Raw genomic sequence first — 72,089 nt, forward strand, 5'->3', positions numbered from 1 at the left:
AAAGGGCTTCCTTACATAAGGAGGCCTAAATCCCGAGAAAGCAGCAAAACAGCACCCCCCAAGGACACGTGTCCGTGCCTAATTGTGCCGCCAATCAAAGAACGTCATTCTAGGGTAATAACCCTAAAAGGCACAAAACCCCACCCCTATAAATACCCCAATCATTTATGATGGGAGGGGTGGATGGTGACATAACATTCAATAGAGCATTAAAACAGCTCCAACTTCTCTTTACTTTCTCTCTCTAGCTTTTCCGTCTTCCGGCTACTAACTGAACCGTCGGAGGCGAATATTCTGGCAACGGAATATTCGTATTTTGCAGGTGTTCGGGCCGTCTATCAAAAGAACGTGACCAGTGTCCCATGGGAAATCAAAAAATCACCCGAAACATTTGGCGTCGTCTGTGGGGATACTCGTCTGTTATGGAAATAGATGGTTAGACACCTAACACAGGTCCTGGTCCTGGTGAGGACGGACATGTAGAAGATATAGTTTCAACGATCAATTCTAGTGATCCCCTGATTGCTTCATTTCATGAGGCCGAGGATCCTCCAGTGATTGCTGGTTCACTTAAGCTCGCCCTAAGCAAGCTCCAAAGAGAGCTTGAGGGTAAAATACCTTCTTTTTCTAGGCCACCACCCAGAAGAGGAGGACAGGGAAATCAAAAGAAGACCTAGAGCAAGGCGACCAATGCCGAAGATGCTGGGAACACCCCTTTCAAACGACATGGAAGATCTCCCAAGGTGCCACGGACGAACATGTCCAGGCTCCTTGAGAAAACACAGTCGACTGGGGGGCAGACTAGGCAGACCAGACAACCTTAAAGGGAAGAGCCTGGGTCATCTCAGTGATGGAATGATGTAAGGGAAAATATCTGACATAAGCAACGGGAACGAGTAGCTTACTCGGACACCACCTCTACTCCAACAATGTCTGATGAATTCTCAAACCCATCTCTTTTTAAACATACCAGCTCGGCCATGATAAACAGGATTCAAACTCTCCGAACTACAACTCCTATTCCAGTCATTCAACCATTTCAGTATTAGACCACCCAGAATTTCAATGTAATTTTGCAGCCTAACCCCCTTGTCTTTGGACAGTACGGGCATTATGGCAAGCCGTTCGACTAGGCTATGTACCTAGCCGGACCGGCCGCACAACCTCAGCCCATTGATTGGAAAATGCGTCTGTTAAATCTTAGTGACATGCCACCTCCGTTTTTTCAAGAAATTCTTAACTCTCCTTAACCAGCTAAGGTGAAGAGTGTACTTGTAGGTGCTTATGATGGTACGGGCAACCCAGAAGAGCATGTCACCTCATACAGGAACTTAATGTATCTTCAAAGTGTGGATGATGCCACATGGTGTCGATGCTTCCCAGCTACCTTGAAAGGCGTGGCGTAGGATTGGTTTAACAGCCTTCCAGCCGGCTGCATCAACTGTTTCACTACTCTCAGCTTATTGTTTGTTGGAAACTTCTCATACAATATTCCCCCAAGGAAGACCAGTATTAACTTGGCCACTATTTTCCAAGGGAAGAACGAAGGCCTGCGTTTGTATGTGCAAAGATTCAACCAAGAAAAAGCCTAAATTCATAATCTGCCAGATGAAATGGCCTACTCAGAATTTCTCCGGGGATTAAGGCAGGTTTTAAGTTTGATCTAGTTAGAAAAAGGTTTGGACGTATGCAGGCATGTTGCGGGAGGCCGAAGCCTATATCGGAGCATCTGATTTTTGTTTGCTCACCAAAGTGGAACAACCGGCCAAGGGGACTGAGAATAAGAAACCTTCTTAGCAAGACTCGGCCGAGAAGAAAAAAGAAGGAAACAAGCGAAAGGAAGTCTAGGTGGCCGACAGCCAGCAGATAAAATCAAAGAAGGCCAAGACGTATGAACCTCAGTATGAGTTCAATAAGGATTGTTACTCAATCCTGATGGAAATCAAAGATAAATTTGAGTTCGAGAAGCCCCAACCTTTGAGTGGCTCGGCCCAGTACTACAACAAAAACAAATACTATCATTACCACAAGGATTTGGGACATGACACGAATGCACCAATTGAAAAGGTTGCTGGATAAACTAGCCGAGAAGGGCATGTCGAATTCGTACGTCTTAAAGTCAAAATTCACGTACACTCGGACATACAATAAATCCGAGAAGAAAAAGTAAAATGACAAGGAAGATGATGCAAATAGCACTAACTCTGGCCGTCATATCAGGCGGCTTTAACGCAGGCGGCCCTATCATGAAGGGAATCAAGCAGGACGCTTGGAAATTGGGAATGTCATGCACGCCGAGGGGGTGAAAGACGAGCCCTTCCCGGAATTGACGGTTTACGAAGAAGACCGAGCCGAGATTAAGGTCCCACACAATGACCCTATGTTGTTCATCATGAAGGTAGCTAACCTGAAGATTGGTCGGGTGCTAATTGATACTGGCAGCTCGTCCGACATAATCAGCTTAGGATGTTTGAAAAATTTGAAGTTTCCAAAAGATGCCCTATTGGATATCTCCCATCCGTTTGTTAGATTTGGTGGGAGTATCTCTCACCCGGTCGGACGGATTGATTTACCCGTCCGATTTGGGAAGAATGGAAAGGGAAGAGACATGGTCGTCCCCTTCCTAGTGGTCAAGGAGCTTACAGGCTACAAAGTCATTCTCGGCCGTCCGACATTAACGGCAGCCAAGGCAGTAACCGTACCTCACTTAATGCTGATGAAGTTTGAGAGGACGGACGAAAAAAAAGGTACCATTCATGGTAACAAAAAAATGGCTAAGGAATGCAATCGGTTAGCCGTGAAGCCAACAGCTAGAGGACGACCACGATCGTCCGAGCCAAATTCAGATGAAGGGTTACTCCAAACACATCAGGTCGGCCAAAAGCGCATAAAAAAAAGAGCAGGCATAACATTTAATGGTCGTCAGCCGACCAGAAGAGTTAAGGCCACAGCCAGCTGGCAATCATACGGACATAGTACTCGATCCGAATCAGGCTGATCGGACGATCAAGGTGGGTACTATGGCCGTAGGCTTGCTTGGAGACAATCTGATAAAGCTGCTAAGAGAGTTCAAGGATGTTTTTTTCATTTGAGGTACATGTGATGCCGGGCATAGATCCAACTCTTTCCGTCCATAAATTGGAATGATGGAGCATGTCTGACAGAAAAAGAGAAATCATGGAGAAGAAAGGAATCAGGTGACCGTAGTAGATGTTGAAAAGTTGTTGGACACTGGTTTCATTCGGCAATGTTTTTGCCCTGATTAGGTAGCAAATGTAGTATTGGTGAAGAAGCCGAGTAGAACATGGAGAATGTGCGTGGATTACACCAACCTCAACAAGGCTTGTCCCAAGGATAGCTTTCCCTAGCCTAAAATCGACCGGCTAGTTGATTCAACGGCCGGACACGCCCTAATGAGCTTTATGGACGTATACTCTGGATTCCACCAGATCCCCTTGTGGGAATAAGATCAAGAGAAAACTGCATTTGTGACCGAGTAGGGTCTATACTGCTACAAAGTCATGCCATTTAGCCTTAAGAATGCCCTAGCTACATTTTAAAGACTTATTAACACTGTCTTTAGAGATCAGATCGGCCGCAACGTGGAAGCATAAATTAACGACATGATTGTCAAAACAAAGCAGCCTGCCGACCGTCAGAATGACCTTCGAGAAACATTCACCGAACTAAGGTGGCATAAGATGATGTTAAATCCAAAGAAGTGTGTCTTTGGTGTTTAGTCTGGCAAATTTCTCGGATTTCTAATTGATAAATGCAGCATTGAGGCCAACCCTAAATAAATCCAAGCGATCCTTCACATGTGTAGGGAATATTTCAAGTATCCAACACTTGAGCCCCACTGTGATCATACACTTAAGCATGGTGGCGTCCAAAGGGAAGGAAGCTAAAGCAAAAGAGTCGCCAACAAGTTTTAGGAACTTGTAAACTGTTCACAGGGTGAAGGTTACACCCCTTCACGATCCAAGAGATCGCTAACTCCATAGTTGTCCGGAACCATGACTGGATATTCGGGGATTAAGGTACAAATCCAACCTAAAAGAGATTGAACCTGCCCTGAAAAGGCCTCTACTTTGTTTTTCTCATATTCATGTGTACTTTTCGACTAACATACAATCAATATATTAATCCTAAACCTGATTAATCTATGCTGGTTGAATATTAATGCAAAAATAAAACTATTATAGGCGATCACTTGAATTAAAATCATATTAGCCTAAATAAAATTAATAATTATCTTATTAAATGTGATTTCAAGTACAAATTCCCTTTAAACCTGCAAGAGAGGGTGTGATAAAGCAACAACAATAATATAATCAAGCAACATAATAAATTCACAACAAACATCATCGTCATCATAATCTCATAAGAGCATAATGATATTAGCAAGATCTCAGGCATGATACTAACATGATTAATAACAAATCCTAGCATGTCATTAAGCAATAACGATCAAAGCTTTTATCCCTAACATGATACTAGCAAGATAAAAGAAATAGGAAGCAACCTAAATATGATACCAGAAACATACATGATATTAGAAATGCTAGTTAATACCTTAAACATGATACTAGGAATCATAAAGACATCCTAACATGATACTAGCAATTAAAACAATCTAAACATGCTTTCTAAAGACATAAAGCAATTGCATTATTCACTTTGTTGCCTCGCATCTCTTTCTTTCACGTCTAGGTCAAAGGGAACTTCGAGCTTGGCTAGGTGTGTCTAAGTCTCGTGATGGACGAATGGTGTATTTGAAAAGGCAAGGCTGAGAAAGAGAGAAAAAGAACAAGCTTCTAGATTTGAGAGAGAGAAAAGAAAGATAATTGTAGATGATTGTTATTGAATTAAAATGGAGGAAAAAGACCTTATTTATAGAGAAAAACATCCAGAAATGATCAGAGAAGACCGAATTCTAAGTGACGTAAAATTACTCCCATCGCGGCGCGATGGGAGTAATTTTACTTCGATTAGAATTCGGTCTTCTCTGATCATTTCCAATATAATTGGGTAATTAGAGTCCGTACTTTATTATTAAACTCAGATTAAATATTTTTTAAAACACTTGTTTTATTTCAACTAAAATTCTTTATCTTTTCTAAAAATATATAAAAATATAATTATTAATCCTAATCTCTTTAGAACTTAAAATAACTTTCTAGACTATTCTAGAATATTAAAGTAATTCTAAATGAAAAGCTCTTTTCAATCCCTATCGGAATAATTTAAAATAACTTTCTAGACCATAACATCCTCATTATTCATCGGAATTGGGCTTATAATATATCGTTGAAAAGCTCTTTTCAATCCCCATCCAACTACACAATTATTGGACCCAAATCATGGACAAATTTAATCAGATTGGACATTTTCCATAAATATCGTATGAAAAGAAAGATTTTTGAAAACAGAAAATATTAAAAAAACAGAGTAATCATGAGACTCTTTCACATTTCACATCGTTCGATAATCAAATGATGTGAAAAGTACTCATCACTGGGTTTGGTTTTTGGGGAGACACAATTTTGTCTCTATAGAAGCCCCACTTTGACTGAGTTTGGATAAACGTAAGTTTCGAAAACAAAAGTCAAATTACCGATAGGAAAGGAGAATGATTCAGAATGTTCAGTGACCCTAAATCATTCTTGTAACGCCAATACCTACAAACTAGCGTTAGTTAAATAGATAAAAGAGTTAGAAATGTGTATCTTGCACCGTCGAGCAAGCGTCTCTAGGGTAATCGATTTTGTTTACTGCATTTGTTGTGACGACCTCCACAGTGCCTCGTGAACGCCATCTGAAGGTAATAGTGCTTCGTTATCTTCATTTGCTGTGACAATCTTCCACATCCTAGGGAGCATCGTCGAAGACCGCTGCTTGTAGCCATCTTCAGTTTTGCTGTGACAATCTTCCACAAGCTAGGGAACATCGTCGAAGATTTCAACTTGTAGCCATCTTCAGTTCTTATGACAATACCTCGCCATGGCAGTACCTCGCCGTTGTATACAATCTCCTTTGTACCTCGGGACATCGTCGAAGGCCGCTGCTTGTACTTTTACATCCCAGTGAAAGTCGTCGAAGACCTCGCTACCTTGTTATCCTCAGTTTGCTGATGCTTTTCTTGAATGCTTGTTGTGATTTGCTTTGCTTGTGCTTTTGTTGTGCCAGTACCTCGGCGCGTTTGTAGATTTAATGAGCTGGTACTTTGGCGCTTGCGTTAGCTTGTGAACAAATACCTCGGTGCTTGTTATGAGCCAATGCTTAGGCACTTAAGTAAAGTGAGATGATCGTCGTCAGGCCGATCATTTATTGCGACTGTAATCGAGCCGACTACTAATCATGTTAATTTTCTTATAGGGTCTAACTGGCGTATCAAGGAACCCAAAATGCTGATTAAAGTCCACATAAGCTTCCTATGGGGCTCGGGAACTGCATTGCTAAAGGAAGGAGAGCCGACACGTGTCTTCATGTACCATCGCGACGTGCCAGTCTTATCGCGGCACGAGAGCTCTGTCGTGGCGCGATAGAGTAGCGTTTTCCGGAATAAAACCTCTTCTTCTTCCTTTTTCGCTGTTTGCCTCATTTCGCACTAAGTTTCGCTCGAAACTTCTTTTTGCTCGTTCTTGCTCATTTCTTAACCAAATTCGCTCAAATTTGTTGCAAATCAAAGCTCTCGATCTCTAGTTTTCCAAACTATGTAAGTTTTGCTCAAACTCCCCTAAATTTTGAAGAATTTCATGCACGTTCTTTGCAAATTTCTAAAAAATCCAAAAATGAACTTGCTTGTTTTGCTTTGTTTGTCGAATTTCTTGCCATGAAATTGCTTGTTTATGTTTATATATCACATTGGGAGTGTTTTGCGACTTGTTTGACTCAATTTGGTGAAGAAACGAACATTTTGCCATTGTTTAGCACTTTGAGTTCGTGAACAAAATGTGGCTTGTTATTCATGTTTTGGCTTGCTCTTTGTGCTTAATTTCTCATAATACTTGCTATAATATTGTAAGAAATTGTTTGATTGCTCAGAAATGCTGTTATTGCTTGAACCAAAAACATGCTCTATTTTAGTACTACGTACTCTGTTTTTTATGAACATAGTATCATGCGGCTAGGCGAACCTTAGATACTATTGAACCCTTTAATTTACCATTTTTATGTTTGGAACATAATTAGTATGGCTCGACATCGTGTTTTTGGTTCACTTTCTCGTGGGACTCACCGAGAGGACGAGCTTGTCGACAAAGGTGAGGGTACGTCCACCAGCCTTGGGCAGTGCCCTGAGTGGGACGGATGTACGTTCGGCGTGGCATTATTGACGATCGAGTTCGTTGCCATGGCTCAGGCAATAGTGACATTGGGCATCTGTACGACACCTACTTCCGCTACAACATGGAGCTGCTCACGCTTTGGGAGTCATGCGGCTTGACTCCCCTACTCCAGATTACGCAGGGCTTTTCTCATTATAGTCAAGCCGTTTACTAGTTCGGGCTTTGGTGGAGTTCTTTTGGGACACCACCAACCCGTTCCATTTTCCTTAGGGCTAGATGATTGTCACTCCCTTTGTCTTTTCTGTCATCACCGGATTGGAGTTCCGGTCGACTGTTGTTCCTCTTGGTAGGGACCTTGCTCTTTTCTGACCGGAGGTGGACAAGCTGCTAGGTCTAATTGCTATCCGAGCTCATGCTGAGTCTAGGTCGGTACAAATGAGCGCCGATCTATCTGCTAATCTCTGCTAGTGGAGGCTTTACGAGATGATGCGACTACCCTCGAGCAGAAGGTGCACATCTTTGTTCTAATAATTTTATTAGGGAGTTTCTCTCTTGACAAGGGTAGCCGAGCGTTGCTCTACTACCTCTCTGCTCTTCGCGACCTTAGACAGGTCGGGACTTTTAACTGCGCAAACTTGGCCTATGCTGACTTTCTTCTTGGATTGCGACTCACCTGTCGCCATCGGAGCTACGATGAGTAGGCACCCTCTCTAGTTTCTGGAGGATCGTAGAGGTATAATCTTGTTTTTCTCAAATAGAATTGATTGTTCCATGCTAGCTAGCTTTTGCTGATCATACCCAGTTATTACAGGTTTGGTTCTACGAGTGCTTTCCGATGTTGTCTTTGCCTAGGTCTTTGCGTTAAGGGCTCCCCATTGTTGCGAGTTGGGGAGGCCATTATTCTGGCAGTGTTGCTATCGGACTGTGCGAGAGTCGCTTTTGGCGATACGAATCATTACCATTATTTCCGTTTACTCTTCTTTGTAGGACTCTGTCTTATGGATATCTCTTTTTACAGGATCTTGAGCACTAAATTACTGATATTAAGGGAAAAAACGCGAAGTTCTACCGTAAACTACCCCCCTTAAAGAAAACGAGTTACGTCCCCGTAACTCCACTCAAATCAACTAAGACAACTTAAGTCATTTCTTTCTCATTCAATCCATGGTTAGACCATATTACTTTCAACTTATCGACACCCTTGTTGTGTGAACTTGTTGTATAACTGAAAGGAATAGTGTCCTTCGAACAAGTGTATTATTCCGATAGAGGGTTCAGAATTATTAGAAAGCTAATTATTCAGCGAGGTCAAGTGATCAGAATGCCTGGGTGGAGGCCGCTTCCAATCAGTAATATTAATGTATTATTAATATTACAGCTTAATCTTGACTGAACCATTCGGGTCACACCCAAGAAATTAACGAACCGAAGCAACGAATTAATTCGGAAAGAATTAATGAGTTGACTGGGTAATTAATATTTAGACGTCGGAAATTCGAGCTTGGAGTGTCGAAACCGAGTGTCGGAAGTCGAGTCGAAAATAATAAAAGACGAGACGAGAAAATTACTAATAAATTAATAAAATTACTAAAATACCCCTAGCATCGGAATGCCTGAGTGCTAGGGGCATATGGCCTAGCAAGGTGGCTAGCAATGTGTGCTAGCGCACCTTGGCTAGCATGGCCAGCTAGTAGTTGGCCGAGGCTGGCAGCCTGCACAAGGTGCGTGGCATGCCAGCAAGCCGAAGCTAGCATCCCGCACCATGTGCGAGGCTTGCTAACAAGGTGGCTAGCAGCCCGTACCTAATGCGTGGTGTGCTAGCATGCTGCAGCTAGCAGCCCGCACAAGGTGCGTGGCTTGCTATCAGCCCGCATAATTGGTGCGTGGCCTGCTGAGCCGAAGGTTAAGTAGGGGCGGGCAGCCCACCTTGGGTGCCTAAGAGGTGGCGTGCCACGTGGCGTACATTAATAGGCTTAAGGGTGGTGTGTTGGCCGGCTATGGGAGAGGAGTGGGGAACAAGTTTGGTCCCCCCCTTCTCCAAATGGTCCTCACCTAATCTCTCTTATGAGCTTGCCACTTGTTGATTTATTGGTAGCTTGATTATTAATTTTATTTTTGATTTAAAATAAAATGGAAAAATCAAATCTCCCACATTGATGGGTGAGCTTTTCTCACTCTTGCATTTCCCTATAAATACCCAACTTGGGGTATTGGGAAAAGCACTTGAGTAAGTGTTGAAAAAGGCATCACCATTGTGAAAACCTTTGAACATAATTAATTACTCGGGTATATGTCGGGCTTAGCTAACTCTTAAGCAATAGACCATTTTCGGTGCTCGGTTTGCAGGTGGACTTCGTTGGAGGTCCTCGTGTGAGCGGGGCTAAGAGCTTTCGAAGTAAGAGCTCAATTAGTGAGCGAAGCACGCGCCAAAGGTATTAATTTCTTTCTTAATCTTGTTGTTTAAGTTAATAATTATTGTGAGTGTGATCTTGGCTCGGGTTTCCTTCCGCGGTGGGTCGGACTCACCGTAACCCAACAGCGATATCGGAGCCTTGCTCATTAATTTTAAAATCATATTTTTCAAGGTGTTTTTATGGCTTAATTTTTCTGTTTTTAAGTTGCTAATTAGATTTGTAGCTCGGTTTTATTATTTTTAAGCCCGTATTATAGTTGATTTCAGTCCTGAACCCAGATTTTTGCCCAAAAATAATGAATTTTGGGTGGAAAAGACGTTCTGGAAATGGTTTTACCCTCTTAGGATTGTGTTTTTAGCCAAAAAACGAACAGAAATGCCTTTTTTGAGGGATTTTTCGTTTTGACGAAAAATTTTAAGTCTTTCTAACCATGAATCTTTATGCCATATTTATGGTGGTTATGTATTTGGTTCTTTCCTTAATTTATATGCAATATTAAACCTCTTTAAGCATGGTTACTTAGTAGTAGTTGATGCTTGAAAGTTTGGTTTTATTTTTCACATAATTGTAAATTCATTGCATTAAGTGTGAAAAATTTGTTCTTTGTTGCCTCTAAGTACTAAAGATTAAATCTTTAATTGTTTTAAGTGATTGAAACTTTGAGTTACTAAATTTCATGAATTTTTGGTTGAATATTTGATTTAATCATGTATTAAGTTGATTGGAATCATAAAGTTTGAATCTTGTGATAGAAATTTCATTTATCTTCATATTGGAAGATATAATTTTTCAAGGATTCACAAGTGTTAAAGTTAGAATCTTTAAATTGAACTTTGTGTTCATATTTCCAACACCCTTTTATTTTGTCAAAATCTCATGATTAATTTAAATTAATTAAATTAATAGTGTTATTGCCCTTAATTTTTTTTATGCACCAAGTTAAACCAATTTTATTAAAGAATGGTTCTTGGAAATAATTTTGGTTATATGCACCTTAATGAATTTTTAATTTAAGTTGGACTTGTTTAATTTTTGATTTTTTTTGCTCATTAAGTTAGTTCTAGCATTAATTACATGTCACGCAAAAATCGGGTTGGAAACCCGAGGGCCATGGCACGCAAGCCGAGGAAAGAGCCTCACTTGGCTAACCGTGCTGCATAGCAGCCCATATGTGGCTGCCTGAGCTTGGTGCGGCTGATCTGTGTGGCTGCTGCTTATGCCGGCACCATGGAGCACCATGGCAGCATGGTGCGACAGCAGCTAGGTGATGTGCGCGCGCACTATGCGTGCAGCCATGTGGCTGATTGTGGCTAGTCGTGGCTGGTGCATGCATTGAGCTAGGGGTGTGTGTGCGTTGCTTGGTGCTTGGTGCGAAGGGGCAAGTAGCCTTAGTACGTGTGCCTAGCATCAGGTAACCCGTAGCAAACGCTACTAGGCTCGGCCTAGCTAGTGCTACGTGGGGTAATGGAGGCATATGCACCAAGCCGTATAGTCCGAGGTTGCTAGACAACCTTGGCTTGCATATGGCACGTACTTTGTGCGTGAGCCACTTGAATGCGGTTGGCTTCATGTTTGCTTATTTTTCGGTTTTAATTATCTTATTAATTTAATTTGGTTTTAATTATTTTAATAAATGTTAGAGGCTAGGCCTCGGTTTTTGAGCGGCATTTGCAAAATTTAATTTTTGCAAATATTTGGGTTTATCGGCTTAATTAATTGGATTAATTAAGATGGATGCGGAATTTAGTGGGAGCTTCAATTATTAATTGCGGTAAATTACATATTCAATTATACAACTTTGACTAGTTTTAATTAGGTATGTTAATTGGATTAATGACCTAAATTAGTTACTAGTTTGCGCGCGTTTTATGCATTATTACTAGTTTTATCATTGTGAATGGATGAATGGAATGTATATTCTCTCATAGGTTTTATAAAATGGCAACTAGTGGGGCTCGATTAGGATAGAAAATACGGACTACGATCCGTGATGTATTTTTGCAAATCTAAATACGGTCTGCGAACCGTTGAGTATTTTTGTACCTTAAAATTTAGATTAGTCCTAATCGTAGATACTAGTATTTGCATAATTATGGTCATGTCTTGAAGACGGAGGATCTTGAAAGACGAAGCCATGAAGTTGCAAAAGCCGTCCCTTGAAGACTTGAAGACTTAAGGGGTCATGCTAGTTGCCAAATGCATCTTCATTTGTGTTTTCGATATATATTTATGAATATTTATATATGAATTATATGTTAGATGCATGTTTAGGATTTCGAATGTTGTGATGATTAATTAAGTTCACTTAAATCAACCAACATAGAAACCCTAGGTCCCTAAAATATTGAGTGAAATTGCCATTCCAAAACAACACTTATCGACTTATTAAGACTAGTGATGGGCTACGCCAAAGCGAGGCATCACTATTACTCCCTAGGATATGTAAGGCAAACCGGGTATGCAAGTTGGTTTTCGTTATACTCAACCATATGAGTGATGGAGTCCTAACATGTCGTGGCAAAGTGGATAAGTTGTTGAGAGAGCATTAGATGCGACGATTTATCCAACCAAGAGTGGCTCGGAGCCATTAGCAAACCGTTGCTTACCTTAAGAGATTGAGTATTAAGACAAGCCAAAGCATGCTTAACTACTCTTTGTTTCTTTGGATCTTGGAATCGACTTATTCTCACCAAAACGGGGACAATTTTAATATGTGAATAAGACGTTTAAATAAGTTTGATTAAAATGCATGATTTCAATCTTATTTAAGTATTATGAATGGGTTTTCATTTCAAATTCTTTTAATTGTAGAATCATGTCTTCAAATAACTCAAACAACCAATTCTTGTTGCGCTCAATTATCGATAAGGAGAAGTTGAGTGGGCCTAATTTTCTTGATTGGAAAAGGAACTTGCGTATAGTTCTCATACAAGAACAAAAGGAATATATCCTTGATGACGAAATGCCCGAGACTCCCAATGAGGAGGTGACTTAGGCTGCCTTAAACCGATGGCAAAGTGCCAATCAGGATGTCAAATGCATCATGTTGGCCACAATGTCTCCTGAGCTTCAAAAGACTTTCTTTGAAAAGGAGACAGCTTTTGAGATCATTTCTGAGCTGCAGAACATGTTCCAAGAGCAGGCCCGAACTGAAAGGTTTGAAACCCACAGGCAGATCCTTGAGAGCAACCTCAAGAAAGGACAGCCAGTCAGCCCACATGTACTCAAAATGATAGGATTGTTTGGGAACTTGGAAAGGCTTGATGCGGGGTATTCAACCGAGATGCCAATTGACATCATTCTCCACTCGCTGCACAAAGGTTATGATCAGTTCAAGATGAACTATAACATGCACAGCATGGAGAAAACCCTCACCTAGCTTCATGGTATGTTGAAGTAAGGCGAGAAAACGCTCAAGGATGAAGGGAAGCTTGACATGCTCATGATCAAAAAGGGCAAGTCGTTCAAATTCTCAGGCAAGAAGAAGAAAGGCTTTAAGGGGAAAGGTAAGAAGAAGACCTTTCCGCCTAAGTCTAAAGCTACCAAGGATAACAAGGAGAAGAAGGTAGCATCTTCTAAATCAGATTCTAAATGCTTCTATTGTAAGAAGAAGGGACATTGGAAGAGAGATTGCCTCAAGTTCAAGGAAGATAAGACGAACGGAACCGTTGCCTCTGGATCAAATATATTCGTTATAGACTTAAACTTCACTAGCTCAACATCATGTGTATTAGATACCGGATGTGGCTCACACCTTTGCTCCAATTCTTATGGACTAAGGAACATTAGGAAGCTAGCGAAGGGAGAGGTTGAACTCCGGGTCGGCAATGGAGCCAGAATTGTAGTCGTATCCGTAGGAACTCTCTGTTTGTCCTTGCCCTCTGGGCTTGTTTTGGAACTTGAAAACTATTTTTATGTTCCCAACATTACCAAAAAACATTATTTCAATTTCGGCGTTGGACACCAAGGGTTTTGAATTTCGAGTAAAGGACAATGAATGTTTGTTTCATCTCGATAATGTTTTATATGGTATTGCACATTCTGAAAATGGTCTTTATGTGCTTTCTTTAGACAAACATGTTTATAATGTGAATAATGTACCACCAAAAGGGCTAAGACCATGGAGTCAAATCAAACGTATTTGTGACATTGTCGTCTTGGCCACATTAACATCAAACGCATTAAGAAACTTCTACAAGAAGGTGTTCTTGACTCTTTGATTTGCAATCATTTGAGAATTGCGAAGGATGTTTATTAGGCAAGATGATTAAGCAGCCATTCTCCAAGTTGGGAGAAAGCACAGGAGACTAATTGGGTCTAATACACACCGATGTATGTGGACCAATGAGCTCCGCCACAAGGAACGAACATCGATAGTTTATCACCTTCATAGACGACTATAGTAGATATGGTTATGTCTACCTCATGTCGCACAAATCTGAATCGTTTGAAAAGTTCAAAGAATTTCATAGTGAAGTTGAAAATCAGCTTGGCAAGAAAATCAAAGCCCTTCGATCGGATCGAGGTGGTGAATACTTGAGCCAAGAATTCGGTGACCATCTGAAAGAAAAAGGTATACTTTCAAAATTGACACCTCTAGGAACTCCACAATGGAACGGAGTATCTGAAAGGAGAAATCGAACCTTGTTAGACATGGTAAGATCTATAATGGGTTTAATAATCTTCCTATCTCTTTGTAGGGACACACACTTCTAACTGCGGCACTAACACTAAACCGTGCTCCATCAAAAGGTGTAGAAAAGACTCCATACAAGCTATGGACGAAGAAACCTCCTCGGTTGTCTTTTCTAAAGATATGGGGATGCGAAGCATATGTCAAGAAATTGATTTCTGACAAACTTCAACCCAAATCTGACAAGGTTTACTTTGTGGGCTACCCAAAAGAAACCAAAGGGTATTACTTCTACAATAAATCCAAAAACAAAGTGTTTGTTGCTCGCGATGGTGTCTTTTTGGAGAAGGAGCACCTTTCCAAAATTACAAGTGGGAGGAAAATCGAACTCGATGAAGTTTGAGAGGATGAGCAACAAAATCAGATTGACAATCAAAGTGCTCAAGCAGCATCTTTTAACGTTGATCAAAATGTGCAAAGTCAAACCGACAATGCAAATGCTCGGTCCGTTACCCTACGTAGGTCTCAGAGGCTAAGATCTCAACCTGATAGATATCTTGGTATAGTATTAACCGAGAATCAGGACATCCTGATTATGGATGGAGATGAACCGGCAATCTACAAGCAAGCGATGGCAAGCACCGACTCTACTAAATGGCAAGAGGCCATGAGATCTGAAATGGATTCCATGTTTGAAAATCAAGTCTAAGACTTGGTTGACTTACCCGAAGGTTTCACACCTATCGGATGTAAGTGGATTTTCAAGTTGAAAACCGATAAAGATGGAAATGTATTCATTTACAAAGCTAGATTGGTAGGAAAAGGTTACAAGCAAGTTCATGGTATTGATTACGATGAAACCTTTTCTCCAGTCGCAATGCTTAAATCCGTTCGGATCCTCCTAGCAATTGCTGCATATTACAACTATGAAATATGGCAGATGGACGTCAAAACCGCCTTCCTCAATTGTATTCTGGAAGAAACTGTGTATATGACACTGCCTGAAGGTTTTGTCGACCAAAACAATGCTGGGAAAGTTTGTAAGCTTAGAAAGTCCATTTATGGGCTAAAGCAAGCTAGCAGGAGTTGGAATCTGCGATTCGATGAAGCCATCAGTAAGTTTTGTTTTATCAACAATCCAGATGAATCTTGTGTTTACAAAAACGTCAATGGGAGTGACATCGCCTTCCTAGTCTTATATGTCGATGACATATTGCTCATTGGAAATAGCATTCCGTTGTTAGAGTCTGTAACGGCCTGGCTCGGAAAGTGTTTCTTAATGAAAGACTTGGGAGAGGCTCAGTACATACTAGGCATCAAGATCTATAGGGATAGATCGAAAAGGATGATTGGATTGAGCCAAAGTACTTATATTGATAAGGTACTAGCTCGATTCCGCATGGCATAACCCTAAGCAAGAAGCAGTGTCCACAAACACCTGATGAGCGGGAAAGGATGAATCAAATTCCAATGCTTCGCTAATTGAATCGGTCATGTATGCCATGATATGTACTAGGCCCAATGTATCGTATGCCTTGAGTGCTACGAACCGTTACCAATCAGACCTAGGAAAGGCCCATTGGACTTGGGCCAAGAATATCCTACGAACCATGTGCGTGGCATCCTAGTACCTGGCCGAGGCTGGCAGCCCGCACAAGGTGTGTGGTATGCCAGCAAGCCGAAGCTAGCAGCTCGCACCATGTGCGAGGCTTGCTAGCAAGCTGCAGCTAGCAGCCCGCACCTAGTGCGTGGCGTGCTAGCATGCTGCAGCTAGCAGCCCGCACAAGGTGCGTGGCTTGCTAGCAGCAGGCCTCGGCCATAGCAGCTCGCACAATTGGTGCGTGGCCTACTAGGCCGAAGGTAAAGCAGCGGCTGGCAGCCCACCTTGGGTACCTTGGTGCCCAAGAGGTGGGGTGCTACGTGGCACAAAGGAATTGGCGTGAGGGTGGTGTGTTGGTCGGCTTTGGGAGAGAATTAGGGAACAAGTTTGGCCCCCTCCTTCTCCAAATGGTCCTCACCTAACCTCTCTTATAAGCATGCCACTTGTTGATTTATTAGTAGCTTGATTAGTAACAGGCTAAAGTCGTAATCACCCAATAAAAAATAATACCTAAATCCACTAGCTATGCAGATAGGGAAGAAGGGTCGAGCCATAGGGAAACGAGTTAATGTATTCCTAATTAATCAATATAATCTAAATTATCAAGTAACCAATTTGTTATTATAAAAGGGAACTAAACTACTAAGAGTATAAGTAGGAAGAAATAAAAGTAGGAGGAAAATCAAGGAATAAAAGACCTAGGGCATAGGTTCACCAATAAATAAAATTCCAGGGTAAAACATAATAATCAATCATCATTGCATCAATTAATCAGATCATAATGGGCTTTCGCTACGTATTACAATCACAGAATTAATCTACCGGTATTAAATCTCATCTCTCGAATCTAGACTTAACCATTTATAAATTAACCTGCCTATTGAAACTAGACCTAAACATCAATTCTCATCTCTCAAATCTCGAATCAATATTGTCAAACTCATGCATAAAAGATCAGGCCTAATCTAGTCATAGAGCATTAAATCAATCAATAGGAAATTAATCAAGCATTGACAATCAACAACACTAAATTACCCCTTCATATTATTTATGGATCCCCATAAAGCCTAGAAAGAAAACTACTTAGACATAATTAAAACTAAACTAATCAAAGCAATTAAAGGAGACATGATGAAAGAAATAAAGTAAATAGCTGAGATTAAAGAAGTAGAAAGCGTTACCAAAGTAATCGGAATTAAAGAGTTGAATTAAGAACAAAGTTGTAGAGAGAGAAAATAATCCAAGTAGAGAGAGAAAGTCTAAAGGAGAAGGTAAAAAAAGAGTCTAAAAAAAAGATACTAAACTTGCTTAACGGAAAAGTATTTATAATAAGCAAGAATCCTAAACTAAACAAACTTAAACGACGATTAAAAATCTACTAATGCTAACACGCGCCCGATCGGGCAAAGGGCCGCCCGATCGGGCCCGCCTTTTTACTCCCAATGAATGTTTCTCATCTCGTGCCCGATCGGGCGCGCCATCGGGCGGAGACCCTTCGGGCTACTTGAACTCCTTTTTTAGGCTTGTAACTCGGCCCAAACCAAATATCCTCCTTGGGGCTTTAATCATTCGGTCCAATGCCTCATCTTCTCATAAGTCAAGCCCTTAATCACCGGTTCGATGACTCTAACCGATCTTGGGCTACGTAAGATGGTCGTGCTCCTCCAATGCTCGTAGTCGCTCCATAAAATCCCGGGAAAATGCTCCAAGAGTGCAATTCCCTATAAAACTCAACCAAAACTACGAAAACACTAGAAAACACATATTAGTAATAAAAGTGGCTCTAAAGAGCCAAAAACACTACCAATTATTACCAAGGGACGGGGGTAAAATACTATATAAATTGGACACATCAATTAGTAATTTTATTTTTGATTTAAAATAAAATGGAAAAATCAAATCTCCCACATTGATGGGTGAGCTTTTCTCACTCTTGCATTTCCCTATAAATACCAAACTTGGGTTATTGGGAAAAGCAATATACCATTTTCGGTGTTCGGGTTGCGGGTGGATTTCGTTGGAGGTCCTCGTGTGAGCGAGGCTAGGAGCTTTCGAAGTAAGAGCTCAATTAGTGAGCGAAGCACGTGCAAAAGGTATTTATCTCTTTCTTAATCTTGTTGTTTAAGTTAATTATGCTTTATGGTTATAATTATTGTGAGTGTGATCTTGGCTCGGGTTTCCTTCCGCGGTGGGTCGGACTCATCGAAACCCAACAATAACCAATCCTTTAATCAGTTCATGCAAAGAAGTCATGAGTGAGCGCTAATTAGTATTCATGGAATAATCCATATATCAATTCTACAAATCGTTCCATCGCAACCCTTTTAATAGAAAAATCCTTTATGCACTATGTGTTAAGAATCCTGCAAGTTTTCCTTGTTAGTTTATCATTGGTCTAACTCAATAAATTCGAGATTATGCTCGCACCATTTCTTCTGACTTGGGACATGCGACAACACTTGTACTTTACCAAGGTCATTGTATAGCTAGTCTATTAGCCACCTTTACAATCCTTTCCCAAATTTCGTATAAGCATGAACACATTAGTCTCCATTTTTCTTCTTTATCAAATCTCGTGGCTCGTATCTTGGGTAAACTTTTACAAATTCCTTGTCCACAACTTTGAATATGTTCTTTTTTACGTTTAAATTCGTGTAACTTATATGATTGTTATGCACAATCCCGAGCTTCACTTTAATATCACTCGTTATACTATAACTTTACATAATTGGGGTTTTGAAACCTTTATACCACTTACGTTACTCAGCATCTTTGACTTCTTCTCATGATAATCATCAAATTGTGCCGTGTCTATGCTTCTAGCATAGAGATAATTTTTAGAATAATTCAACTAAATCCAAAATGCCTTTTCAATCTCCTTGAAAGTCCATTAAAAAGGCCCTTAATATGTCTTTTCTCATGATACTTAGTTCCAAATGGTCACCCAAGGTTCTTGGAACACTTCTCCATGGAGCTTCATCACCTTCTTTACATAACTTCCTACAAGTTCATCCACTGCAATTCAACTACATCATTCTTTTTTCTTAACTTACATCAATTTGCATTTAAATCTATTGAGATGCAAATATTATCCTTTACCCATATTTCGATTGGATGTATAATCCTCTTGGTTCTCCTATGCTGAACCTTTAAATCTTGCCAAATCCAACGTTTGATCACATAATTACCATTTCATTAATCATTCAAGGCTGCCAATATGCTTTCTTAACTTCATACACTTCTAGCTTCTCCTTGTGGGTGCACCCAAATATGATGAGTTGTGTCCATCCTCCATGAGTTTTCTTTCATTCATCACATTTATTACCTTCCTTCTTTCACTAAGGTTCCGTCTTCATTAATATTAGTGTTACCCTTCCCTGAGTAACTTTATCACCATGCTAATCGACTTCAACACACGAAATTAGCTTTCCTTTATCTCCTCCATTTATGCGAAGATCTCTTCCTTTACCACATTTCGTAGCGATTCTCCAATGATCTCTTCTTCCACTATTTTAAGCTTCAACCTTTCCATTTCTTAAACAAATTCCAAGTTACAATCATTGTATTCACTATAGACTCAGCTTTCGACTGCCACTGTCCCAACTGTGTAGGCCTTTCCTTTGTTATATTGAATTTCCAACTAGGATTCCTTTATGGATATAACCATCTAAATTAATAATATCCACATCCTTCTTTCACAAAAGTACACTTTTCATTCTTGTGATTCTTGTGATATTTTAAATTTCACACCATGAACCCCTTTGTTATGTAATCCCTTTCTATTTCCAATCATGTCATACTGAACCAAGAATGTTGAATCCCAAACACCCATAAGGTGTAGGTTAATCCTCAACAGCTTTCATCTTTCCTTGGTCCAAATCCGTGCCTTCCTTTTTGCAACAAGTACCATTTGAAATTCTGCTTTCTCAATCCAAAGCCCACACAACTTTTTACATCCCCTTGCATTATCTTCCATATCCTAAAAAAGGTAGAAAATGTCCTCAATGAACTACTATGAATTTATTCTAAGAATAAAGATTCTCGATTACTCAAATCGTAATGATGCAAATGCAATTACCGGCTAAAACATGTGATATTAAACTTAACTCAATGTGCTATTAATATTCAACCTCGTTCCATCCTCAAAAATATCGTCGTTCTTTCCCATTGACCAACCAAGTGATCATCTTTGGTAGAAATTACTCATGCATTATTATCATCTTATTCCACTCCTTAAAACTCCTACACAACCTTCACCTTCACCATTATCCTTCAATCAAGCACGCCTATACAAATGCTTCCCAAAGCAATGTAAATTCTTTTTAACAATTCCTGATAGTTTCACTCACAACACCCTTTATTTCTCATTAGTCGATAAAATTTTACCTTTATCTCTATAACAATTCCCATATTCATTCACAATCTTTAAATTTCAGGATTTGCTTCTCGCAATTTAGTACCTTAACACTATAAAGTTTCAACAAGTCACAAGCTTTCCTTTGATGTTCCTTTTATATAAATCATTTGTGACTCACCAAGATTCTCATAGCATAATCATCATGTCAAGATCTCCTCTGTCGAGTTCGACAATAAACTTCCTCCCATTGAAATCCCAAATTCACGATTAAGCCATTCTCATCCGTTGAAGTTTACCATTTTCTATCAATTCAAGAAATTGTGAAAGTTTAAGAATTGTTCACGCCAACTCTGCCATATTTTCGCCTTGAAAATACAATGCTCATATATACGTTCTTAAAATTCATTTGACCATATCCTTGGTCGTTACCATTTAATTTCTCAAATGCTTCATTTCTTGTATATTCCATCCTTAAACTTAACACTTATACTTCCAAGAGTATATAAGCAAGATGTTCTTTTTTTTTCATATAAATCATTCATGTCTCAAAGACTTACTCCTAACAATTTTAAGTGAAATGCATATTCAATTCTTTTCCAAGTTTGCTCACTTGCTCATTTTAGCTTCCCCAAATAGACACCACCTCCTCAAGTGTACCCTATGCAACTCTATGAACTTCAATTGCTGTTGTTGTCAATGACGATCCTTTAATTCCAAATCCATTATAACTTGTATACCTTTTTTTATAACAACCATGGACAAGCAACCATTTTCTGAGTTCTGCCTTAAAGCTTGCCAATTATAATTGGGTGTGTCCATCACTACACCGTTCTTTCAATCCCTTGCATTAGCTCTCAAGGGGTCTTTATTAATTATGTTCATGGTTAGATCTTAAGTTAGACACGCTTCTAATTAACTTATATCTTTAATATACACTACACACATTTAATTTAAGCTAACAAATTGAGGTTGCATAATTACAACTCCAAAATTTTACAACCTGATCAATCAAATTTTTGATTGCTAACCAACCATAAATTTATTAAAGCATCACATAAATAAATAAAAATAATTCCCATGGTTTTCCAAAGTTTAGAAATGTATTATTAGAATGTTTGAGTAAGAAATGACTCATTGGAGCAGTAATCTGAAATGAATAATTTGGAAATGAAATGAAATATTTAGCAGTAAGACGAATTAATTGGCAAGGACATGAATAAAATTTTATTGGTGAGAAGGAAAATGACTAGAAAATGAAATAAAATGAGTTCGAATAACCTATGCAACTCAATAGGTTTATTAACTCACTATGGCCAAGCCACTTATGAATTTACTGAAAACGGAAATAATTACATTGCGGAAATGAAACTAAGAATTCTAAAAGAAATGAAACTACAAAAATCCAGTCCTTTCGAACATTGTCTTTCTTGTCTTTTGATTGTTTGTAGCTTTCAGGATCGAATTCAGGGTCATCTTTCTCCTCTATTGGTTCAGGTGTCCCTAGATTTTGCTATACTTGAATAAAATCTTCATCATTTTCATCGTTAGATGAAATGTCAATTAGAATTGGAGTTGGGGGTGGATTTGGATTTGAGATCTCCATAATGGAACTATTGATAGTATGGTTACTTTCATCAATTAGCTCTCCTTCCTCTTGTCCTCTATCTATTCCTACTTGATTACCTTGTGGTGGAGAAAAATTTCCTGATTGATGACTAGTGGAAGGGGAATCATTCCCGGCTAGATTATCATAGTAATATTTGGGATATGGAATATGTAAGTGTTCGCAGTAATATTTCTCAACTTGAACAAGATAAGAAATCAAGTATCTGTAATCAAGGTACCACTCTCCATCATAACCTTTATATTTGGAGTAATTTGGGATGTCCCTAGGTAAGTAAAAATTAGAAAACTTTTCTTTGACACCGAGATATGGGGGTTCATATGGAAGACAATGAATGATCATAGCTGAAACAAGATTAAAATGATCAAAATTCTTGTCTCCTAAGACATCGCTTCTGTGTGAACAATAGAAACGAATTTTCTTGCCATAATCAAATGGATGTTCATTGTTTTTCTTAATTAGAGTACCAACTTGGGAATGTTTGCTAGGAAAGATCGGCATTATGTAAAGGAGAAGACTTAGAAAAGAATCCCCTTCCCAAAGAAAGTAAATTAATACAGTTCCTGCATGAATTAATTTCAATGTTCGATTAAACAATTTCACTTATTTCTAATCACATAATTACATGCTTACAAGCAATCAATTCACATGATCAAACATCACAACCTAAATATTAATGCATACAAGAACATGATTATTTCTAACTTATATGCCCAAATTATTTCCTACCCAAGCTCACCAACATGTTTTTAAAAGCTTTTAACACATAATTCTTACCTCAATCCTCGCTTTCCTGCAAAATGAACAAACTAAATTTTTTTTCTTTTTGAAATTTATTTCCGAAAAGGCCAAAATATTCGAGAAACATAAAAATTTTGGACACCCTAATTAAAAAAAAAATTGGATGTCCCTTTTTCAAAAAAAAAAAAAAAAAATATCTGGATTTCTCCAAAATAAAAAAAAAAATTTCGAACCCTAAAAAAAATAAATAAATTTTTCGTCTTCTTAAAATCATAATAAATTAAAATAACTCTCTTTTAAAATTACTTGATTAAAAAAGCACTTGGCCAAGTTTAAAACAAAATACTTTAAAATACATTTTTGGCTTTAGTGGTAATAAAAATCTCAACAAAAGCTCCCAGATATTTTTTGCTGGGTAACACCCTTGAAATTCCTTTCTTTTAAAATACCTATTTTACCCCTTTTTTAAAACACGATATAGGAAATTCTAAGGCATTACCGCCACCGTGATAACGGCTAAGACAATTATCAAAGACACAAAGCGAAAGACTCTCTTTAAAACCATTCAAAACAAGTCAACTTAAAAGTCAAACCAAACGAAAGTAAAGTCAAACCAAAGTCAAAAGAAGTCAACCTACAACTTGGAACCATTGTAGGCCCTTCTTAAAACTAAACAAACTTAAAAACCTTTGCGCTAGTCTCACACGCATAATATAAAATAATTAAAGAAACAAATCCCATCGTAAACTTATGGAAACTAAGCATGATTCGCTCTTCACTCATGCCCATTATGAATATGCTTCATCACCTGAAAGCTCCTCTCTACTTGTCCCCACTACTCGCCATTAGAAATGGGTCGTTTTAGGGCCAAGATAAAGACAAGACCAACAAAACACACAAACACAGAATCAACAATGCTGAGTACATAAGAGTAAATAAAACACACTAACATGTTTTCACCCTATCATCACACAACTTATCTTGTTGCACCTATTTACAAGAATACAACGTACAACATGACTCTGAATTAAAATAACTAATTGACTCATTTAGGATTGAATACGCATCGAACGGGTTTCTCCCTAACCTGCCCCAACAAAGGGGTATTAACACGGTATCTAACAATGCTAATATAAAATAACCACTCGTAAGAGGCAGAATTCTTGCGCATAATAATAAAAGGAAAATAAAGCGTCCTGTACTCCCAGTAGAAATTATGGTCAAATATAAAGTCGCATAACTCCCCCCATATGTTCATACTCGAGGTATCTACGTTCCAAGAGTTTTGGTGCATAATCTCTTTTACTTTACGTTGTTTTACATAATTTTAGACTTGGTGATGACTCTCAAACCATAACACAATCAATCATTATAATTACTCAAATAATTTAACATACCAATTTAATTCTTGACTAATTAGTGACCACATAATATTTAATGTTGAACCCTTTTTAATCTACCTCGGTGTCAAAGACACCATAAACGTATAATGCGCCAAAATTCTTATCCCTCGGTGTTAGAAACACCTTAATTTCACTAAGGCATATAATTTATTCCTCGTGTACAAAGACACTTAAATAGCTCCTTCCTCATGCTTATAGCATCAACAAAAATTGTATGAACCATAATAAAAATTCCTTTTCAATATTTTAAACCAAATTACACATTTAGTTTAATTAAACATGCCCATTATCATGCCAATAATAAAAGTGTGGTTCATATACAACATGCCAAATTAAATATTTCCAATCACCAATCCACTAAATAATTTATTTCAACCAATCATGCTTCACAAATAATTCACCAAAACCATTCTCAATTCAATCATTCCAATTCATTTCACCAATTTCATTTCAATTTAAACATTCCAACCAATTTCTAGCATGACACTAACTTGGAATCACTTAAATAAATCCTAACATGTTTATACATGCTTAACAAACTTTCGAGTACGCGTACGTACCTCAAATAAGCTCTGAAAATAGCTGAGTACACTACAACAATTCCCGAACCAAGTCTCTAAGGACGCTGGTTAGGGAGTGGCGACTGGGGCGTGGTGGTCGACGGTAGCAGGAAGGTGACTGGCGGTAAGGGGTGGCCGGATTGATCGTTGGACAACAGCACGGGTCAGCAGCAATTGGGACTCATGGTGTGAATGTTGGGTTTTGGTGAGTCCGACCCACCGCAGAAGGAAACCCGAGCCAAGATCACACTCACAATAATTATAACCATAAAGCATAATTAACTTAAATAACACGATTAAGAAAGAAATTAATACCTTTGGCGCGTGCTTCGCTCACTTAATTGAGCTCTTACTTCGAAAGCTCTTAGCCCCGTTCACACGAGGACCTCCAACAAAGTCCACCCGCAACTCGAGCACCGAAAATGGTCTATTGCTTAGGAGTTAGCTAAGCTCGACCTTAAAACCTGAGTAATTAATTGTGTTCAAAGGTATTCACAATGGTGATGCCTTTTTCAATACTTACTCAAGCAATTTTTCCAATACCCCAACTTGGGTTATTTTAGGGAAAATCAAGAGTGAGAAAAACTCATCCATCAATGTGGGAGATTTAATTTTTCCATTTTATTTTAAATCAAAAATAAAGTTAATAATCAAGCTACTAATAAATCAACAAGTGGCATGCTCACAAGAGAGGTTAGGTGAGGACCATTTGGAGAAGGGGGGGATAAAACTTGCTCCCCACTCCCTCTCCCATAGCTGGCCAACACAACACCAAACACCCAATTAGTTCGCGCCATGTGGCACCCCACCACTTGGGCACCAAGGCACCCAAGGTGGGCTGCCAGCCGCTGTTATGCCCTTCGGCCCAGCAGGCCATGCACATATTTACGGGCTGCTTGGTCGAGGCTTGCTGCCAGCAAGCCACGCACCAATGTGCGGGCTGCTGGCCATGGCCTGCTAGCATGCCTCACACATTTGTGCGGGCTGCTGACCGAGGCTGCTAGCACGACACGCACATTTGTGCGGGCTGCTGGCCAAGGCCCTGCTAGCATGCCACACACATATGTGCGGGCTGCTGGCCAGCCTAGCTAGCCAAGGTGCGCTAGCACGCACCAGCCATCCTAGGCTCGGCTTGGTGGGCATGCTAGCCACCTTGCTAGACCATATGCCCCTAGCACTCGGGCATTCCGATGCTAGGGATATTTTAGTCATTTTGTTGATTTATTAATTATTTTCTCTTCTCGTCTTTTATCATTTTCGACTCGACTTCCGACGCTCCAAGCTCAAATTTCCGACCTCTAAATATTAATTACTCGGTTGGCTCATTAATTCCTTCCAAATTAATTCGTTGCTTCGGTTCGTTAGTTTTTTGGGTGTGACCTGAAGGGTTCAGTTAAGATTAAGCTGTAATATTAATTGTACATTAATATTATTGATCAGAAGCGGCCTCCACGCAGGCATTCCGATCACTTGACCTCACTGAATAATTAGCTTTTTAATAATTCTGAACCCTCTATTGGAATAATACACTTGTTCGAAGGACACCATTCCTTTCAATCTCCCACTTGTCTTTCCGGACAAGTGCGCTTTTAGTGTATAGCCTTTTTCCTATGTCACTTAATGTCTCTTCATGAATTATAAGGTATGATTTATTCGTCATCCTTATTATGTCCAAAAGTGTTTCTTGATCCCGAGTCCGACTGTCAATAAAAAGATGATTTCTAAAATCCATCCGAGCACAACCATGCATTTTTACAGTCTCGCTCTTCGAGAGGCCTTGTAAACAACAAAGACATCTTCCCTATTTTTAGTAGGGGGACATTCCTAGTCTTGTAATGTAGCTTCTCTTACTGAGAGGACCTAGCCGCCCGAATGTTGCCATTATAATCGCCTTTTACGGCAGACGTTTGACAACATCAAAGCGGACTAGTACTCAAACAAGAGAACTCACAATACTCATGGTCGAGGAAATAGGTTCCGATAGCCATAATGAGAAATATACTTATGACGATTTTTAATCTCTTAAAGTATTCTCATAGGTCGATCCAGTATGGTTCTAAACCAATACCTGTGCAAATGATTTATGACAAGCATGTCCTTGTAGCACAAGAAACGGTGCTATAAATCAAACTACACACTAATCTCAAGTGGTCATTAACCGTCCATTGTTTAAATGACCTTGACTAGGGATAATTCTCGATTATAATATTTAATCTTAATAGGTGTTTCCTTACCAAGACTGGTCTTAACACCCTATTTTGAATATTTTTAGAATTGAATGGACTCATTACTTAATCCTAAACAACAATTAAATAGCAAATGGAGTGATAAATGTTGCATGAAATTTAAATCACTACAACAAATCATCTTTTGTGCCATGAATTATGCCACAGGAATTCCAAATTCGTGGCATAATTTCATCTAGCCACGGGAAAAATGAATTATGATACAAGACCTAAATAAGAAGAAAATTTATGCCACGGGTAAAATAAATACCCGTGGCAAATATTACACTTGTGCCACGTGTAGCGTTTTTCCCGTGATAAACTTTACATTTGTACCACGAGTAACTTTTTTCCCGTGACAAACTTTACATTTGTACCACAAGTAACTTTTTACCCGTGACAAACTTTACTTTTGTGCCACAAGTAGTTTTTTTCCCGTGGTAAACTTTACACTAGTGTCGTCACAACTCACAGGTAGTAATTTTTCTGTGACAAGCTACCATACACTTATGCCATAGTTTTTTCTACAGTATAATTTTTTTGTATCTAGACCTACTCATCATGCCATGGAAAAGGATGATATCAATCATAGAATACCAATAACTTTATGAAGAATATATATACATGACAATTAAGTTAGATGTGTCATTTTTCTTTACTTCTAAACTTGAAGATATTTGAAATACCATAAGCACTAACCGATATATTGTAGAATATTACATGTAAACAAATCGGAGGTCATATATATATATATATATATATAGAATTGAGATCATGTGAGAACCAAGTTGAATAATAGGAACTAGGAACTAATCTCAGCCATTGATCGCACTCCATCTAATGGCTCACATTGCACCCGCTTTCGTTAATGACATTCTTGTAATTTCGCTGTTTTCAAACTCTTTTTCAGTTTTTTTTTTTAACTTTTAAGGCAATTTCATTTACTTTAACACTGATTTCATTTACTTTTACTAAATTTTCATTTACTTTTGAGAAATGAAACTAGAAACTACTTTATAAAGTTAAAATATTACAAAAATGTCATTAATGACACGGGAAGCATGTGAGCCATCCGATTAACATGATCTAAGGGCCTAGATTAGTTCTTAGTTCTTATTTTAGCCTTGGTTATATATATATATATATATATATATATATATATATATATATATATATATATATATATATATATATATATATATATATATATATAATCTTTATAATTATGCTCCTTTTTTTCCGCACAATAACAGCTAGAACTGTATATCACTCATCATTAACTGAAAAAAAAAAAATTAAAAGACATCATAGGAATGCACTGATTTTACTTTCTTTTTCTCATCATCTAATTTTAATTTCACAATCTAGGGTTTTATCCTTAAGTTTATTCTTAGCACTCTCAATTTAGGGTTCTCCTAAACTCATTTAGTGAAGTATTGATTACAGTTACTGAACTCGATTTTATTGCTATAGAATTACACTAATAGAAAAAGCAAAAAGACAACAAGAGAAAGACACTGATTTCTAATGGATTTGTAGACCCCAAAAAAATAAAAACCATAAATTGTGTTAATAAAATAAAAGTCAGATTAAGGCATAAATAGAGGCATTGGTTTAATGAAAATTGGTGCCCAAAAAACTCAATGATTGCGGTTTCATTTAATCAGTGCTTTGATTAGTCGTACTACTTTCATTGATTATTATGTGCAATGTTTTGAGATTATTTGTGAGATATCAAAAGTTTAAAAGTTGCACATAATAATTAATAGAAGTTTGAGGTAGTATTATTTTTGTCATACATTTTTTTTAAAAGATTTTACCCCAATAGTAATACCCACCTATTGCATAATTTAAAAAAAAAAAAAGAAAAAAAAAAAAAAAAGGGGAAGTAGTACTCTGAAATACGGTAATACACTAATACCCACCTGCAAAAAACCACCTGCGCTTCATCTCTCCCATCTCAAACTCCATGACTCCATCTTCCTCATCACCTCCATGCCTTCCTCCATTTCATGGCGTTTGACACATCATCCTCCACCATTGTCTACAAGTTCTGTATCTAATTTTTGCGATAAATAAGGTAGAATGCGAATGAAATTTCTTGAAGATCGAAAATATCCAGCATTAATTCGAGCAAAATCGAAAAATCCAGACCTATTTCGAGCCAATTTTAAGGATTTCATGCAATAATTCAGGCAACAAAAAATTCGAATCAATTTCGAACCAAAAATAAAAAATTCAAGGTTAGTGTTTCTGGGTTATCTAGCTTTGCGTTATTATTTGGCTTTTTTGTCCACTTATTCATGTTAAATGCTTTAATATGTTGGGTTTAATTGATGTAAATTGTTTAGCAGTTTAACTTTGATGAATCCTGTTTCCCCCAAAATTCTATATTTTTCTAAGTAATAAGGTGAAACAACTCCTGAATTTTGTTAATTCTATATTAGTTTGCTACCTTTGTGTTTCATTTATGCATGATTTGTGTTTAAGAGTTTTTTTTTTTATTTTTTTATTTTTGAATTTGATTTAATTTCAATTTAATTGCTTAGATGCTTATTTGATTTCAATTTATTTCCATTGTTCGTGATTGAACTTGCGTTTCTTTTTTAATGGTGAAATTCCCTTTTTTGTTCTTTTAATTGGATTATTTTCTTAGGTACTTGCTCAATTCGTATCTGGATTAATATATACAATCTAAGCATTTTTTATCAACTATTTTTTTTTAAAAAAAAAATTTGTTGATTATCAATCTACTCATATTTGTTAGAATTTGTTGTTCCTGACTTGTTGTAGCGTATTATTGTTTTAGTTGATGGGTTCAGAATGTTCTTCTTGATGTAAAAATTAACAGGTCAATAAAAAATTACTCTGTTTTTGCTATAATTTGAGGGTGTTTGTAACACCCTAGAAATTCCTTTCCTTTAAAATACCTGTTTTGCTCTTTTTAAAACTCAAAATAGGAAAATCTACGATATTACCGCCACCGTGAAAACAACTAAGACAATTTTCAAAGACACAGAGCGGAAGGCTATCTTTAAAACCATTTCAAAACAAGTCAACCAAATGAAAGTAAAGTTAAATCAAAGTCAAACGAAGTCATCCTACAACTTGGAACCATTAAAGGCCCTTATTAAAACCAAATAAAACTTAAAAACCTTTGCGTTAGTCTCATAAGCATAATAATATTATAATCAATGAAGCAATAAATCACATCATAGTCTTATGGAAACTAGCATGATTCGCTCTTCACTCATGCTCATCCTGAATATGCTTTATCACCTGAAAAGCTTCTCTCTAGTTGTTTCCACTACTCTTCATTAAAAATGGGTCATCATAGGGCCAAGGTAAAGACAAGGCCAAACAAACATAAAAACACACACAATCAGCAAAGCTAAGTACATAAGCGTAACTAAACACACTAACATGCTATCCCCTATCAACGCACAACTTACCTCGTTGCAACTGTTTACAAGCATACAAAATACAACAAGACTTCTCAACTAAGTAATTAAATAATTTATTTAGTATTGATTACGCATTGAACGGGTTTCCCCCTAACCTGCCTCAATAAAGGGGTATTAACACGGGAGCTAACCGTGCCAGCATAAAAGAACCAAAGAACCACTCGTAAGTGGCGGAATTCCTGCGCATAATAATAAAAAGGAAAATACAGCATCTTGCACTCCTAATAGAAGTTATGGTCAAATATAAAGTCGCATAACTCCCCCCATATGTTCATACTTAAGGCATATACGTTCTAATAGTTTTGGTGTGTAATCTCTTTCCTTTTACGTTATTTACATATTATTAAATTAGGTGATGACTCTCAAACCATAACACAATCAAATATTATAATTACTCAAACAATTAAACATACCAATTTAATTCTTGAATAATTAGTGACCACATAATATTTAATGTTGAACTCTTTTTAATCTAGCTCGGTGCCAAAGACACCTTAAACGCATAATGCGCTTAAGTGCAATAAGGCCCAAAAATATAATATATACACGACACTTAAACAGCTCCTTCCTCATGCTTATAGCATCAATAAAATTTATATGAAGCATAATAAAATTCATTTTCAATATTCCAAACCAAATTAAACATTTAGTTTAGTTAAACATGCTCTCTATCATGCCAATAATAAAAGTGTGGTTCATATACAATATGCCAAAATAATTATTTTCAATCATTTATCCATCACAATTAATCCATGCTTCATTATTTAATCACCAAAATCAACCAAATAATAAATTCAAATAAAAAACTATCATGATACTATTTGGAATCAATTATTCAAAGCCTAGCATGTTCCTATATCACCAAATAAATACCAAGTACGCGAATGTACCTCAAATCGTCTTTTCAACTAGCCAAAATGCTAGAATTTACTCAACTTAAAGTCTCCTACAATACCAAATACATAAACTCAATTAATCCCTTGATTACACAAATTTCCAGCAACTTTTAAAAATCTTAAAACCTCTCTAACAAGCTGAATTTTGGTTTAAAACTTTTAAAACTCTTTCTTTAAGTGGGTATTTAAAACCACAAAGTAAAAAGATAATTATAGTGCTTATATAAAAATTCCAGCACACTTTTTAAGGTCTAAACCCCTCAAATAAATCTAAAAATTATATTAAAACCAATTAAAACCTTCTCTATTTATGGGTAATCAACCCCCTTTTATTAAAACACAAAAGTAGCACTTTATAATAAAATTCCAGCAATTTATTCTTAATGAAAACTCATTAAAACTCCATAAAGATACATTCTTTAAGCTTTATTAACACTTCCAATCAATGGGTATATAAAACCTCCAAATTAATTTTAAGTTAGAACCCTAAAAACCAACACTTTAATAATTAAAACCCTAAATTTTAATACTTTATAAAATCTGAAATTAAACACTTTATAATCTAAAATTTTCAATCTTTAATCATTAAAACACAATTATAAAATATATCAATAATGTTTAAACAATTAAAATCAATACCAAAAATATAAAGTATAGGAATAATAATTAAAACAAGATAAAAGAGGAGAGAGAGAGAACCACCGAGGGGTGGTGGGCGACCGGCTGGGCGGCGGCCAGGCGTGAGGTGGGTGGTCGCCGGCGGTAGGTGATGTGGCAGCGTCCGGTGGTGAGGTGGCATGCAAGTGGAGTAAGGTTTGTGTTTTGTGAAACCAAGTTCACGTATAACCCCATGAAACAAGAAAAAAAAGGAAAAAATAAGGAAAAGGAAAAAAAGAAAAAGAAAGAAAAGAAAAATAAGGAAAAGGAAAAAGAAAAGTAAGCTTATATGGGAAAATCTGATTTCTTTGAGCCTTTTGTGTGGGATAATTTTGGGGTTTTGGAAGGTATTTATAGAGTAGAGAATAGGGTTTAAGTTTGGGCTCAATAAATAAATGAGCTTAAGTTATAAAATATTTGACCACAAGAGTTCAAATAAGGGTTGAGCTTATTTGAATGAAATGGGTTATTCCAATAAGAATATGTAGGACTAGTTTACATACGATATTTTAAATGAGTCCAAATAAGTTATAAATGTTTGGCCAAAAATATAATTTACTTTTATAAAACTTTATAAATAAAATACTTTAGCCCTTTAAAATATTTGATTAAAATAATCGAACCCTTAAAAATACATTTTGTAAATACTTAAATACTTTATAAAAATACATAAAAATACGGAGTATTACTGTGTTTTTGGTGAATTTATACGATACCCACTAACCCGCTATATTATTAAATCAATTTACCAGAAATTGTCGTTTTTGTTCTAACAACTATCCAATGATAAAAAAGTAAACTCATGTACTAATTTTTTCAAGATTTGAAGTATAGTACTAAGTCTTAGTTGTTAGAATATCCCCTGAGATAAAAATATTATTCAAGCTAGCTGAATGACATCTCGCAGCTTGCAGTTGCAAGTAGTTCATCAGTTTGTTTATAAAGCTATTCTGGACACATATTTTTGGGCAGTGGGTTGATGCATGACATTTTAGATATTTTTTTTACTGCTATTTCATAGCTAGCTGCTATCCTACCATTGGGAGTTGTACATACCTTGGGCAAATCTTCATCAAAATGAGTTTGGGTAAAGTGGCAGTATCATTTACTTACACTATCAAAGATATGGAGCCAGTTTTCTCTGTTATATTGTCTTTTGCCTTTAAAAAGGAGAGGTATAATTTTCATATGTTCATTTTTACATACATAGAATTGCTGAAATGTGAAAGCTTCTCTGACGTGAAGAATAAGCCATTGTAAACATTTGATGATTGAAGTATTAATTATGTTTTCGCTAGTGATTTGGTTTATGTCTGGGTTAATTGTCATGATCATTGCAAAACCCTACTCTTTGGGTTATGTTTTCTGATACAACACTTAAATAAGTGATGAATGTAACATTCATTTAGCTCTCAATTTGCAGCATTCTTTGTTGGTCTTGTTGACGTGTTTATCCTGGCCAAAAAAATGTGTCTTTGAGTGGGATATTTTGTTACATTTGTTTCAAATCCATGTATGACAATTACCTTGTTCTAGCAAAATAGTTGAGATTTTACATTTAGATGTGCATCAGCTGATAAATCATGCTTACTACTTTTAGGTAAGCTAGGACTCTGAAGCATCAAAGTTGAAGGCTAGGCTGGAGAATCTGTATCAAAATCACAAGAAAATTTTGAAAGCAAACCGCTCTCTACCGAAATCCCCCTATTAATGAAAATCTTAAAATTTTTATTATCATTGTAGGCATTACATGGGAGAAGAGACCTTGAACCCGAAGGCTAAAATTCAGAGCATTAGCTTGACAATGCTCTTAAACACATCAGGTTAAAGAAGGTATTTTTTGCAGCATTAGCTTATCTTTTGAGTTAAACAAGTTATTACCACTTTTGCTCTTTGTATCAATCTGATCAATGATTCAATGGTATATGTCAGTTGAATTCCTCAAGCTTAAACCTAGGTCTAGTATCTCTATTTTGGATACTCATTGTGTAGAAAATTTAGTACTTGTTTTTATACTTTGTTCATTTTAGGGGACATTTGTCCTAAATAATAGGTCATAATTGATTTTAATGGCTAAAACATACTAATTTAATTATGATTTGGTAGAACTTATTTACTGGTCCATAATAAGCCAACCAAATTGACTAAGAATTTGTTTGTTTCAGTAAATACACTTATGAAAAGGTTTATCATATTGCTCCTACCTTCATAGTGCACTGCAGGGATATAAATTAGGGATGTTTATTAGTTACAAGCTAGAACTTTGTGTTTGACTATTAGCTATCATGTTTACATATTTTGAGGTTGTATTAGATCAATTTACTGAATTCTTTCCTTTTTTTTTTTTTTTTTTTTTTTTGAATGTAACTACTCTAATATGTCCTCTATTGCTGCCAAGTATGGTGCGATTTTGATGTGTTACATGGCTCAAAATATTGGCCTAATTGCTACTGTAAATATTAATCTGCTTTGTGTGGCTGTGTTAGTGAGTGTAGGTGTAGCTGTAATTGCTTGTGGCTGTTGCAGTTTGCTGCTGTTGCTGTTGCTGCACAATGCTGCTGTTGCTGTTGTTGCAAAATGTTGTTGTTGCTGCATGCTGATGTTACTATGCTCCTACTATTGTAGTTATGCTCCCATTGTAATTTTTTTTTCCTTTTTTTTTTTATGACAATGTAAAACATTACAATTATTTATTAATGGAAATATCTAAGGTTTTATATGTTCAAGTCTCTGTGTATAAATTTAGCAGAAAAAATGCAAATTTTATTTTATTTTATTTTTTGGCCTAAATGGCACCGGCTCTAATTCCTTTTTCTACTGGTGTTATTAGCCACGGTAATATTTATAACAACATAGTTTATTAGCCACGGTTTGATTTATGACAAACAAAATTATTAGCCATAGTAATATTTGTGGCAATGTTTTTTAGTCACTGGTATAACATGTGGCAACTAATTTGTTAGCCACGTGAATAATCGTGGCAAGTTAATTTGTTTGCCACGTGAATAGCCATGGCATAAAAATTTAAATTTGCCACTACATCCATTTTCCCATGAAAAATTCCTAGCCACCGCCTCTTGTGCCACGGGAGTAAATTTCAAAATTCCCTTGGCTAACTTACATGGCCACGGGAATTTCAAACTTGTGCCACGATTTTACTCATGGCACAAAGGTCAATTTGTTGTAGTGAATTACTCCAAAACTTGAATGGTTTTTCTTAGTCTCTTACATTAAATGTTCAAATATTAACTAAAACACTAAACAGGGAAATTAAAGCCAGTCTCCCACATGCCTGATTCCCATTGCCTTAACGTGCTTGTTGTGCTTCACTTGAGGCAAAGGTTTAGTAAGTGGATCGGCTACATTATCATCCATTCCAACATTGCAAATTCTGATTTCACCTTCTGATTTCCATTCTTGAATCATGTGAAACCGCCGCTTGACATGTTTGACCTTCTGATGTTCCCTTGGCTCTCTGGCCTGAGCAATAGCTCCATTGTTGTTACAATAGAGGACTATTGGACCCTTGATTTAGGGTACAACATTAAGTTCACCAACGAACTTACGAATCCAAACAGCTTCCTTAGCAGCTTCAGCAGCTGCTAATTATTCTGCTTCAGTTGTAGAATCTGCTGATGTGCTCTACTTGGCACTCTTCCAACTAAACGCTCCTCCATTTAGACAGAACACATATCTAGATTGCGATTTGAAATTTTCTCTGTCTATCTTGAAGCTCGTGTTGGTATAACCTTCAACAACTAATTCCTCTTAACCACCATACACCAGGAATTTATCCTTGTTCCTTTTCAGGTACTTTAGGATATTCTTGGCCCAAGTCCAATGGGCCTCTCCTGGGTCTGATTGGTAACGGCTTGTAGCACTCAAGGCATACGATACATTGGGCCTAGTACATATCATGGCATACATGATTGATCCAATTAGCGAAGCATATGGAATCTAATTCATCCTTTCCCGCTCATCAGGTGTCTGTAGACACTACTTCTTGCTTAGGGTTATGCCATGTGACATGGGTAGGTGACCTCTCTTGGCCCCTCCATGCCGAATCGGGCCAATACCTTATCAATATAAGTACTTTGGCTCAATCCAATCATCCATTTCGATCTATCCCTTTAAATCTTGATGCCTAGTATGTACTGAGCCTCTCCCAAGTCTTTCATTGAGAAACACTTTCCGAGCCAGGCCTTTACAGACTCTAACAACGGAATGTTGTTTCCAATGAGCAATATGTCATCGACATATAAGACTAGGAAGGCGATGTCACTCCCATTGACCTTCTTGTATACACAAGATTCATCTGGATTCTTGATAAAACCAAACTTACTGATGGCTTCATCGAATCGCAGATTCCAACTCCTGCTAGCTAGCTTTAGCCCATAAATGGACTTTCTAAGCTTACAAACTTTCCCAGCATTGTTTTGGTCGACAAAACCTTCAAGCTGTGTCATATACACAGTTTCTTCCAGAATATCATTGAGGAAGGCGGTTTTGACGTCTATCTGCCATATTTCATAGTTGCAATATGCAGCAATCGCTAGGAGGATCCGAACGGATTTAAGCATTGCGACTGGAGAAAAGGTTTCATCGTAATCATGAACTTGTCTGTAACCTTTTGCTACCAATCTAGCTTTGTAAATGAATAAATTTCCATCTTTGTCGGTTTTAAACTTGAAAATCCACTTACATCCGATAGGTGTGTAACCTTCGGGTAAGTCAACCAAGTCCGAGACTTGATTTTCAAAAATGGAATCCCTTTCAGATCTCATGGCCTCTTGCCATTTAGCAGAGTTGGTGCTTGTCATCGCTTGCTTATAGGTTGCCGGTTCATCTTCATCCATAATCAGGATGTCCCGATTCTCGGTTAATACTATACCAAGATATCTATCAGGTTGAGATCTCGGCCTCTGAGACCTACGTAGGGTAACGGACTGAGCATTTGCATTGTCGATTTGACTTTACACATTTTAACAAGCGTCAACAGATGTTGTTTGAGCACTTTGACTGTCAATCTGATTTTGTTGCTCATCCTCTCGAACTTCATCGAGTTCGATTTTCCTCTCACTTGTCATTTTGGAAAGGTGGTCCTTCTCAAAAAAGACACCATCGCGAGCAACAAAAACTTTGTTCTCCGATTTGTTGTAGAAGTAATACCCTTTGGTTTCTTTTGGGTAGCCTACAAAGTAAACTTTGTCAGATTTGGGATGAAGTTTGTCAGAAATCAATTTCTTGACATATGCTTCGCATCCCCATATCTTTAGAAAAGACAACCAAGGAGGTTTCTTCGTCCATAGCTCGTATGAAGTCTTTTCTACAGCTTTTGATGAAGCGCAGTTCAGTGTTAGTACCGCTGTTAGAAGTGCGTGTCCCCAGCAAGAGATAGGAAGATCACTAAGACCCATTGTAGATCGTACCATGTCTAACAAGGTTCGATTTCTCCTTTCGGATACTCCGTTCCATTGTGGAGTTCCTGGAGGTGTCAATTCAGAAAGTATACCCTTATCTTTCAGATGGTCATTGAATTCTTGGCTCAAATATTCACCACCTCGATCCGATCGAAGGGCTTTGATGTTCTTGCCAAGCTAATTCTCAACTTCAATTTGAAAGTATTTGAACTTTTCAAACGATTCAGATTTGTACGACATGACGTAGACATAACCATATCTACTATAGTCGTTTGTGAAGGTGATAAAGATCGATGTCCGTTCCTTGTGGCGGAGCTCATTGGTCCACATACATCGGTGTGTATTAGACCCAATAAGTCTCCTGCCCTTTCTCCTAACTTGGAGAATGGTTGCTTAATCATCTTGCCTAATAAACATCCTTCGCAATTCTCAAACGATTTTAAATCGAAAGAGTCAAGAACACCTTCTTGTAGAAGTTAATGTGGCCAAGACGACAATGCCACAAGTATGATTGACTCTTAGATTTGGTATCATTATAAACATGTTTGTCTAAACACACATAAATGTGTCATTCCATAAATATAAGAAAGACATAAAACATAAGTCTTGTGATCAAAGTCAAAATGACGTCCAACGCCAAAAGATCAAAGTATGGTTGATAAAACAAAACAAGTTTTAATTCTATACAAAACATGAGACTACAAGCTTTCTTTGGATAGATTATCTTCATCTTCCACTTGAGTACTCATATCCACTTGAAAAGCACCGCTAACTTTGTTCCAGAATTAGGAGTACATAGTGAGTCAATTTTCCGGTATCTAATACCTTAAGTTGCTTATATTCAAGTGTAAAGATGATACCTGAGATTGAGGCTATTTTTCCTCTTGCCTCATCTTCCAGATACATGCTACATTTTCTCTTATAGTGTTCTTGCTTACTACAATAGAAGCAGCGCATCTTAGCTTTGTTCTTGAACTCCTTCTTCTTAGGCCTCAGAGCAAACTTAGCCCCCTTGCCAGAATAGGTTTTCTGAAGCTCTTGGATAACTTCCTCTAAGGATAGTTTGTTTTGATTGGCGGTAAGTCGCATCTTTAATGCCACATAGCCCGAGTGGAGTGAGCTCAGAAGCATATGAGCCGCTTGCTCATCCTCCACCGATTTGCCAATTAGCTCCAAGTGGGTGAATAACCTTGTCATCTTAAGCACATGGGCTTGAAGTGGCATCCTGAATCTAAGCTTTGCACTATAGACCCTAGCCCATACTTCATGCCTCTCTTTGGTGAGACACCCATCTTGAGGTGGCTTGATCCTCATGTTAGAAAGTGACTTAGTCACCTCCTCCACAAGACCATCATAGTTGCCTCTAACGCTCTTCGTGACCCTCAAATTGACTACATCCTCTAGAGCTTTGAGGAGCATATCCGGAAAATAGTTGGAGAATATCCCCTTCCATTGTTCTGGAATGGAGTTTGCCATGAGTCGCGAGACTCTCTTGCAATCATAACTCCACTCCTCATGAGCTTCATCGCTCATAACCCCTTATGAGTAGAAACTCGGGATGGGCGTATCAAGAATATGCTCTAGGTAGTAATTTCGGAGGGTCTTTCGGAGTTCTTTTTCCCTGTAACACCCCAATAATTCTCCTTTTTCCAAATCACTTACTTTAAATAAAAAATAGAGGAGAACCATTGGCATGTTACCGCCACGTGTTAAAACGTTAAGGCTTTATCAAAGTATCGTAGCGGAAAATCCAACTTAAAACTTAAATAATATAATTTAGAAAACCAATAACTCAAAGCTTACAAATTGGAATCATAAAGGCCCTTATTAAAACCAAACCAATATTCAAAATCCCAAAACATAATTAAAATAGTAAAACATAAGTAAGTTCAACACAAAGGATGAATACTCTCAATCACACCAATCCCTTGACAATGCGTACGTCAAATCCCTGAACTTCACATCATCAAGCTAACCTGTGCAATACTGCTCCCCAATAATACAAGTGTAATAATTGGATCATAACAGTGTCATTGAAAGGTGAAGGCCATGACTAAAGTAACACACTATAGGGAATATTTCAAGCATTACGATAACCCCAAACTTGAACCCCACTGTGATCATACACTAAAGTACGGTGGCGTTCCAAAGGGAAAGAAAAAGAGCAAAAAGAGTCGCCAACAAGTTTTAGGAACTTGTAAACCCAAAAGACAATCCAAAAGGACCATCAACTACTCCATAAGGTCGTGAACCAAATAGGGTCCGGGGATGAGGGTACGAATCCAATCTACAAAAGAAAGGACTCGCCCTATAAAATAGGCCTCTACTTTGTTTTACTAGTATTCATGTGCGCTTTTCGAATAACATACAAACACTATATTGAACCTAACCTGTTTATCTATGTTGGTTGAATATTAATGCACAAATAAAACTATTATTGGCGATCACTTTAATTAAAATCATATTAGCCTAAACCAAGTTATTAATTATCTTATTAAGCGTGATCTCAAGTACAAATTCCCTTTAACAAGCATAAAAGGTGTGATCAAGCAATAACAATAAAACATAAACCAAGCAACATGAGCATAAGCAATAAACAATAATGATGATAATAGCAAGATAAGGCATAATAAAGCTCAATAAGAATAGCAAGATCCTAGGCATGATACTAACAAGGTTAATAACAACTCCTAGCATGTCACTAAGCAATAAAGATCGAAGCTTTAAACCTAACATGGTACTAACATGATATCATGATATTAGAAAAAGTAAAGGCATCCTAAACATGATACTAGAAAGCATAAAATAACATCCTAACATGATACTAGGAATCATAAAACAATAATAAGCATGCTTTCTACATTGTTAATAAAATAGGGAGTAAGCTAATCTACTTACTTTGAAGCCTCGTACCTCTTTCTAATAACAAAATACACAAGTTAGTAAACTTCAATGAAAATAATAAATAATAATTAAAGAATCAAATTGAAATCAAATCAAATAAAGTTTAGACTAGATTTGGACCAAACCCTCAGAAATTATCAACCTTTCACGTCTAGGGCGAAGGCAACTTCGAACTTGGCTAGGTGTTTCAAGATCTTGTGAATGCGGAATATTGTTTGTGAAAAGGTTGGTTTAGAAAGAGAGAGAAAAAGAAAAGAATTAAGTAATTCTTGAGAGGGAATAGAGAGAATTAAGGAAGAATTGATAAAAGTTGAAAGAGAATTGTTGATTCTGAAAACAGGAATTCGGACCCTATTTATAATGAAAATAGTCCGAAAAAACATAGAATTTGATAAGGAATAAAACTACACGCTGTCGCCAGGAATCGACTCTGTCGCGATGCGACAGGGTCTGTCGCGTGGCGACAGACTTGTCGTTTGGCGACAAACTGTATTAGCGCGTTTTCTTCACGCGGAATCCGATCTTTAATCAACTTGATCTACGGAATCCGTACAGAAGATAAAATACGTATTTTTAAGATAACAAAATAATATTTTACTCCAAATAAAAGACTATTTAAAATAATTAATTATTAAATCTAATAATATTAGAATAAAAAAGAATCTTCTAGAAACTTCCAGAAAATTATAATTAATCCTAATAATTTTAGGAATAATAATTAACATCAGGCCCTCCTCTAGATCATTGGGCCGTATTTAAATAATTAACCGGGCCCGGTTTAGTATATTGGCCATAACTTCCTCAATATTCATCGGAATCGGGCTTATAATATATCGTTGGAAAGGTCTTTTCAAGCTCCATCCAACTACACTATTATTGGACCTTAATCATGGACCAAACTAAACCGGTTTGGCTATTTTCAAATAAATAGAGTTATTTTCAAAAACAGAGAGAAGAGAATTTTAATAAAACTAAACCGCAACACTTGACTTTCAACCACTTTCACCTAATCCGATAATAGTTCGACGTGAAAGGCATTCATCACTGGGTTTGGTTTTGGGGAGACACAAATGGGTGTCTACAGAAGCCCCCACTTTGACTGAGTTTGAAGAGACGAATGTTTCGAAAACGAGAGTCAAAGTATCGATAGGGACGGAGAATGATTCAAAACGTTCTGCGATTCCAAATCATTCTTATAACGCCGATACCTGCAAACCAATCATTAGTTAAACAAATAAGAGAGTTAAGAAACGCGTATCTTGCACCGTCGAGGACACGTCTCTGAACGTAACCATTTGTTGTTGCTTCATTTGTTGTTTGTGACAACCTCCATAGTATCTCGGGAACATCGTCGAAAATAACTGTATGTCGTCAACTTCAAGGTTGTGGCAGTACGTTGCCACGGCAGTGCATCGCCGCTATAGACAATCTCTTCTTTACCTTGAGGGACCGTCTAAGGTGACCTTGCTTCGCCATCTTCAAAATTTGAGACAACACTCCACATCCTAGGGAACGTTGTCTATCATTGCTGCTACATCTCGAGCTTTTCCTTGAATCATGGTGACAACCTTCCCAATCATAGCGAATGTCGTCGAAGACCGCCTCATCACGAACCACTCTTCTCAAATATAGGTGACAACTTCCACAATCTTTGTGAATGTCGTCGAAGACTGCCTCATCACGAACCGCTCTTCTCAAATATAGGTGACAACTTCCACAATCTTAGTGAATGTCGTTGAAGACCGCCCATCTCGTGCTATCTTATCAAATCTTGATGACAATTTCCACAATCTTAGCGAAGGTCGTCGAAGATCGCCTCATCACGAACCGCTCTTCTCAAATATAAGTGACAACTTCCACAATCTTAGCGGACATTGTCGAAGATCGCCCATCTCGTGCTATCCTCTCAAATCTTGATGACAACTTCCACAATCTTAGCGAAGGTCGTCGAAGATTGCCCATCTCGTGCTATCTTCTCAAATCTTGATGACAACTTCCACAATCTTAGCGAACGTCGTCGAAGATCGCCCATCTCGTGCTATCTTATCAAATCTTGATGACAACTTCCACAATCTTAGCGGGCGTTGTCGAAGATTGCTCATCTCGTGCTATCTTCTCAAATCAAGTGACAACCTTCACAATCTTAGCGAAAGCTATCAAAGACCGCTTCATCTTGAATCGTTCTTCTCAAATCTAATAATAACCTCCCCAATCATAGTGAAAGCTATTGAAGGTCGCTTCATCTCAAACCGCCCTTCTCAAATCCAAGCAATAGAGTTTTTTTAATCTTAAAGCCCCCTGTTGAAGGCTTCGTCATGTCGAATCTTCAAATCTTCTTCTATCCTAGGAAATTGTTGTGAACCGTTACTTTGGTGCTTGCGATGAGCCAATATTTAGGCGCTTTAAGCTAAGTGAGACGATCTTTTGTCAGGTCGTTCACTTATTGTGATTGTAATCAAGCCGATTACTAAATCCTGTCAAATTGCTTATAGGGGCTAACTGGCGTACCAAGGAACCCAAAATTGCTGAGCCAAGTCTATATGACCATATCATGAAGCCACGTGACCTGTCGCCGCACCAGCGCAAGCCAAAACCTTCTGTCGCCAGGCGACAAACCTTGTCGTTTGGCGACATATTTCTTTTTCATTTCTACCGCTGCTGCTGTTCATTGCTCGGTTTCGCTCCGAACTTTCAATTTGGTCGTTTCCTTACGACCAAATCTGCTCAATTCTTTTGCAAATTAAGGCTCTTCATCTCCATATAATTTTGCTCAAACTTCTCTCATCTTGGAAAAGTTTCATACATCTATATTCGCGGTTTTTCGAAAAAATCCGGGAATATTCTTGCTCGCTGGAATGTACTTGCATCTATATTTCAGACTATAGGACTTTGCTCATCTTTTATTATCTTAGGGTTGACCTAAGACTTAGTGTTGCTCGACTCATTGATTTGACATGACTTAACTCAAAGCTTTTGACACATGTGTTAGACTCCACTCGATGTGATATGACACAACATGACTCAAAAACAAAAATTTTCCGTCATTTTTGTGGAGGGTACCGACTTTCTCTTGAAAAAGAAAGACGCGAAAAAGAATCGAAGTGTTTGATGGTGCATGTTGAATGAGCTTAATCAGTATATGCATTTGATACTATCCCTCAAGGTGCAAGGATTAATTCCTCCTAAACTATCTTAGTTGACTTGATTATGAAAGTATTTGGGTAACTTAGGCATGGAGGCTAAGCACTTCATACTTCCTGATACAATGATGATTATGAGTGATGAGTGATGTGTCAAAGCATGCTTCAAAGTTATGTTAAGAATTCATGACAAAGGGTTCCTAATTGGAAGTCTATTTGGTCATGTATCTGTGATGTGTGTGAAAGTGACACTAAAGTTAGGCTGCAAGGGCTAATTATATGGAAAAGTATTATTTGATAAGAGTCAAATAATGATGACTCTTAGGCTAGGTAGGCTAATGATGTAAGGATCAAGCCCCCCAAGTCTAGCTCTAAGTAAATAGGGATGAGTATTGGAGACCCCTTGATATGATCATGGTGTAAGTGTGTGAATGTGAAAATGAATGCATTTTTATTATGGCCGCACCTCAATGTGAGGTTGCCTACGTATCCGTTAGGAATCAGGCCAAACGTAGCTCTAGCCGAACCTCGCATAAGTATGTATATACCTCAAAAAAGGTCTTTTTAAGGGTTGTAACGTGGTTAGGCTAAAGGTTAGAGAAGAAGGGGATAAAGGCTCAAGACCCTAGATAAGCCCCCAAGGTGTGCAACCTTGCTTTTGAATCTTTGTATTTTTTTATGCTTGAGGTTTTCATTTTTGAGCTCTCTCTTTTTTTTGTTTGCTCTTCTATTTATTTTTCTTTTGCATTTTTTTATTTTTATAAGTGTGGGCAATCTCGATCATGCGGTCTATCACTCACTTGGCATTCATGTTTCTCAGGCACGGTACCGAGCACTCGATAAGAAACGCAATATGAGACATGTTCTTATCAAAGATATTTTTATATCAAAGACATTGGAACACTTGCCCTTTTGTACACTTTTATTTATATTTTTTTTATTTTTATCACTCAAGCTTTCATATTTGTAAATTGCATAAGTTACACACCATCCCATCCCAAGGTTAAGTAGATGTGGGTTGAAGAAAAAAAAGGTCTATCGTTAGACGAGGCTCAAAGTGTTTTATCAAGAAAAGGGATTACATATATTTGAAGGGTGAAAGATAATATGACATGGCTACAAAGGGTGCCTCAAATCATTGGTATACCTCGTGCTTAATTCGGCGTTTTTTTTTTTTTTTTTTTTTTGAATAAAGCAGTGCAATGATCATATGTGAAGGAAGAAACGCTCATTTTATTAAAGGGGAACAAAATAAAAAGAACCTATGTAATAAATCTAAGGTAGACAAAGGGTGCCTATGCTAGACTTATTGGGGAAAGGTTTGAAAAAAGAAGAAGAAAGCATGAAATCTTAGTGAGAAGCTTGCCTTGTGTTTTGTCTCATCATTACTCCTTTTTTTATTATTATTGTTGTCAATCACATGACTCGAACTCGATTCAACATGCATAGATGGGAAGAGATCATGAAAGAATAAAGGGAATGGTATGTGTGGAGAAAGTATGTGGAGAGTGGAAAGATTATGTGGATGGAGAAATATGGAAGAAAGTATGTGGAGAATAGGAAGAAGATGTAGATGAAGAAATATTGAAGAAATAGGAATAGAATGGACCCCCACTCAAATGACGGAAAAATCGACTCATGCATGAACCTAAGACATGGTCATGGTAGCATGTACAAAGTGTGTGCTAAGACTAGTGAGTGTAGGTGAAATGTTAAGACTTGTGCCATGACCATGTGGCTAGACTATGTGACTAGACTCAAGCAAAGACTAAGTTAAGACTTCACGTATGTGCATTAAACTAGACAGGCTGTGGTATTTTAGTCATAACTTTTAATCTGTGACACTGATTGGGACGAAACCAAAGCCTAATTAAAGATAAAACTCGGGGCTACAGATCCATAGGTTATACGACTCGTGGTTCTTCCTAGAACTCCGTTTATGACCAAAACAAGTTGACGCATGTGCAGTATACGGGAATAAAAATCCGGGTTGACTAAAAGGAACTATGACTCGATTTTAGGCCATTTTTTTAGTTCAAATTAATTAATTAATTAATTAAACAAAGTCTTTGACTCTTAGTGTATGACCATTGGACTTTAAGTGCCTAAATTCAATTAAAGACTTAAACATGGTTTGAACCATTAATAAATTGATAAACCGATTAGTAGACTGTGAATTAGACTCGTCGTGATGACTCGAGCAAGAAAACTGGACTGTCGCTAAAACAACAGGACTGTCGCCACTGTTTAGAGCCTGTCGCCAGACGACAAAACTGTCGCCAGGCGACAGACACTAAATTGCAGCGCCACAGTCCAAATTTCTGTGCCATTGCTGGAACATTAATCTGGACTGTTTCCAGTAATTTTACTCTAAATGGACATGCCTAAAGTCATACTAAGTCGAATTGATTAATTTATTAGCCTTTAATTAATTCAAAATTAATTAATTAGACAAAGTCCTTTTAGTCATTAGTCAATTTATTTAGTCTTAATCACAAGTCAAACAAACGGTTAACACATATATAATATATACAAGCAAGGGTGCACAAGTAGTTCACATAGTCACAATATGATGTAATGAGTTTGCAACCTAACCATGGCTCTAGTTCTCTAAAGTTAAAGGATATGGGTTAAGTCCAAAAGGTCCATGGTTATGAATCCATATGCATTGCACACAAGCCTACCGTGAGGGTTGGAGCGAATGGACAGGATTCCGCGAGTTCGTGATGAAATCGAACTCGACTCCATGGTTTGGTGGATTCACAAACTTTGCACGTACCCAAATCTGAACTTTGCACATGATAGTGGGATATTCCATTGGGCAGGTGAAGTAGGAACCCCCAGAGGGTTATTTCCATATGTAGAACACATATGGGTTCAGAAAAGTGAGAAAAGGACTCAATCAATAAGCAAAATCAAGCCAACAATGCTAGAAATGGTCAAAGCAAGAAGGCAGACCCCTGGCTCGGTATTGGAAGAACTTGGCGCCATACTACAGGGACTGTCGCCGCAAAAAAGCTCCTGTCGCCAAGCGACAGAAACTTTTTACGGGCGACAAGCTCTGTTTTCTAGACGCTAGTTCCTACATGCCTTGGCAAGTTTCTGTGTTCTTCGAATTTTCCAGATTTCGCATCATCTTTTCGATTCTAGTCATGAAAGATATTTTTCAAATTTCCTACGTGTAAAATTCCTATGGATTGACTTATGGGGTGCTCCCATGAGGACCTTTTAATGCATATGACAATAATGTTAATCAAATCACGCACATGAAATACTTAGAATTTTTCGAGTCTCATCCGCTCATTCTAAATAATTGCCAAAATTAAATAAATTTCAGGAATATAAATAGAAATCCTCCCCAGTGGAGTCGCCAAAAATTGTAGGGAATATTTCAAGTATTACGATAACCCCAAACTTGAACCCAACTGTGATCATACACTAAAGTACGGTGGCGTTCCAAAGGGAAAGAAAAAGAGCAAAAAGAGTCGCCAACAAGTTTTAGGAACTTGTAAACCCAAAAGACAATCCAAAAGGACCATCAACTACTCCATAAGGTCTTGAACCAAATAGGGTACGAATCCAATCTACAAAAGAAAGGACCTGCCTTATAAAATAGGCCTCTACTTTGTTCTACTCGTATTCATGTGCGCTTTTCAAATAACATACAAACACTATATTGAACCTAACCTGTTTATCTATGTTGGTTGAATATTAATGCACAAATAAAACTATTATTGGCGATCACTTGAATTAAAATCATAATAGCCTAAACCAAATTATTAATTATCTTATTAAGCGTGATCTCAAGTACAAATTCCCTTTAACAAGCATAAAAGGTGTGATCAAGCAATAACAATAAAACATAAATCAAGCAACATGAGCATAAGCAATAAACAATAATGATGATAATAGCATGATAAGGCATAATAAAGCTCAATAATAATAGCAAGATCCTAGGCATGATACTAACAAGGTTAATAACAACTCCTAGCATGTCAATAAAGATCGAAGCTTTAAACCTAACATGGTACTAACATGATATCATGATATTAGAAAAAGTAAAGGCATCCTAAACATGATACTAGAAAGCATAAAATAACATCCTAACATGATACTAGGAATCATAAAACAATAATAAGCATGCTTTCTACATTGTTAATAAAATAGGGAGTAAGCTAATCTACTTACTTTGAAGCCTCGTACCTCTTTCTAATAACAAAATACACAAGTTAGTAAACTTCAATGAAAATAATAAATCATAATTAAAGAATCAAATTGAAATCAAATCAAATAAAGTTTAGACTAGATTTGGACCAAACCCTCAGAAATTATTAACCTTTCACGTCTAAGGCGAAGGCAACTTCGAACTTGGCTAGGTGTTTCAAGATCTTGTGAATGCGGAATATTGTTTGTAAAAAGGTTGGTTTAGAAAGAGAGAGAAAAAGAAAAGAATTAAGTAATTCTTGAGAGGGAATAGAGAGAATTAAGGAAGAATTGATAAAAGTTGAAAGAGAATTGTTCTGAAAACAGGAATTCGGACCCTATTTATAATGAAAATAGTCCGGAAAAACATAGAATTTGATAAGGAATAAAACTACACGCTGTTGCCAGGAATCGACTCTGTCGCGAGGCGACAGACTTGTTGTTTGGCGACAACCTGTATTAGCGCGTTTTCTTCACGCGGAATCCGATCTTTAATCAACTTGATCTACGGAATCCGTACAGAAGATAAAATACGTATTTTTAAGATAACAAAATAATATTTTACTCCAAATAAAAGTCAATTTTAAAATAATTAATTATTAAATCTAATAATATTAGAATAAAAAAGAATCTTCTAGAAACTTCCAGAAAATTATAATTAATCCTAATAATTTTAGGAATAATAATTAACATCATGCCCTCCTCTAGATCATTGGGCCGTATTTAAATAATTAACCGGGCCCAGTTTAGTATATTGGCCATAACTTCCTCAATATTCATCGGAATCGGGCTTATAATATATCGTTGGAAAGGTCTTTTCAAGCTCCATCCAACTACACTATTATTGGACCTTAATCATGGACCAAACTAAACCGGTTTGGCTATTTTCAAATAAATAGAGTTATTTTCAAAAACAGAGAGAAGAGAATTTTAATAAAACTAAACCGCAACACTTGACTTTCAACCACTTTCACCTAATCCGATAATGGTTCGACGTGAAAGGCATTCATCACTGGGTTTGGTTTTGGGGAGACACAAATGGGTGTCTACACACACACAAAGCACGCAATCAACAAAGCTCAGTACATACAAGCTACAACGTACAAAACCTAGCATGCTCAATTAATTAAAGTAAATAAACATACAACACGAATTCATTAATCAAGACTCCACACTTAGATAATTCAATTGACTCAACATACTTACTAACCAATTCCAAACACTTGACTCTTTATATTTAATTTGATTAATTTAATTTGGAGTAAGCAATAGACGAGGTTGTCCAACCCACCAAATCATTTTGATCCCAAATTACCATTTAAAATAAAAGTTTAGCGCAATGCAAGAATGGGCGCGACTCCATTCTCACAAAGTTAGTCTAGGATCCCATCTAACTTTCATTATAAAATAAAAATGTAAATACCAAAAGAGAAGAGGACATGTTGATCAAACAAGCCTCGGAAAGCCACGGGCTACCACCGTGTACTCCAACCAATAATTGTCAATACTCTAGAAGTTCACACTTTCCAGAGTTTTATTGCTCATCCATGTTTCACTTTACGTGATTACAAATTTAATTAATAGCCGACTCAATCAAGTAGACCATACATAACAATCATACATAAATTCACTTTTAATCTTATTTAGGATAATGGTGATCACATCACATATTGACCTTTAATTCCTTTAAACTTCCAAATTATCTAAAATTGTTGAACATAGTCAACCCACCTAGCCATTTTGGCTTAATCCACTTTTACTCAACATACTAACAAGTCATGCTTGAGTAATAAATAAAATAATAATAACCTTGTGGAATAATTAATAAATTCATTCCACTTAAACAATTTAATTCCAGTCCTTCAATAATCAAAATATGGTTAATAAACCAATCCAATAAAAACATGCTTGTATCAACATTCTGTACAAACAATTAATCCAATATAACTCAACATGCTTGCATCCATAATTCCATACGAACATAATCAAATCACCAAAACATGTGTCATAAACATAAGCACATGAATTAATTAAATGTATAACCAAACAATTTCCATCAAAGTGTTCTCTAAACATGAAACTATGTTCTTTCCTTTTGGTACCTAAACATGATACTACTTACAACGAAGTAGACATGTACGTACCTCGTATAAACAATCCTTTGTGCCACTTTTAATCACTTAAAAGTCTCCTAGGGAATAATCACTTCCTAGAAAACAACCAACAACAATAAATTAATACTTAACCAAATTTCTAGCAATATAATTAGATTAAAAAATCCTTAAAACTTCCTTTAAAACATGTTTTTATGCTTAATTAATCAATAGAAATTGAATAGGAACAAAAGCCCCAAATTAATAGATTATTAGAACCCTAAAATCCCAATTTAAATAAATTAAAACCCTAGGTTTATAATTTATAAAATCTGAAAATTATAACAACAATTATAATCTGAAATTATTAATTTAAAACATCAAAAACATGATTCTGATTTTAAAAATATAATCTTTATACTACAAAAATCAAAAATCAAAACCCAAAACAATTAAACAATTTTAGACAAAGTAAAAAGAAGACGAAGGAGAGAGAGAGAGGAGGAGCAGCCACGGTGGGCCGCTACTGCTGGAGGGTCGCTGGCGGCTGGGCGGCGGCGGTAGGGTGGCGCCGGTGGTGGCAGCGGGCAGCCACAAGGAGGAGGAAAAAGAAAGAAAGAAAAAGAAAAGAAATAAAAAGAAAAAAGAAAAGAAAAATAAAGGAAAAAATAAAGAAATAAAATAAAGAGAGAAAGAAAATAAGACTAACCTTTTGTGTGGGAAAATTTTTAGGGATGTATGTGGTATTTATAGGAGAGAAAGTAGTAGGGTAAGTTGGAATATTGGTCTTCATAAAAATAATGGGCCAAAAGAATGAAAGGGACTAGGCTTTATTTGTATTGACATAAGCTAATGATGGTTCATAAAAACCATAATGTAATAAAATAATTTTCCACCCAAAATAATTAGAAACTTTTTTAAAATAAAATCCGGAAAAATACAAATAAATATTATAAATAAAATAAATTTTCATTTATAAAATATTTAAAAATACGGGAGATTACATTCCCATTCCTTAAAGTTCACCAAATTCAAGCAAAATGGTAACTTTTCGGGAAGTTCCGGGCACATTAAATTGTTGTTAATAGTTGAAGACATGATTCTACAATTGAAAGAATTTGAAACGGAAAACCATTCACAATACTTAAATAAGATTGAAATCATGCATTTTTACCAAACTTATTTAAACGTCTTTTTCACACATTAAAATTGTCCCTGTTTTGGTGAGAATAAGTCGATTCCAAGATCCAAAGAAACAAAGAGTAGTTAAGTATGCTTTGGCTTGTCTTAACACTCAATCTCCTAAGGTAAGAAACGCTTTGCTAATGGCTCCAAGCCACTCTTGGTTGGATAAATCGTCGCATCTAATGCTCTCTCAACAACTTATCCACTTTGCCACGACATATTAGGACTCCATCACTCATATCGTTGAGTATAACCAAAACCAACTTGCATACCCGGAATGCCTTACGTATCCTAGGGAGTAATAGTGATGCCTCGCTTTGGCATAGCCAATCACTTCTCTCAATAGGTCGATAAGTGTTGTTTTGGAATGGCAATATCACTCAATATTTTAGGGACCTAGGATTTTTATGTTGGTTGATTTAAGTGAACTTAATATATCATCACAACATTCGAAATCCTAAACATTCATCTAACATATAATGCATATATAAATATTCATAAAATGATATATATCGAAAACATAAATAAAGATGCATTTGTCAACTAGCATGACCCCTTGAGTCTTCAAGGGACGGCTTTTGCAACTTTATGGCTTCGTCTTCCAAGAACCTCCGTCTTCAAGACACGACCATAATTATGCAAATACTAGTATCAACGATTAGGAATAATCTAAATGTTAAGGTACAAAAATATTCAACGGTTCGCAGACTGTATTTAGATTTACAAAAATACATCATGGATCGCAGTTCGTATTTTCTATCCTAATCGGGCCCCACTAGTTGCCATTTTATAAAACCTGTGTGAGAATATACATTCAATTCATCCATTCACTATTTGTGAATGGCCCATGCATTTTACAGCGATAAAACAAGTAACAATGCATAAAACGCGCGCAAACTAGTAACTAATTTCGGTCGTTAATCCAATTAACATACCTAATTAAAACTAGTTAAAGATGTTTAATAGATTATGTAATTTAGCGCAATTAATAACTGAAACTCCCACTAAACTCCGCATCCATCTTAATTAATCCAATTAATTAAGTCGGTAAACCCAAATATTTGCCAAAATTAAATTTTGCAAATGCCGCTTAAAAAACCGAGGCCTAGCCTCCAACATTTATTAAAATAATTAAAACCAAATTAAATTAATAAAATAATTAAAACGGAAAAATTAACATAGCCTTAAAATGAGGCACAAGCGTTAAGTGAGGGGTTATGCACATAGCTGTGACCCATGCCAAGCGTCACATCCATAGCCTAGAATACCGCATACGCGTCGACTCTTGTATGGAACGTGCTCGCAACACAAGCCACGAAGGCCACGCAAGCTTGTTGTTGTGCGCATCGTGCCACAAGCATGTAGCACTCCCACACACACACACTCAAGCCGCACCAAGCATCACACAAGTACACACCCAGCTCAAGCATGCACCGGCCTATGGCTAGCTAGCTGCCACACCATGTTGTTGCCTTGGCTGCCATGGTGCGCCATGGTGCCGACACAAGCAGCAGCCACGCAACACAACCGCACCAAGCTTCGGCCAACCCACTTGGCAGCCACATGTGGGCTGCTATGCAACCTGGCTAGCCAAGTGAGGCTGCCATAGCTTCGGGTTTCCAACCCGATTTTTGCGTGACATGAAAATAATTCTAAATTAATTTTAGAACTAACTTGATGAGAAAATATGAAAATTTAAACAAGTCCAACTTTAATTAAAAATTCATTAAGGTGCATGCAACCAAAATTATTTCCAAGAACCATTCTTTAATAAAATGGGTTTAACTTGGTGCAATAAAAATTAAGGGCAATAGCTCACTATTAATTTAATTAATTTAAATTAATCATGAGATTTTTGACAAAAAAAAAGGGAGTTGGAAATATGAACACAAAGTTCAATTTAAAGATTCCAACTTTAACACTTGTGAATCATTGAAAAATTATATCTTCCAATATGAAGATAAATGAAATTTCTATCACAAGATTCAAACTTTATGATTCCAATCAACTTAATACATGATTAAATCAAAAGTTCAACCAAAAATTCATGGAATTTAGTAACTCAAAGTTTCAATCACTTAAAACAATTAAAGATTGAATCTTTAGTACTTGGAAGCAACAAAGAACAAATTATATTTTCACACTTTAATGCAATGGATTTGCAATTATGTAAAAATAAAAACCAAAATTTCAAGCACCAATTACTACCCAGTAACCATGCTTAAAGAGGTTTAACATTGCATATAAATTAAGGAAAGAACCAAATACATAACCACCATAAATATGCCATAAAGATTCAAGGTTAGAAAGACTTAAAAATTTTCGTCAAAACGAAAAATCCCTCAAAAAAGGCTTTCTGGTCGTTTTTTGCATAAAAACACAGTCCTAAAAGTGTAAAACCATTTCATGAACGCCTTTTCCACCCAAAATTCACTATTTTTGGGCGAAAATCTGGGTTCGGTGCTGAAATCAGCTATAATACGGGCTTAAAAATAATAAAACCGAGCTACTAATCTAATAAGCAAATTAAAACCAGAAAAATTAAGCCATAAAAATACCTTGAAAAATATTTATAAAAATAAATAAACCTACCACTGTTGGGTTTCGGTGAGTCCGACCCACCGCGGAAGGAAACCCGAGCCAAGATCACACTCACAATAATTATAACCATAAAGCATAATTAACTTAAATAACAAGATTAAGAAAGAGATTAAAACCTTTGGCGCGTGCTTCGCTCACTTAATTGAGCTCTTACATCGAAAGCTCTTAGGCCCGCTCACACGAGGACCTCCAACGAAGTCCACCCGCAACCCGAGCACCGAAAATTGGTCTATTGCTTAGGAGTTAGCTAAGCCCGACCTTAAAACCCGAGTAATTAACTGTGCTTAAATGTTTTCACACTTGTGATGCCTTTTTCAACACTTACTCAAGCAATTTTCCCAATACCCCAACTTGGGTATTTATAGGGAAAATCAAGAGTGTGAAAAGCTTACCCATCAATATGGGAGATTTGATTTTTCCATTTCATTTTAAATCAAAAATAAAATTAATAATCAAGCTACTAATAAATTAACAAGTGGCATGCTCACAAGAGAGGTTAGGTGAGGACCATTTGGAGAAGGGGGGGACCAAACTTGCTCCCCACTCCTTCTCCCTTAGCTGGCCAACACAACACCAAACACCCAATTAGTTCGCGCCACGTGGCACCCCACCACTTGGGCACCAAGGCACCCAAGGTGGGCTGCCAGCCGCTGCTATGCCCTTCGGCCTAGCAGGCCACGCACATATGTGCGGGCTGCTTGGCCGAGGCCTGCTGCTAGCAAGCCACGCACCAATGTGCGGGCTGCTAGCCATAGCTGCTAGTACGCCTCGCACATTTGTGCGGGCTGCTGGCCAAGGCTGCTAGCACGCCACGCACATTTGTGGGGGCTGCTGTCTAAGGCCTTACTAGCATGCCACGCACATATGTGCGGGCTGCTGGCCAGCCTAGCTAGCTAAGGTGCGCTAGCACGCACCAGCAAGCCTATGCTCGGCTTGGTGCGCTTGCTAGCCACCTTGCTAGACCATATGCCCCTAGCACTCGGGCATTCCGATGCTAGGGGTATTTTAGTCATTTTGTTGATTTATTAGTAATTTTCTCGTCCTCGTCTTTTATCATTTTTTACTTGACTTCCGACGCTCGGTTTCGACGCTCCAATCTCGAATTTCCGACGTCTAAATATTAATTACTCGGCCGACTCATCAATTCCTTCAGAATTAATTCGTCACTTCGGTTCGTTAGTTGCTTGGGTGTGACCCGAAGGGTTCAGTGAAGATTAAGCTGTAATATTAATTATACATTAATATTACTGATCGGAAGCGGCCTCCACCCAGGCATTCTGATCACTTGACCTCACTGAATAATTAGCTTTCTAGTAATTCCGAACCCTCTATCGGAATAATACACTTGTTCGAAGGACACTATTCCTTTCAGTGATTGAATGAACAAGCAAAAGAAAAGGGAAAATAACAAAACAAAGGTAAATGGAAAAAGGAAAAGGGAAAAAGAAAGAAAAAAAAATTAAAACTTATCCCTTTTGATTCTTGTGTGGGAAAATTTTGAGGATGAAAGGGATATTTATAGTGTTGAGTAGGTTAGAATTATTTGGGCTTATAAGTGATGATGTGAGGGAGGAATAATTGGCCCAAATAAATTGAAAGGGTGATTGGGCTTGTTGTAGACATAAATTGTAATTTTGTAGAGTAAATATCCATCAATTTCAAACCCATATTTAAAATTATTTGGCCCAAAATATTATTTTATAAGTAAATAAATTATTATTAAAAATACGGTGTACTACAGTCTACTCCTTTAAAAGAAGTTTCGTCCCTGAAACTTAGGTACGAAAACCAAAAATAGCTCATTTGAAAACGAATAAGTGCTTGTAAATTTTGAAAATTTCCTTAATATTTTTAGTAGCTGTACTTTTGTGATACTTAATTTCTACCTCATCTATTCTTTCACACACAAACTAGTGTGTAAAGTAACCGACTTACACAAATTAGTGTGTAAGATAGCGAATTCATTCCTAAATTTACACACACCACTGTGTAATATACACCCTTAAACATGAACTTATACAAGCTAGAGTATAAGTTTTCCAAACAAATTAACAAAGTCAATGCAAAACTGACTGAAAAAGCATTAAAAGTACTGATATTAAGGGAAAAAGCGAGAAGTTCTACCGCACTCTACCCCCCTTAAAGAAAACGTGTTACGTCCCCGTAACTCCACTCAAATTAACTCAGAAAACTTAAGTCATTTCTTTCTCATTCAATCCATGGTTAGACCATATTACTTTCAACTTATCGACACCCTTGTTGTGTGAACTTGCTGTGTAACCAATCCTTTACTCTGTTCATACTAAGAAGTCATGAGTGAGCGCTAATTAGTATTCATGGAATAATCCATACATCAATTCCACTTAAATCGTTCCATCGCAACCTTTCAATAGAAAAATACGTTATGCACTCTTTGTTTTAAGAATCCTACAAGTTTTCGTTGTAAGTTCAACATTTGTCTAACTTAATAAATTCGAGATTATACTCGCACCATTTCTTCTGACTTGGGACATGCAAAAACACTTGTACTTTACCAAGGTCATTGTATGGCTAGTCTATTAGCAACCTTTACCAATCCTTTCCCAAATTTCGTATAAGCATGAACACATTGGTCTCCATTTTTCTTCTTTATCAAATCTCATGGCTCGTATCGTGGGTGAACTTTTACAAATTCCTTGTCCACAACTTTGAATATGTTCTCTTTTACGTTTAAATTCGTGAACTTATATGATTGTTATGCACAATCCCGAGCTTCACTTTAATATGACTCGTTAAACTTTAACTTTACGTAACTGGGGTTTTGAAACCTTTATCCCACTTATGTTACTCAGCATATTTGCCTTCTTCTCATGAAAATCTTCAAATTGTATCAGTCTATGCTTCTAGCATAGAGATTGCTATTAGAACAATTCAAATAAATCCAAAATGCCTCTTTAATCTCTTTGAAAATCCATTATAAAGGCCCTTAATATGTCTTTTCTCATGATACTTAGTTCCAAATGGTCACCCCAGGTTCTTGGCACACTTCTTCATGGAGCTTCATCACCTTCTTTACATAACTTCCTACGAGTTCATCCACTGCAATTCAACTACATCATTCCTTTTTCTTAACTTACATCAATTTACATTTAAATCCATTGAGATGCAAATATTTATCCTTTACCCATATTTCGAGTGGATGTATAATCCTCTTGGTTCTCCTATGCTCAACCTTTACTTCTTGCCAAATCCAATGTTTGATCACATAATTACCAGTTCATTAATCATTCATGGCTGCCAATACGCTTTCTTAACTTCTTCATACACTTCTAGCTTCTCCTTGTGGGTGCTCCCAAATATGATGAGTTGTGTCCATCCTCCATGAGTTTTCTTTCAAATTCATCACATTATTACCTGCCTTCTTTCACCAAGATTCCATGTTCATTAATATTAGTGTTACCCTTCCTTGAGTAACTTTATCACAATGCTGATCGACTTCAACACACAAAAATTAGCTTTCCTTTATCTCCTCCATTTATGCGAAGATCTCTTCGTTTATTAAATTTCGTAGCGATTCTCCAATGATATCTTCTTCCACTATTTTAAGCTTCAATCATTCCATTTCTTAAACTAATTCCAAGTTACAATCATTATGTTCCCTATAGACTCAGCTTTCGACTGCCATAGTCCCAACTGTGTAGGCCTTTCCTTTGTTATATTGAATGTCCCACTAGGATTCCTTTATGGATCTAACCATGTCAATTAATAATTTCCACATCCTTTTTTCACAAAAGTACACTTTTCATTCTTGTGATCCTTGTGAAATTTTAAATTTCACACCATGACCCCCTTCGATATGTAATCCCTCTCTATTTCCAATCATGTCACACTGAACCAAGAACGTTGAATCCCAAACACCCATAAGGTGTAGATTTATCCTCAACAGCTTTCATCTTTCCTTGGTCCAAATTTGTGCCTTCCTTTTCTCAACAAGTACCATTTGAAATTCCGCTTTCTCCATCCAAAGCCCACACAACTTTTTACATCCCCTCGCATTATCTTGCATATCCTCAAAAAGGTACAAAATGTCCTCAGTGAACTACTATGAATTTATTCTAAGAATAAAGATTCTCGATAACTCAAATCATAACGATGCAAATGCAATTACCAGCTAAAACACGCGATATTAAACTTAACTCATTGTGCTATTAATGTTCAACCTCGTTCCATCCTCAAAACTATCGTCCTTCTTTCCCATTGACCAACCAAGTGATCATCTTTGGTAGGAATTACTCATGCATCATTAACACCTTGTTCCACTCCTTAAAACTCCTACACTACCCTCACCTTCACCATTATCCTTCAATCAAGCACACCTATACAAACGCTTCCCAGAGTAACGTAACTTCTTCTTAACAATTCCTGATAATTTCACTTCCCAACTCCCTTGATTTCTTATTAGTTGATAAACTTTTACCTTTATCTCTATAGCAATTCCCTTATTCATTCACAATCTTTAAATTCCAGGATTTGCTTCTCGTAATTTAGTACCTTAACACTATAAAGTTTCAACAAGTTACAAGCTTTCCTTTGATGTTCCTTTTATATAAATCATCTGTGACTCACCAAGATTCTCATAGCATAATCACCATGTCAAGATCTCCTCCATCGAGTTCGACATTAAACTTCCTCCCAATGAAATCCCAAATTCACGATTAAGCCATACTCATCCGTTGAAGTTTACCATTTTCTATCAATTCAAGAAATTTCTAAAGTTTAAGAATCGATCACGCCAAATCTGCCATATTTTCGCCTTGAAAATACAATGCTCATATATACGTTCTTAAAATTCATTTGACCATCTCTTTGGTAGTTACCATTTGATTTCTCAAATGCTTTATTTCTTGTATATTCCATTTTTAAACTTAACACTTGTACTTTCAAGAGTATATAAACAAGATTTTTTTTTTCTTCATATAAATCATTCAAGTCTCAAAGACTTACTCCTAACAATTTCAATTGAAATGCATATTCAATCCTTTTCCTAGTTTGCTCACTTTCTCATTTTAGCCTCCCCAAATAGACACCACCTCCTCAAGTGTACCCTATGCAACTCAATGAACTCCAATTGCTATTGTTTTCAAATACGATCATTTACTTCCAAATCCTTTATAACTTGTATACCTTTTCTTATAACAACCATGGAAAAGCAACCATTTTTTGAGTTCTTCTTTAAAGCTTGCCAATTATAATTCGGCGTGTCCATCACTGCACCGTTCTTTCACTCCCTTGCGTTAGCTCTCTAGGGGTCTTTCTTAATTATGGTCATGGTTAGCTCTTAAGTTAGACACGCTTCTAACTAAATTATATCTTGCATATGCACACACATTTAATTGAAGCTAACAAATTGAGGTTGCATAATTACAACTCCCAAATTTTACAGCCTGATCAATCAAATTTTTGATTGCTAACCAACCATACATTTAATAAAGCATCATATAAAAAAATAAAAATAATTCCCATAATTTCCCAAAGTTTAGAAATGTATTATTTGAATGTTTGAGTAAGAAACAACTCTTTGGAGTAGTAATCTGAAATGAATAATTTGGAAATGAAATTAATTATTTGGTAGTAAGACGAATTAATTAGCAAGGACATGAATAGAATTTTATTGGTGAAAAGGAAAATGACTAGAAAATGAAATAAAATGAGTTCAAATAACCTACGCAACTCAATAGGTTTATTAACTCACTGTGGCCAAGCCACTTATGAATTTACTGAAAAAGGAAATAATTAAATTCCGGAAATGAAACTAAGATTTCTAAAAGAAATGAAACTACAAAAATCCAATCCTTTCGAACATTGTCTTTCATGTCTTTTGATTGTTTGTAGCTTTCAGGATCGAATTCAGGGTCATCTTTCTCCTCTATTAGTTCAGGTGTCCTTAGATTTTGCTCTACTTGAATAAACTCTTTATCTTTTTCATCATTAGATGAAATGTCAATTAGAATTGGAGTTGGGGGTGGATTTGAATTTGAGATCTCCATAATGGAACTATTGACAGTATGGTTACTTTCATCAATTAGCTCACCTTCCTCTCATCCTCTATCTATTCCTACTTGATTACCCTGTGTTAGAGAAGAATTTCCTGATTGATGACTAGTGGAAGGGGAATCATTACCGGCTGGATTATCATAGTAATATTTGGGATATGGAATATGTAAGCGTTCGTAGTGATATTTCTCAACTTGAACGAGATAAGAAATCAAATATCTGTAATTAAGGTACCACTGTTCATCATAACCTTTATATTTGGAGTAATTTAAGATGTCCCTAGGTAAGTAAAAATTAGAAAACTTTTCTTTGACATTAAGATGTGGGGGTTCATATGGAAGACAGTGAATGATCATAGCTGAAACACGATTAGGAAGATCAAAATTCTTGTCTCCTAAGACATTGCTTATGTGTGAACAATAGAAACGATTTTTCTTGACATAAGCAAATGGTTGTTCATTGTTTTTCTTAATTAGAGTACCAACTTGGGAATGTTTTCTAGGAAAGATCGGCATTCTGTAAAGGAGAAGACTTAGAAAAGAATTCCTTTCCCAAAGAAAGTAAAATAATACAGTGCCTAAATGAATTAGTTTCAATGTTCGATCAAACAATTTCACTAATTTCTAATCATATATATGATTACATGCTTACAAGCAATCAATTCACATGATCAAACATCACAACCTAAATATTAATGCATACAAGAACATGATTATTTCTAACTTATATGCCCAAATTCTTTCCTACCCAAGCTCACCAACATGTTTTTAAAAGCTTTTAACACATAATTCTTACCTCAATCCTCCCTATCCTGCAAAATGAACAAACTGAATTTTCTTTTTATTTTTGAAATTAATTTCCAAAAAGGCCAAAATATTCGACCAACATAAAAATTTCGAACACCCTAATTAAATAAAAAATTTAGATGTCCCTTTTTCTAAAAAAAATATCAGGTTTCTCCAAAATAAAAAAAGAAAATAATTTCAGGCATTAAAAAAATAAATAAACTTTTGGCCTTCTTAAAAAATAACTCTCTTTTAAAATAAATTGATTAAATAAGCACTTGGCCAAATTTAAAACAAAATACTTTAAAACATATTTTTAGCTTTAGTGGTAATAAAAATCTCAACCAAAGCTCCCATAAGCTACTTTGTAACACCCTAGAAATTCCTTTCCTTTAAAATACCTATTTTGCCCTTTTTTTTAAGACACGATATATGAAATTCTAAGGCATTAATGCCACCATGATAACGGCTAAGGCAATTATCAAAGACACACAGTGAAAGACTCTCTTTAAAACCATTCAAAACAAGTCAACTTAAAAGTCAAACCAAACGAATGTAAAGTCAAACCAAAGTCAAACGAAGTCAACCTACAACTTGGAACCATTGTAGGCCCTTATTAAAACTAATCAAACTTAAAAACCTTTGTGTTAGTCTCACAAGCATAATATAAAATAATTTAAGCAATAAATCCCATCGTAAACTTATGGAAACCAAGCATGATTCGCTCTTCACTCATGCCCACTATGAATATGCTTCATCACCTGAAATCTCCTCTCTACTTGTGCCACTACTCGCCATTAGAAATGGGTCGTTGTAGGGCCAAGATAAAGACAAGACCAACAAAACACACAAACACAGAATCAACAATGCTGAGTACATAAGCGTAAATAAAACACACTAACATGTTTTCACCCTATCATCACACAACTTATCTTGTTGCACCTATTTACAAGAATACAACATACAACATGACTCTCAATTAAAATAACTAATTCGCATTTACAAGACTACAACATACAACATATAAAGTCGCATAACTCCCCCCCATATGTTCATACTCAAGGTATATACGTTCCAAGAGTTTTGGTGCGTAATCTCTTTCACTTTATGTTGTTTTACATATTTTTAGACTTGGTGATGACTCTCAAACCATAACACAATTAATCATTATAATAACTCAAACAATTAAACATACCAATTTAATTCTTGAATAATTAGTGACCACATAATATTTAATGTTAAACCCTTTTTAATCTACCTCGGTGTCAAAGACACCTTAAACGCATAATGCGCCAAAATTCCTATCCCTTGGTCTTAGAAACACTTTAAGTGCACTAAGGCACTAAAATATAATTTATTCCTCGTGTAAAAAGACACTTAAATAGCTCTTTCCTCATGCTTATAGAATCAATAAAAATTATATGAACCATAATAAAATTCCTTTTCAATATTCCAAACAAAATTAAACATTTAGTTTAATTACACATGCTCATTATCACGCCAATAATAAAAGTGTGGTTCATATACAACATGCCAAATTAAATATTTCCAATCACCAATCCAGTAAATAATTTTATTTCAACCAATCATGATTCACAAATAATTCACCGAAACCATTCTCAATTCAATTAATTCAATTCATATCACTAGTCTCATTTCAATTCAAACATTACAGCCAATTTCTAGCATGACACTAACTTGGAATCACTTAAATAAATTTTAGCATGTTTCTACACGCTTAATAAACTTCTGAGTATGCATACGTACCTCAAATAATCTCTTAAAATAGTCGAGTACACTACAACAATTCCTAAACCAAGTCTCTAAGAACGTCGGTTAGGAAGGCGGCTAGGGCGTGGTGGTCGCCTGCAGCAAGTGGCCGACCGGCGGTAGGGGGTAGCCAATTTGGTTGTCAGACAACAGCAATTTGGACTCATGGTGTGCATGAATGAACAAGCAAAAGAAAAGGGAAAATAAGAAAAGAAAGGAAAAAGGAAAAAGAAAGAAAAGAAAAATAAAACTTACCCCTTTTGATTCTTGTGTGGGAAAATTTTGGGGATCAAAGGGATATTTATAGTGTTGAGTAGGTTAGAATTATTTGGGCATATAAGTGATGATGTGAGGGAGAAATAATTGGCCCAAATAAATAGAAAGGGTGATTGGGCTTGTTGTAGACATAAATTGTAATTTTGTAGAGTAAATATCCATCAAATTAAAACCCATATTTACAATTATTTGGCCCAAAATATATTTTATAAGTAAATAATAATTATTAAATATATTAAAAATACAGGGTATTACACATGCCGTCGGGATGGTGGTGTGACAGAGGTATTGTATTATGTTTGCCTTTTGTTTCGTTTATTGACTTGGCTTACTGTTTGATTTCAGCCTGTTCCTCTGTCACGTACTCGTTCGAGGCCAGAGGGTAGGAGGGAGAGATCCGGATCTCGGCATCATCGTACCTCGGTTGAGAACCGGGACGGGCGAGAGGGGTCGGATCACACTGTTGTCTTAGAGAACTCCGGCTCTTCTTCCGAGGTTGTGCAATGAGGCCACCTTGTCAGGGTACGCCGATACTTACTCTTTTCACGGCCGGCAGGACATACGAGGTTGGCTCATCGTTGTAGCAGCTGCAGTGGCAAGAGCCTCAGTAGGGTGAGCCAGGATGGGCTGGCCCTACTCTTTCGATTCCTAAGACTAGGGAGCTTGACGTTGGACAGGAAGTGACTCCGCGGACCTTGCGGTTTATGATACCTTCAGCATTCGTCCTCCGGCGCCATAGTCGTATATGTGTTTATTTATTTTTGACTATATAGGACTTTGCATATTATTGACTCTTATGCGATATTTATACATACTAGTATTACTATGTAGTTTTTATCCTTTGCATTCTTATTATCTTATTAATTATCATATTAGCCTAAATAAAATTATTAATTATCTTATTAAGCGTGATTTTAAGTACAAATTCCTTTTAAACCTGCAAGAGAGGGTGTGATCAAGCGACAACAATAATATAATCAAGCAACATAATAAATTCACAACAAACATCATCATCATGATAATCACATCAAAGCATAATATTTGCAAGATCCTAGGCATGATACTAACATGATTAATAACAAATCCTAGCATGTCACTAAACAATAAAGATCAAAGCTTTATTCCTAACATGATACTAGCAAGATAGAAGAAATAGGAAGCAACCTAAACATGATACCAGAAACATACATGATATTAGAAATATTAGTTAATACCCTAAACATGATGCTAGGAATCATAAAGACATCCTAACATGATACTAGGAATTAAAACAATCTAAACATGCTTTCTAAAGAAATAAAGCAATTGAATTACTCACTTTGTTGCCTTGTATCTCTTTCTTTCACGTCTACTAAATTTATTTAGCTCGGTGTTGACTTTAAATCTACGGTCATAAAATATGATCTGACTCCAATGTTTCGTAGTGGCTCAATAAGATCGGGAATTGTCATAAATCTACAGATTCTTACAAAATAATACTAACTTTACAAAACACTAGAAAACATATATTAGTAATAAAAATAGCTCCGAAGAGCTCAAATAATCACAAATATGACCGTGCGACGGGGAATAAATATATATATAAAATAGACTAACCAGTTGTAGTCTTGATATGCCAGTACCTCGGCGCATTTGTAGATGTAACGAGCCGGTACTTTGGCGCTTGCGTTTGCTTGTGAACCAGTACCTCGGTGCCTGTGATGAGCCAATTCTTAGGCGCTTAAGTAAAATGAGATGACCGTTGTATGGGCGATCACTTATTGCAATTATAATCGAGCCGACTACTAATCATGTCAATTTGCTTATAGGGGCTAACTGGCATACCAAGGAACCTAAAATGTTGATTAAAGTGCACATAAGTAGCTTGTGGGGCTCAGGAATTGCATCACTGAAGGAAGGAGAGCCGACGCATGTCTTCACGTACCATCGCGACGTGTTAGTCTTGTCACGGCGCGACAGAGTCGCGTTTTCCGGAATAAAACCTCTTCTTCTTCCTTTTTCGCTGTTTGCCTCATTTCGCACTAAATTTCGCTAGAAACTTCTTTTTGCTCGTTCTTGCTCGTTTCTCAACCAAATTCGCTCAAATTTGTTGCAAATCAAAGCTTTCGATCTCTAGTTTGCCAATATATGTAAGTTTTGCTCAAACTCCACTCAATTTGGAAGAATTTCGTGCATGTTCTTTGCAAATTTCAAGAAAATCCGAAAACGAACTTGCTTGTTTTGCTTTGTTTGTCGAATTTCTTGCCATGAAATTGTTTTTTTATTTTTTATTTCACTTGGGGAGTGTTTTGAGACTTGTTTGACTCAATTTGGTGAAGAAACGAACGTTTTGCCATTGTTGGGCACGTTGAGTTTGTGAACAAAATATGGCTTGTTCTTCATGTTTTAGCTTGCTCTTTGTGCTTAATTTGTCACAATACTTGCTATAATATTGTAAGAAATTGTTTCATTGCTCAGAAATGTTGTTATTGCTTGAACTAAAAACATGCTCTGTTTTACTACTACGTACTCTTTTTTTGATGAACATAGTATTATGCGGCTAGGCGAACCATAGATACTATAGATTCCTTTGATTTTCCATTTTTATGTTTGGAACATAATTAGTATGGCTTGAAGTCACGATTTCGGCTCACGCTCTCGTGGGGCTCACCGAGAGGACGTACTCTCTACTTTGCGCCCACCTTTCACATTTCGGAGCGTGTGCGGCGTGGCATTATCGACGATTGAGTTCGTTGCCATGGCTTAGACAACAGTGACATTGGGCATCTGTGTGACACCTACTTTCGCAATAACATGGAGCTCCTCACGCTTTGGGAGTCATGCGGCTTGACTCCCCTACTCCAGACTACGCAGGCGCTTTTCTCTTTGCAGCCGAGCCATTTCCTAGTTCGGGCTCTAGCGGAGTTCTTTTGGGACACCACCAACATGTTCTATATTTCTTGGGGCGAGATAACTGTCACTCCCCTCGACTTTTCTGTCATCACTGGATTGGAGTTCCAGTCGACTACTATTCCTCTTGGTAAGGACCTTGCTCTTTCCACACAAGAGGTGGACGAGCTGCTAAATCCTATCGCTATCCGAGCTCGTGCTGAGTCTAGGTCAGTACATATGAGCGGTCGATCTATCTGCCGGTCTCTGCTAGTGGAGGCCTTTCAAGATGATGTTACTACCTTGGAGCAGCGGGTGCGCATTTTTAATCTAATTCTTTTGTCAAGGGAGTTTCTCACTTAAAAAGGGTAGCCGAGCGTTGCTTTTTTTACCTCCTTGCTCTTCGCGACCTTAGACAGGTCGGGAATTTGGACTGGGCTAGCTTGGCCTATGCTGACTTCCTGCTTGGATTGTGACTCGCTTGTTGTCATCAGAGCTAGGAAGAGGAGTTCACCCTCTCTAGTTTCTGGAGGATCGTAGAGGTATACTCTTGTTTTCCTTGAATAAAATTGATTGTTCCATGCTAGATAGCTTTTGCTGATCCTTCCCTATTATTACATGTTTGGTTCTACGGAGTACTTTCCGACCTTATTTCCGGCTAGGTCTTTGCCTCAAGGGATCCCCATTGCTGCGAGTTGGGAAGGGCGTTATCCTAGCATGGTTACTACTGGACTCATTACCATTTTTTCCGTTTACTCTTCTTTATAGGACTCTGTCTTATGGATATCTCTTTTTACAGGATCTTGAGCCTGTTTTCCGTCCATGGGTATGATTGGACATTCCCGTGCGGGCTGTTCAGTATACAGCTCAGCAGCGTTATTTTCAGGGGACGTACGACTCTATGGTGTATTTGGGCGAGAGAGTTGTCATTCAGCACTCGTCTGCGTTTTTCATCGTTCTGACTTGTCCTCCAGCGCATATGATGGACCAGGCGAGTCTTAGGACTCATATGGATTCGTCACCAGCTAGCCTTGATTGGCAGAGGTTCAGCCGCCTGAACTAGTACTATGCTGACAGGCTTTTTCTATTACAGTTTACTCACGAGGTGATGACGAGGATGGCGAGAGCTATGGATGCCTTTCGTTATTAGCTGGTGAGATTGAGCCATCAGGCATCATGCCGTCTGGATGGTGGTGCGATAGAGCTATGTCTCTTGCCTTGTATTATGTTTGCCTTTTGTTTCTTTTATTGACTTGGCTTACTGTTTGATTTCAGCCTGTTCCTCCGTCTCGTACTCGTTTGAGGCCAGAAGGTACGAGGGAGAGATCCGGATCACGGTGCCATAGTACCTCGGTTGAGAACCGAGATGGGCGAGGGGGGTCTGATCACACTATTGTCTTGGAGGAATCTGGCTCTTCTTCCGAGGGTGTGGCGATGAGGCCACCTGGTTAGGGTATGCCGATACTTGCTCCATTCACTGTCGGTGGGACATACGAGGTAGGCTTGTCGTCGCAGCAGCCGCAGCGGCATGAGCCTCAGTAAGGTAGGCCAGGATGGCCTGACCCTACTCTTTCAATTCCTACGACTAGAGAGGTTGACGCTGAACAGGAAGTGACTTCGCGGACCTTGCGGTTTTATGATACCTTCGGCATTCGTCCTCTGACGCCATAGTTGTACCCGTGTTTATTTATTTATTGCTATATAGGACTTTGTATATTATTGACTTTTATGCGATGTATATGTATACTAGTATTACTATGTAGTTTTTATCCTTTGCATTTTTTATTTTACATTTTTATGTTATTTTATGTGCGTGTGTGTGTGAAAATATTATGATAAATTATGCGCAAAAATATCCCTCATTATTTTTATTATCTTGGAGGGTATCCGACTTTCTCCCCCAAAAAGAAAAATGAAAAATAAAATGAAGTTTGACTGATATAAGCTTATTATTAAACTTAAAATAATCAATATGGAAAAAGTGTTTGAAAAAGAATGCCAAAAAATAAAATTCAATAAGGCTTGAGGGGTTTAAGAAACCGTAGGGCCAAAGTACAAATTGTGCCAAAGTCGAAAAAATGCATTCGGTATAGCACGTTTGTCTGTCGCAGAGGATAAACGCTGTCGCGGCGCGATAATTTTTATTTTTCCGAATTCGACTGGAATTCGGTTTGCGTCAATTTTTATTTATAAATAGCCTTAAAATCTGCCAATTCCAGCATAATTCGAAACAATAAAATTATTAGCTTATTTATTCCCAATCAAGTAGTTATGGCTAGGAATTTTTGTGATACAACCCGTGATTTGGTGCCATTCTTGGCTTCCCTTCTCTAGATCTCGCAGTTATTCCTAGGTTAAATGAATATTACTACAAAGATTTTGAGTGATTTCTTAACCTCAAGGGTAATGATTTGAAAGTCATAGTTGACGACACTAAAATTGATCTTATAATGTTTGCATCTTTTTAATTTAACAGACCAAAGTCAGAATCTTTTCATGTTTATAAGAGAAAAGCTTTCCTTTTTTGTATGTTTAGCCGATATTGGCTCACTACTGGTAGTATGCATAAAGGTCAAGCTATTTTAGCTTGTGTCATGGAGCAAGTGGATGCCAGGAGAAATCCCATGCCACTAATTGTTGGAGAAACAATGCTTAGCTTAGATGAACTAAAAAGAGATCCAAAAGCACCCCTTTGAGGCTCTCCAACTTTATTACAGGTAGAAAATCAATATTTTTAATTACAGAAATAAAAAATATAAGACTTTGTATAGTAATAATAATTTATTGCATTTGAAATTTTGCAGATTGGCTAATGGAAAGGTTGGAGCTAATTAGCCCTCCTGACAATATAGAAAAATATACTCCTAATTTCTTTGTAAGAAGGAAGAAGTGCTTCTCCATAAAAATGGGGCGTTGGGAGTGTAGTAGAATCTTTGAAACTCGCAATTTTTCCATTAAGTGGATTGTTCCACGGTGGAGAATTGAGAAGTGATCAGTGTCAATGCTTAACCCTTTTGCCGTATTCCAAGCTTATCAAAGTTGACTTTTTATTTCCCTTCTAAGGTAAGGAGAAAATATGGTCTTGCTCAAACCATTCCTTCAGGAAATATTCGCCGGCCTTATGAATTTTCGGTTTCACAGGATGTGGAAAGATTTGATAAGTATTGGTGCTCTAGGCCTTTATGGGAAGTTGTGTCCTACAAAGTTCCTCCTCCTTTATCTAGAGATGTGAAGTAGCGGTTACTTGGTAGATCTCAAAAGGACAAGAATAAAGTTCGGAACGAAACAAGCATTAAAGCCCTCTGATATGGAAGGTGGTGGAGCTAACCGCGGTAAAAGCCTCTCAACATAGTACTGGTTCGGGTGGCTAAACCTCTGCCAATCAAAGCCAGCTGGCGACGAATCCATATGAGTCCTAAGACTCGCCCGGTCCATCATATGCGCCGGAGGACGGGTCGAAACAAAGAATAACGCAGACGAGTGCTGAATCGCAACTCTCTCGTCCAAATACTCCACAGCGTCGTACGTCTCCTAGAAATAACACTGCTAAGCTGTATACTGAATAGCCCATACAGGAACGTCCAATCCGACCCATGGATGGAACACAGGCTCAGGATCCCGTAACAAGAGATATCCATAAGATAGAGTCCTACAAAGCAGAGTAAACGGAAATAACGGTAATGATTTCTACCGCCAAAAGCGACTCACGCACAAGTCAAGTAGTAACCATGCAAGGATAATGGCCTCTCCAATGCGCAGCAATGGGGAGCCCTCGAGGCAAAGACCTAGCTAGAGACAAGGTTGGAAAGTACTTGTAGAACCAAACTTGTAATAAAAGGGAAGGATCAACAAAAGCTAGCTAGCATGGAACAGTCAATTCTATTTGAGGAAAACAATTGTATACCTCTACGATCCTCCAGAAACTAGAGAGGGTGACCTCCTCGTCGTAGCTCCGATGGCGACAGGCAAGTCACAATCCAAGCAGGAAGTCAGCATAGGCCAAGCTGGCCAAGTTAAAAGTCTCTACCTATATAAGGTCGCGAAGAGCAGGGAAGTAGTAAAGCAACGCTCGAGTATTCTTGTCAGGGGAGAAACTCCCTGACAAAAGAATCAGAACAAAGATGCGCACCCGCTGCTCTAGGGTAGTCGCATCATCTCGAAATGCCTCCACTAGCAGAGATTGGCGGATAGATCGGCCGCTCATCTGTACCGACCTAGACTGATTACGAGCTTAGATAGCGATAGAACCTAGCAGCTCGTCCACCACTTGTGAGGAAAGAGCAAGGTCCCTACCAAGAGGAACAATAGTTGACCGGAACTCCAATCCGGTGATGATAGAAAAGTCGAGGGGAGTGACAGTCATCTCGCCCCAAGGAAAATTGAACGTGTTGGTGGTGTCCCAAAAGAATTCCACCAGAGCCCGAACTAGGAATCTGCTAGACTGTAAAGAGAAAAGCGCATGCGTAGTCGGTAGGAGAGAAGTCAAGCTTCATGACTCCTAAAGCGTGAGCAGCTCCATGTTGTTGCGGAAGTAGGTGTCGTACAAATGCCTAATGTCACTGTTGCCTGAGCCATGGAAACGAACTCGATCGTCGATAATGCCACGCCGAACGCGCTCTGAAATATGAAAGGTTAACATAAAGTACAAAGTACGTCCGTCCCACTCAGGGAACTGCCCAAGGCTGGTGGATGTACCCTCGCTTGCGTCGATAGGCTCGTCCTCTCGGTGAGCCCCACGAGAGCGTGAGCCGAAACCGTGACGTCGAGCCATACTAATTATATTCCAAACATAAAAATGGTAAATTAAAGTGTTCTATAGTAACTAAGGTTCCCCTAGCCGCATGATACTATGTTCATCAAAAACAGAGTACGTAGTACTAGAGAAGAGCATGTTTTTGGTTCAAGAAATAACAACATTTTTTAGCAATCAAACAATTTCTTACAATATTATAGCAAGTATTGTGACAAATTAAGCACAAAGAGCAAGCCAAAACATGAAGAACAAGCCACATTTTGTTCACGAACTCAAGGAGCCCAATAATGAAAAAACGTCCGTTTCTTCACCAAATTGAGTCAAACAAGTCTCAAAACACTCCCAAGGTGATATACAAACATAAACAAGCAATTTCATGCTAAGAAATTTGAAAAATAAAGCAAAACAAGAAAGTTCATTTTCGGATTTTCCAGAAATTCGCAAAGAACATGCACGAAATTCATCCAAATTGAGAGGAGTTTGAGTAAAACTTATATAGATCGGCAAACTAGAGATCGAGAGCTTTAATTTGTAACAAATTTGAGCGAATTTGGTTGAGAAACGAGTAAGAATGGGCGAAACTTAGTGCGAAATAAGGCAAACACCAAAAAAGGGAGAAGAAGAGGTTTTATTCCAGAAAACGCGACTCTATCACGCCGCAATAAATCTATTGCGCCGCAACAGAGCTCTCGCGCCGCGATAAGACTGACGCGTTGCAATGGTACGTAAAGACATGTGTCGGCTCTCCTTCTTTCAGCGATGCAATTCCTTAGCCCCATAAGCAGCTTATGTGGACTTTAATCAGCATTTTGGGTTCCTTGGTACGCCAGTTAGCCCCTATAAGCAAATTGACATGATTAGTAGTCGGCTCGATTACAGTCGCAATAAATGATCGGCCTGACGACGATCATCTCACTTTACTTAAGCACCTTAGCATTGGCTCATCACAAGCACCGAGGTATTGATTCACAAGCAAACGCAAGCGCCAAAGTACCGGCTCATTACATCTACAAACGAGCCGAGATACTGGAACAGGAAAAGCACAAGCAAAGAAAATCACAATAAGCATTCAAGCAAAGCATCAGCAAACTGAGGATCACAAGGTAACGAGGTCTTCGACGACTTTCACTAGGATGTAATAGTTGTCAAAAATGATCGAGTCGAGGTATACACGAGATTTTGGAGACAACTACAAGCAGTGGTCTTCGATGATGTCCCGAGGTACAGAGGAGATTGTCTACAGCGGCGAGGTACTACCGTGGCGAGGTATTGCCACAATAATTGAATATGGCTATAAGCAGCAATCTTCGACGATGTTCTCTAGCTTGTGGAAGATTGTCACAGCAAAACTGAAGATGGCTACAAGCAGCGGTCTTCGACGATGCTCCCTAGGATGTGGAGGATTGTTACAGCAAATGAAGATAGCGAAGCACTGTTACCTTCATATGGAGTTCATGAGGCACTATGGAGGTTGTCACAACAAATACACCAAACAAAATCGGTTACCCCAGAGACGTGTGCTCGACGGTGCAAGATACGCGTTTCTAACTCTTGTATCTGTTTAACTAACGCTAGTTTACAGGTATCAGCGTTATAAGAATAATTTAGGGTTGCAGAACGTTCTGAATCATTCTCCGTCCATATACATTTCTCTAAACTCAGTCAAAGTGGTGGCTTCTGTAGACACCAAATTGTGTCTCCCCAAAAACCAAACCCAGTGATGAGTACTTTTCACGTCGTTTGATTATCGAACGAAGTGAGTCTCGTGATTACTCTGTTTTTTTAATAAAAATATTCCTTTTTGTTTTCGAAAATCTTTCTTTTCGTATCTTATTTATGGAAAATGTCCAATCTAATTTAATTTATTTTATGATATGGGTCCAATAATTATGTAGTAGTATGGGGCTCGAAAAGAGCTTTCCAACGATATAATATAAGCCCAATTTTGATGAATAATGAGGAAGTTATGGCCCAAATATTAAATTGGATATTAAATGAGTTTTACGGGCGACCGAATGAACGAGTGGAGGGTCCATTAATTATCACCTCTAAGTCATTAGGAATTACTTTAATTTTCTGGAATAATCTAGAAGGCTTTTTTTAAGTTCTAAAGAGATTAGGATTAATTATTATATTTTTATATATTTTTAGAAACGTTAAAGAATTTTAGTTGAAATAAAACAAGTGTTTTAAAA

At 37.4% G+C, this 72,089-nt stretch overlaps 1 long non-coding RNA gene across 1 annotated transcript; it reads left to right on the forward strand.

Annotated features, from left to right (window-relative positions):
* The first annotated feature begins 28,679 nt into the window (after positions 1 to 28,679).
* On the forward strand, positions 28,680 to 34,582 carry LOC145563933 (uncharacterized). The gene is made up of 3 exons (XR_014094686.1): positions 28,680 to 29,089; positions 33,464 to 33,696; positions 34,350 to 34,582. It is a non-coding gene; the product is annotated as an uncharacterized LOC145563933 (long non-coding RNA).
* The last annotated feature ends 37,507 nt before the right edge of the window (positions 34,583 to 72,089 follow it).

The sequence above is a fragment of the Chenopodium album genome, chromosome 10, assembly GCF_948465745.1.
Source record: "Chenopodium album chromosome 10, dcCheAlbu1.1, whole genome shotgun sequence".
Taxonomy (NCBI): domain Eukaryota; kingdom Viridiplantae; phylum Streptophyta; class Magnoliopsida; order Caryophyllales; family Amaranthaceae; genus Chenopodium; species Chenopodium album.